The sequence below is a fragment of the Monodelphis domestica genome, chromosome 1, assembly GCF_027887165.1.
Source record: "Monodelphis domestica isolate mMonDom1 chromosome 1, mMonDom1.pri, whole genome shotgun sequence".
Lineage (NCBI taxonomy): Eukaryota > Metazoa > Chordata > Mammalia > Didelphimorphia > Didelphidae > Monodelphis > Monodelphis domestica.
The window spans coordinates 451,360,282-451,432,370 of NC_077227.1; the positions used below are offsets into that span (position 1 = coordinate 451,360,282).

General features: G+C 40.8%; 1 protein-coding gene and 1 long non-coding RNA gene across 3 annotated transcripts; both read right to left on the minus strand.

Annotated features, from left to right (window-relative positions):
* Positions 1-2,761: 2,761 nt before the first annotated feature.
* Positions 2,762-6,423, minus strand: IRX3 (iroquois homeobox 3). Its single transcript, XM_001363811.4, has 4 exons — positions 5,448-6,423; positions 4,098-5,217; positions 3,807-3,873; positions 2,762-3,187 (listed from the first exon to the last, which is right to left on the minus strand). The coding sequence occupies exons 1-4, from the start codon at positions 5,763-5,765 to the stop codon at positions 3,133-3,135; spliced, it is 1,560 nt and encodes a 519-aa protein (XP_001363848.1). The 5' UTR covers positions 5,766-6,423; the 3' UTR covers positions 2,762-3,132.
* A 9,493-nt stretch (positions 6,424-15,916) lies between these two features.
* LOC103094082 (uncharacterized) lies at positions 15,917-35,372 on the minus strand. Of its 2 annotated transcripts, XR_458275.2 has the most exons (3): positions 35,291-35,363; positions 24,415-24,571; positions 15,917-16,398 (listed from the first exon to the last, which is right to left on the minus strand). It is a non-coding gene; the product is annotated as an uncharacterized LOC103094082 (long non-coding RNA). The 2 variants fall into 2 exon arrangements; XR_008915306.1 differs by lacking the exon at positions 24,415-24,571 and having other exon boundaries at positions 35,291-35,372.
* Positions 35,373-72,089: the final 36,717 nt, after the last annotated feature.

A 72,089-nucleotide genomic window follows, 5' to 3' on the forward strand; every position in this document is an offset into this window, starting at 1 on the left:
GGTGTGCTTTGCATAACCAGCCCAGACAGCAGGGACCCCTTCCAGACAGAGTGATTGACATATTTTATTTCTAATTTAAGCTTAATCTGGACCAAGAATGATTCTCCTCTATTGTTTTTCTTTCAAATTTTAGGGATCAACACCCAGGAATACTTTGAACTGCTAAAGTCCCCCAAAACAGAGCTGGTAAAAATTTAAGCAAAAAAGGAGAGGCAAAGTGAAAAAGGCAAATGAACTAAAAAACCCAGTGAAATAGGTGTGATGAAATAAATCTACAACTAAATTGTGGTTTAAAAAAAAAAAAGGGTCTCCTCAGGACAGACTCTAGTCTTCTTAGTTTACATACCACCTAATCTGGAAAAATACCTAATTCCAAGCTTTCTAATGTTTACATCCATTAACTAACCCCAAACACTCCAACTCCCTACCAAATGGGGAAGGAACCTAACTTTTTAGAGGTCTGCATTCTTCTTTGAATAATTAACTCCAGGATAATATAAGATGGAAGGAAAATTAAATCCTAAGTCTTGAATCCAAGGTACTCTTGGCTTTTCAACTCTTTTTAAATAGCTCAGGTGGTTAAAAAACTTCTTTCCTCTGAGAATTCTAAACTAGGATCCCAAACCCAATTCTGCAGCTGCTGGGCCCTGGAAATTTTCTTTCCAGTTTTGGGATCCTGTTCTCTGCTCAGCTTCTCACTTCTGTTACTTCTGAAGATGGAAACCTGGTTTTTGCATATCTGTTATAGAAGAATGGGTTCATATTTCTATGAATCTAGGTGTGAGGTATGTGGTCTGAAAGAGGGTCCAGCAATTTAAATTTAAATTAGACCTACCTTTTTTGGCAGCCTCTGGAACCAAGCTAAACCTCCACCACATCCCCTTCCCTTTTCCTTAGTAGTTGTATTTCTTTCTCCTTCATCTACTCCTATCTCCTAAAAGGCTACTTTCCCACTTTAGCATTCTTTTAGCTATGACTGATTCCTCCAGCCTCCCCAGATTGGAACAGAGCAGTCTGAGGAATTAGAAGAAACTCCCCTACTGCTCTGAGTTTTCTCTACTCTTCCTCACTCTGGTTCCTCTCTCTAGTCCAGGATCCAAGACTGGGCAATGCTTGAAATATACCCTCTTCTCATCCATCATAATTCAAGCCCTATTTTATCTCCTAAAATTCTGACAGCCATCAGAAAATGAGAAGAGAACAGCAAGGCCAGATCTAGACGCAAGATCTTCCAAGGGTAGCTCTAGTAGAAGCATCAAGACACAACTCTAGGTCTAGAAAGAAATATCCAGAATCTTAGAGAAAACCCAAAACACATACAGTAGACAAAGGGAAAGAGACAACGAAAGGACCCCAGGCAGAAATAGACCCGATTTATTTTTTGTCTGGAATGACGAGATGGCTCTCTGGAAAATATAAGAAAAAGCCCAGGCTCTCTCTTTGAGCAAATGAAATCAGTTTGTTACCCTCAGTCTCTATAGCCCAAGTCGGGTAACAGTTACATGGCTCCCAACAAATGAGGGGTTTGCCGTATTCATCACTGGCAAAGGAAAATGATCTAATGTCGAAGAACCTGGGACGGTAGAGACGGACTCGCTCGCTGCTCTCTCCCCAGAGGTTTCTTTGCCCTTCGCCCTTGCTTCGTGTCTCTTCTTCTCCCACCCCCAGGGGCTTCTTTTTCTCTCGAAGTTTAGCATCTCCTAGCGTATGGCCCCGGGGTCCCGCTTCTTCTGTCTGTTGTGGGTTTCTCCCCCAATGTACACTCTCGTCCTTTGCTTGCTAGGTTAAGGTTCTGCCCCACCCGTCTCCAGTCCAGTGCCCTCCGCGACCAGCTACAGAGGGATAAAAATGAGGCGGTTCGATCTTTGGGTTCGGAAACAACTTCCAGATCAGCCTCAGTGACCCGATTAATTTACACACACACCCCTGCTTTGGGGGCGAATTCCTCAGGTCAGTGTAAACCCAGCTTCTGGCTGCCCAAAGTTTTCTGAACCAAAAATAAAGGTGCTAAGGAACGCGGTTCTCCGGTCCTCGTGCTCGTCCCCACGGGAGAAGCAAGGATGGTTGGACCTTCTGGGCTTCGGCCTTAACGCTCTCAGGACAGAAGAAGGGGCAGAAGAGTACGGAGGAAGCCAGAGGAGAGGGGCGAGGCACTCAGGCCGGCGGGAGTAGGACAAGCAGACACGGCTAAAGGGCATTTTTCTCCTGTAGGGGGAGCTCCTGCCCCAAAATTCCCTAGCTTCTTCCCCTAGGCCCCCACCCCATCCCAACTCCAGACCCCGTTTCCCAGTTCAATCACCCCGCAAGCCTCCTTGAAGTCACCACCACCTTTCAGTAGTTTCTGGGATTTAGCACCTTACATAGAGACATGGATTGTAAAGAAATACCCCCACTCCCTCTTTCCTTCCCCTTTATACAGACACAGCACACTCGCACACATCCCTTTTCCCTCTTATCTCCCCTCCAGCCCCACCTTGGGACTACCCAGATAGGTGCCCTAGAGGCACAACTACGTCCTGAACTAACCTCTCAGCCAAGTTTGCTAGATCTTCCAGGTTCCTGCCTCTATTTATAATTTTCCTGCGTTTCTATTTCTGTCTCTCCTTCCTTCTTTCTTAGTTGTTCTTCTCTCATCCCTTGTCCCATCTCTTCCACTTCCTGAAATTTCCAGGCTCAAATCTCATCTCTTCTCTCTCAATCGGTTTCAGGACTCGAAAACACCCAGAAAAACAGATTCATCCCGGGACGGGCCAGGCACGGGTATAGTCAAAGTGGCACCAGCTCATTTATTTAGCCAAAAATAGATAACTTTGTTGTACAATTTGGTTCACACATATGTACATTTTTTTACTGTATATACAAAAAACTTCGACACACTTAATTCTCACTGGACTCCCCAACCCCCCTCCCCCAATAACTTTACAAATTTAGCTAATCTTGAGCACAGAAGCGGTCTGGGTTGGGGAGGCAAAGAAGAGAGGGGTGGGATGGTTGGGTTTCTTCCCTCTTTTTTTTTTTTTAAGTTTTGGGTTTAGGTTTTCATATACAGACATGCTTACAAGTCATAACTATACAGAGCGATAATTTTTTTTTACAATCATTACAACAAAATTTTAAAAATGGAAGAGGAAACTAAGATGATGAGAGCGCTGATAAAACCAGGGCCGCATCCAGATGGTTCTGGGGCCTGGAAGAGAGAGAGAGACAGCACAAGGAGGCATGATTAAGTGGGCCTAGGACAGGGAACTCCGACCCACTCTCGAGAGGATTCAAATTTAAAATGCTGTGTTGCAATTTATTTATATGTGTAAGTCACATATACATCGACCAGGAACCACAATGGGAAAAAATGTTCCCTAGGTCACAGACAAGGCAAAATCCGGGACCCAGTGACCAAGTCCTAGGCCCAGTGGCCTTCCACCCTCTCTCGTGGTCCTCTGGTCGAGGAACTGGAAAGAAAGGGAGGTTGCTCAATTCGGTCACCAGCTCTCCCGAACTGGGCAAGAAAGAAATCCTGGTCTGGTGCCAGAAGAGGTTTTAGTTCCCCAGACCCTTAGACCAGATCTCAAAAATCTTGTAACTTCAGGCTGGCGTATAAGAGACCCAGGGTTCAGGGAAAGTAAAAGGGTTAGGGCTGGTTCTTTGGAAGCCAAATGCGCGTTCCCCAAAGGAAATGTTTTTAAGCAGCATACCCCTCCTAAAAAAAAAAAAAGCTTCCAACGGCCCCTTTTCTCTTTCCCCTGGGCGGGTGACTGTATCACAACACTCTTAACTGCCCTCCCCCTTTTCCCAGCAGGTTCTCTTACCGCCTGGGCACTGGCTGGAAAGCTGTCTTTAGTAACTTTTTCTCTACTTCCAAGGCACTAGAGCGATCTAGGAGGGAAGGAAAAAACGGCCTTTTAGAGCGGTGTACTGGGGACTGAGGACCCCGAGCTAAAGGAAGATGAGCATCGGGGCCTGGATCTGGCTCCCCCACTTAACCCAGGGATCTGCTCAAGGGTTTAAGATCCGCATTACAGTGCAATAGTCCCTGAGAAACCCACAGTTTCCTCCCTTACCCAATCCCCTGCCACTCTTCTCAAACGCTCAATAATCACCTGTTCCGCCTTCGGGCTCCGCAGGCCGGGCGAAGGCGGCGGCAGCAGGGGGACCTGGAGGCCCCGGTAGTCCCAGCAGATGTGGCGGACCGGAGCCGAGCAAAGAGAGAGGGTGCGGGCGGGGAGCTGGAGGTGGGCCTGGGAATGGCCTGTTGGTCCACGGGGGAAACTTGCCCAGAGGCCCAGTGACTAGTCTGTGGGCCGCAGCCGCGGCAGCTGCTGCGGCAGCGGGGGCTAACTGCAGGGCCGGTGGTGCTGCTGCTGCTGCTCCCGGGGGAGAGCCCCCGGCGCCAGACGGAGAGCGGCGCGGGTTGTCTGGGCTAGTGGCAGTCTCCGCTAGGGACCAGATTTTGGGTTTCTGTAATGTGGAAGGTGGAGTTGGGGCCGGAACACAAGGATCCAAGCCAGCTGGAGGAGAGGGAGTAGACGGGGGCACTGGACCCGCAGGCGGTGGAGCTGGGGCTAAGGGTAGGACCGGAGGCGTTCTCTCCTCGAAGCCCTCAGAGCCGTCCTCCGAGTCGCTATTCTTAGCGTCCGAAATGGTCCCCAGGCTAAGGTCCGTATCTCGCCTGGCCGCAGACACCAGCGACAACTCGGATCCAGAGACTGCCCCATCTAAATTTTCCAAGTCTATCTCTTCGTCCTCCTCCTCACCCAGGCCCTCGCCTCCTGCGTCCTCCTCCTCCCCACCTAAGTCTTCTTCTTCCAGTTCGAGGTCGCGTTTGCTGTCTTCTTCGTCCTCCTCCTCGTCCTCCTCTCTTTCACTGCCGTATGCGTTGCCCTCTTCATCCGTGCGACTTCGGGGTGCCCAGGTCATCTTGTTCTCTTTCTTGAGGCGCCTTCGAGCATTGGCGAACCAGGTGGAGACCTGGGTAAGAGTCATCTTAGTAATGATTGCCAACATAATCTTCTCTCCTTTGGTGGGGTACGGGTTCTTGCGGTGCTCATTGAGCCAGGCCTTCAGCGTACTGGTGCTCTCCCGAGTCGCGTTTTTGGGACGGGACGGATCGCCGAATTGGTACTGGCCATAGGGATAAAAGGCTGCGTGGGGGTGCGGGAAAGCTGCGGCTGCGGCAGGATGCTGCACTCCTGGACTCTCCTTTAACTCATACTGCGCACCCTGTGCAAATACGAAAGAGACACGCGCGAAGGGTGCACGGGTAAGACAGAGCACCTTCTGCGCTCCCGATCTGTTCACCTTTCCCATTCCCATGTGCCCTGATATTTCCATGCACTTCTGGTCCTCGGGCCCCATATCCATAGCACCCAGCAATCTGCTAAATCCCTTCCCCGTCCCCCGCACCCCGACCCCAAACTCTGGGTCCCCTCGGCTCCCCCGGCTGCGCTTACCAACTGCGGGAAGATGGGCAGTTCAGCTGTGTAGGGCAGAAAAGCGCCGTAGCCTTGGGCTGCAGCTGCCGCTGCAGCGGCGGCTGCGTAGGGCGCCCCGACTCCGTACATTGAGGAGAGCACATTGGACAGAGTCCCGGAGGCTGCCAGCTCTGTGGCCCCGCCGCCCGGGCCGCTCCGGGTGCCTCCACTGGCTCCTCCACCAGCCCCGCCAGTGCCGCCACCGCCACCAGCGCTGCCGCCGCCGCCTCCGGCCCCGGGACGCTCTGGCGGGTAAAGCGGGCGGATGTACTGGTATCCGAGCTGGGGGAAAGACATGGTGCAGCAGGGGCCCGGCGGGGGGTGGGGTGGGGGGCGGCGGGGAGGGCGGACAGAGCAGGGGCCCGGCCCCCGGGGCCGCCCTGCTCAGCGCCGCCCGCGGGCTCCCGCAGGCATCGGGGGCTTCGGGGCTTCGGGCGCGGGACTTCCGCACTGCGCTGCCCTGCGCTGCGCTCCGCTCCGCGCTCCCCTATTGATCTGCTCCGCGGCGGCGGCGGCGGCGGCAGCGGCGCAGAGCCAGGTCAGGTCCTAACAGATTGGCGGAGATTACCGGGGCTCCTGGCGCTGATTGACATTTCTACTTTGCCGCAAGCCCCTCCTCTCTGGCTCTCCTTTCCCCACTCAGTTCTCTACCGTCTCCTCTCCTCTCTCAATATCTCCGTTTTCTCTTTTCTCAGGCTCCTCTCTCCCCTCTCTTTTTTCTTCCCCCTCCTCTTCCTTCCTTCCTCTTTTCTCCTCTCTCTCTCTCTCTGTCTCCCTCTCCCTCTCCCTCCCTCCCTCTCTCTCTCTCTCTCTCACCCCTCCCTCTTTGCCCCCTTGCTCCTGCTCTTTGGCTGATACTCCCCACCTCTGCTCCGAGGAGTTTGTGGTCACTAAGGGTGTTGTGTGAATGCGTGGTGTGTGTGTGTCCCTCACTCTTCCCCCTCCCTCTCCCTTCCCCAAATCTCTGGCCTGACGTCGCGCTCGCTTATTCGACTTTCTCTCCTGTCTCCTTTCGGAAATCGCCAATCCCTGGTACGCGTTACAGTAGGGTGAGCCCTGCCCCGCGCGGATGTACCGCGGGGGGCAAGAATCCTACTCCCGCCCCTTCTCTAAAGAGCCGGGAGATGCGGTGGGAGGGGGAGGGGACGATACTGAGAAAACTCTTTTACCGGGGAGTTTAAAAAATAAGGGTTCGATGAGCTCTCCTTTTCTCCTGCATTCTTACCTACCCCGAGTTTGAAACTAGAGTTACTGTTTAAATGGGGAAATATTCCAGTTTGGTGGGTTTTGGTTGAGTGGGTGTTTGGGACTGGAATGATGAGAGGGGTGTCATAGAGGGTTATTTCACCCTGTCTCTTTTCCAACTAGGGCTTTCCCTCTCCACCTTCACCTCCACCCCCACCCCCCACCTCCCCACTTCAGGGCTGTATTTCGGGCCAGGAATGAATTCGAAAGGGGATAAGAGGGAGGGTAGTAATTTCGTCCTAATCTGGGCTTCAAAGAGCCGCAATTCGCCTAGTCACTTCAAAAGGAGAGGCCGAGCCAAATTAAACTGCTGATTTGAGGCGGGAGCACTATCCCGCCTCCACCTCCCCCGTCGGGGCGGGGCAAACCCGCTGGAGAGCTGCCCCTAAATTACCCTCATTAACGCCTTTGTAACCGAGTGTGAATCTCTAATTAGAAAATTAACGCTGGCCCCGCTCCCCACCTCCCTCCACCTCTACCCTAGGACCGCGGGATTTTAGATCCTAGGGTTGGAGGCTATTGGCGCTGGGGAAGAGAAGAGGCCTTCAGTGTTTGGTATTCTGGGAGGACCTTCTGAATACCTGGTCCGGAAGGCTGGTGCTGAGGCGTGGGTGTGAAGGGAGGACACTTTTGTGGGCCCAGGGAGAGCTTTAAGAATTACATCTATGAAAGTTCTAAAGTTAGTATTTTTCTTTTGGTCTATTCTCTCTCTTTCGATCCCGGCGCTCCCTGTTTCCCTCCTTAGCTTTTTTCTCTCGTTTCTCCATGATCCTCACTAACCCATTTCGACTTCCCCGTATTCAAAGAGGCTGAGATTTCGATAATATTTCTTGGAATCTTCGTATTTCTTCAGAAATGAAATCTGAAATCTCTGTGCAGCTCCCACCCACCACCGCCCCCTGGTCCTGGATTCCCGCAGATTAGAGCACAACCAAACCTCAGGATTAAAATTCCCGGAATCGGGCAAGGGAAATCCGAAGGAACGTCGCTAATCTCATTAAACTCCTCTCTATAGCGCCGCTAGCAATTCTGGGACTTGATACTTTTTAATTCCGGCTGGGAGAGAGAGCTTCTAATCTTATTCCCCCACCTTCACTCCCTATCCCCTTCTGTAAATGAGGAGGCGGAAACTGACCGCCACTTTCCTGATTGGGTTATTGATTTCTAATTCCACTAGAGCTCTAGTACCTTCATGGTGTCCATCTGTCTGATCCTGGCTCCCGTCTGCCCGCAATCCAACCCCTCGGGACAAAGACCCCAGCCCGAGGGTATGGAATATCGCAGAGTGCGGAGGGTGATACCCAACACACAGAAAATAAGACACTTTCTGTCCCTCTGACCATCTTTCTCTATATTTCAAACCGTAGCTGTTCTGGGCCCTGCATATTTTCGATAGTGTCTGACTGTTAAATAAAAATTCTCGGGATAATCAGAACAAAAGCAATGACCGTGCGGAGAAAAGAGGGTTAGTTGGACGCAGGGGAGGGAGAAGATCTTGGGATTTGAAGCCTCAGGCTTTGGTCCCTGGGGCAGGCTATTTCCGGCCCCTGCGCCACCTCGAAAGTAGAGTTGTCTCCTAGATGATCGAACATATTCTGCTACAGCACCCCGGAGCCCGATTTCGTTTCCGGCTAAACTTCCAGCAGTGGGACAGGAAGCATGGCCTGGAAGAAGAGGAAGTACTGGACGAAGAAATCCCCAGCACTGAGACCTGGCCCCAATATTACCTTCTTCAGACCAAATACAGTGATTTGGACCAAATCCTTACCCCAATTAACTAAGCCACATTAAAACAGTAGCCTCGATTGTGCTAAATTACCGTATTTCAACAAAACAAGGGCCTTGCTCTCTTGGTCACCTCCGAGTGAGATTCGGAGAATAAGAGGTTGGACCGTGTCTTAAGAAACCTGAATTATGCACCTTTACATTAAATTCTACATTATGGAGATGGGGGGAAGAATACAACTCTGATAGATTCTCGAGTATCGATCCTTCATTGATCTGTCCTCGCAGCAAATGAAAGGGAGGAAGGTGGGGATGGGGATGGAGGCAGGGAGAGTAGAAAGATTAGATACGGAACCGTCCACTCCTCCCCCCAATACATTTGTTCCCAGCCCACCACTCGATGCCTGCCCAAAACTGACTTCCGTTTCTCCCTCCTCACCACCTTTCCTTTCCCCTATCCCCAACCATGGCTGCGGACTCTTATCTACACCACTGCGAGTGGGATTAGGCTTTGTAAACTGGAATGGGGAGATATGAAGAGAAGCAACTTTTCTCTGAGGCCTGACAAGACACTCCCCCCCCCCCCCCCCCTCCATTTCCTCTTCTCTCCCTTAGGACAGTTACAGCACATATCGTGGAGGTAGAGTCACTCTGTGCCTAGTTCCTGGACAAACTAGGGGTTAAGTCCGTGGAGGGGAAGAACATCCCTAACGTGCAACTGCAGATAGCGTGGAGAGATACCTGTGGTATAAATCTGGTGTCCAAGGTGGGCATTCAAATGTTCGAGTTTATTACCTAGATTAATTTTGTTCATAGATTGACTCCAAGAAAATAGGGCAAATGCAGAAAGAAAAGAACATACATATTAAGGAGGGGAAATTAGAAAGTGAGTGTACACACACGTGAAAGAAAATGTATCAATGTATGTTAGGAGACAGGAAGAGAAAAAAAAAAACAGACCTACATTACAGGCATAGCTAACGTGGCCAGTGGGGTTTGCCTAGTCAGTCACTTTCCCTTCCCTCTTCCACTGACCTGTGGGCTCTCAGGCCCAGGGACCAAACTGCCTTCCTGGCCCTGGAACGGTCCAAGCCCTTGGATCCTTCAGCCCTACTCCCCCTCTCAGCCCCTCTGCCTTTTCATAGGCTCAACGCCTGTTCTCATAGCTGATTTCTACTCTCTACTTTAAAGAGTCCTCCTTGCTGTGCCTGCGTGTCTCGGGAGAGCAAAGCCCCAAAGCAGACTTGTGACTCGGGATCTGCATCGGGATGGAACAGACAGGCCTACCGTGGCCGCCAACTCTCCCAGCTGTCCAGCGGGCCCCGAGCGGCCTGGCTGGAGCTCCCCGTGCTCCCCAATGCGGACAGGAGCGCTACATTGCTTCCCCCGTGGTCGGGTTACAGGTTAATGAAATGCTCATTCTGCTCAGTCATTTGTTTTGTTTTCCTGCAAAGTTCTGATAAGTAGCTAACCAACGAAGCTTGTAATTACAATCTTACAGAAACCGGGCCGATCTGTATATAAATCTCGCCATCCAATTACAAGATGTAATAATTTTGCACTCAAGCTGGTAATGAGGTCTAATACTTGTGCATGCGATAATCCCCTCTGGATGCCGGCTTGATCAGATGTTGGCTTTGTAATTAGACGGGCAGAAAATCATTATTTCATGTTCAAATAGAAAATGAGGTTGGTGGGAAGTTAATTTCTCTCCGCTCTGTGAAGCGTAGACAAGAATTTAATGATTTAATTACAGTTGTAAGCTCTTTCCATGAGACTTAAATTGAGCTGAGAATATTTTTTCCTCCTTTCTTCTCTCCTTCCTCTCCTCTCCACTCCACTTTCCTCTCCTCTCCTCTCTTCTCTTTGGGTCAATGGGGACTATCTGAGCTCTCACTTAACTAGGACTCTAGAAGGATAACATGCCGGGTTTCTCAACCCTGAGTGGTTTTCTTAGCAGGGTTTTGAATTTTTCAACAGCGGAGGAGAGAAGTGAGTCAGAAATCTTGGGGCCACAAAGGGACTGGGACTTGGACCCCTCTGTAACTTCTGTGTCCTCAGTCGAAAGTCTCCCAAAATAATTAATCTAACTAATTAGGAGACAAGATTCTGGCTTGGAAGGATAATGTTGGGTTTTGGACGTGTTGGTTGGAAATCTAGTTAAATCTTCCCTCATCAATCCAACTTTGTCTCTCTCGGTCCAAGTTTGAGGATCATCTAACCAACGAGGGCTTTGGAGTCGGAGAGCACTCACTTCCTTCTTACAGCCCGCCCCTCAGACTTGTGCGGAATCCCGCACACACTCCTGCCCCCTCACACCAGCCAGGCGGCCCCGTCCTGTCACATTCCGTGACAGTCAGATAATATCGCGTCCCAGAGAAGATGCCTGGATTTAAAAAATGTCACTCAACATGACTGATATTTTTTTTCGTTAGCATTTCAGAATCCTCTTATTTTTCCACCTGACTTTAGGGAGCTCTCTCGCTCGCTCTCTCTCTCTCTCTCTCTCTCTCTCTCTCTCTCTCTCTCTCTCTCTCTCTCTCTCTCTCTCTCTCTCTCTCTCTCCTCCATTAAATTTATTTTCCCGTCAACTCATTACCTCTACTGCCCTGTCCCGCTTTGCGCCTTGTTTCTATCCTTTCCTCTCTCTACCTCTATATCTCTGATCTCACTCTGCCTCCCACCTTTCTTTATTTTCTCCCCATCTTGCCCCTTCCCCTTTGCTCTCTCTCCCTTCATCTCTGGGAGATGAATATGTTGGCTTATTGGACAGTAAGAGGCCAGTGCGTGGGTGACACGGGGTCGGCATTATTCAGCATTTTATTCATGCATATTTAGGAGATGATAATGAGGGGTTTTGCATTGTTGCATGAAAATGGTCAATTCCCGGCAGTTTTGATGGAAAGTAAGAGATAGCTTGGTGTCCAGCCGCAGCTGGGATGGCAGATGATTTGCCTTCACTTAGCAGTACTCTGCCTCCTAGCCAGCTCCGGGGGTGATAAGGTGAACTAGCCCCGCACTCTTTAAAGACGGTGTCCCCCCCCCCTCCCCTTTCTTTCTTTCTTTCTTTCTTTCTTTCTTTCTTTCTTTCTTTCTTTCTTTCTTTCTTTCTTTCTTTCTTTCTTTCTTTCTTTCTTTCTTTCTTTCTTTCTTTCTTTCTTTCTTTCTTTCTTTCTTTCTTTCTTTCATTCATTCATTCTTTCTTTTTTTTTCCCCCTGGCTCTTTGTGTCCTCTGGTCCCCGGTTTCCCAACAATAGCTCAGAATGGGCTTGTTTCTTTTTCTTTTTTCTCTCATTAATGTCTCGTTAAAGGAACACCCGCCAAGTTCTCAAATGGTTACATTTAGATACTCCCTACAACCCCTCTCCCTCCCCCTTCCTCTCCCAAAATGTTTAGAGCTCTATGATTGAGCGGTACCAGGAAATTAGCGCCTGACAACGCCGCCTAATAGCAATAAATTGTTTGCTATTTCAAGTGACAAGCCAGTGGATCAAACACAGCCGCATTGTGTACTGAACAACCCTCTCTCCTCGTTAATCTTGGGAGACGGGTTTTTATTTTTCAGAGCGGTGGCTTGTCTGGGTGACTGTTCAGCTGATTCGCCCAGCAGCACAGCCTCAGTGCCTCAGTGCCTCTCCGAGTTTAATTAGAGAATGTTGACAGCCTAACCAATCCTCAGTGGGGAGATAGGCCAAGTTTGGGTGTCCGAAGTTGAGAAGCAGGCTGTCTCTTCAGGAGTATCCCCTAAGCTCCTTAAACGGGGAAAGAGCCGTGCTTTCTAGGGAGGCAAAGGCAAAGAGAAAATAATAATAATAAAAATAAAATTAAAATTAAAAAATTAAAATTAAAAACAAGAAGAAAAAGAAAACGGTCTTGCTTGTTGCTCAGATTGGAAGCTGAACTTATGAGTACTTTTCCGATGAGGAGAGCTGCCTAGATTTTTAAAAACTATATGCACAATTAAATGCTGGCACCTGGAGACACTTAGTTTATTCAGAATTGTACAGGGAGGTTGCTTAATCCGTGGGTCCCCAGAGAACTGCCTGGAAGTTAAACATTTTAACCCAACCCCCTAATTCCTTTCCTTCTTCACTTCAGTGGAGTCGTGGGCACAGGGCTATACAGGAAAAAATGTCAAAAGATCTGGACTTAGTGGTAATTTTCCAGGCATCAGAGGTGCCATGCTTAGCATAAAGGACTTGTGTGTAAGAAAAATCACCTATTAAAACCTGCTGTCATCGGATTGATGGAGTAACATTAGTGACAGTTCAGGGGTGGGAGAGAAGGCTGTGTTGCCTGCCCTTCTAGCTGCTGTGAGAGCTACTGACAGAAGCAAAATGGGGAAGGAGTTGAGATTTTTCTCCACTTGATCCTGAAGCTTAATGCAAATTATCTAGGATGAAGTCAGGAAAAGTAGCTGTATAGATATAGATATAGATCAGAAATACATTATTATCAGTAATTAGTGCAGAAGAATTATTGATAGGAGATGTTTTGTGTGCATATAAACATAATTTTCTTTGACTGCACATTGAATTTTTATAGCCTTTAAAAAATTCACCAGGTTTTATTAGTCTGGAATGGGAGAAGGGTAGAGGGAGATTTTGGTGATGTGTGCCCACATGGATCTGTAAGACATGTTTCTAAAAATCTTAGCTCCTTACAAAGAGAACAGAAAGCTACCTTGCACTATCAGTTATGAAAATGGGACATCTGTGCTGATAGATTGATGTTTCCTCTACTTTCCAGTGTCAGAAAAAAAAATGGAAGATGAGTCGTCTAGGTAGAAATTGTAAATACTTCATCTTTTCCTCTCCTCATACTCTTATTTTTTTTTAAGTAGCTCCTTTCCCAGTATGGTAATCTTGAACTGTCAAGCTTTTTCAGAATCTATAAGAATAGCTGAATTGCTTTGTCCCCTGCTCCTTTGGGAGTCTAGATAGGAAATATATTTGAGGTCCTGTTGGAAGAAGATGACAAAGTTGATCCCACAGAAAGAGTCAATGAGTAGTTCTGTATAGCACATCTCTCCTCCACTTCCTTCTCAATCCAATGTTTTGATCACTGGGAAATAGTGAATGTCAAGTCTGATACAGATTATTTCATCATCAGACTAGAAATAAAAGATTAGACTAGATGATCTTTAAGCTTCCAATCAATTCTAAATCCCATGATCCTATGCTATTACTGTGTGATCTGACCAAATCTGTTAAACCACATTTCTTTAACTATTAGCACATAGATCCTTGGGGTTGGGAAATCCAGCTGACTCCTCTCTGTCATTATATGGGTATATAGCTCCTTTATTCCTATGGATGAAAAGCAGTTGCATTCAAATTAGGATTGATGCCGTATATAATAATAATAATAATAATTTCACAAGTGTTAGAAATGAAAGAGACTTTAAAGGTCATCTAGTCCAGTTCCTCTTTATTTTACAGATGAAGAGACTGAAGACTGTGACAATGGCAGAGTCAGTATTTGAATCCAGGTTCTATGACCCCAGTATTATACTTTTCCTCAAAGGGTCAGTCATAAATAGATCTAGATGCTATCTAGTTCAATTCCTTCCATTTACAGATGAGGAAACTGAGGTGGAAAGAGTTAAGTGACTTGTCCTAGATCACCTGGATACTTACTGTCTAAGGCAGTATTTGAACCCACATCCTCTGACTCCAGGTCAGTGCTATTTCATTTTTTAATTATTTCTTTATTCTTTGATTTAATTATTTTCTTTCCTTAGTATTTTTGCCTCTCCAAATGGAAAAGAAAAATAGCACCTTAAAACAATTATGTACAGTCAAGCAAAAGAAACTCCCACATTTGTCAGGTAATATGCAGTATACATACACATATATTTACAAATATATGTATGTGTATATACTTTGCAAAAAAGTTCTACATATATAAATATATTTGTATGTGTGAATATTTATATATCCTCCTGAATCCTGAACCTATCACCTTTCTTTCAGGAACAGGATAACATGCCTCATTACCGGTTCTCTGGAATTATAGTCATTCCTTTTATTTAAAAAAAATATTTCATTAGATATTTCCCAATTATATTCTATTTTTTTAAACATTCATTAAAAAAATTGAGTTCTAAATTCTTTCCCTTCCTCACACCCATAAGAAGGCAAGCTTGTTGGTCACTGTTAGCTCTAAAGTCTTTAAAGTTGTTTGTTTTTATAATGATGTTATTACTACATAAATTATCCTAATTCACTCTGCTTTAGTTTATGCCAGTCTTCCCAGTTTTTAAAACCATCTTTTCCACCATTTCTTATGGTACAATATTATCAATGGTCTCTCCTCTCAAGCATAAGGCTACTCTGTGCATAGTACCATAGTTTACATTCTTGTAGCACTTAAACTTTGCAAAATGCTCTATAAAAGATTTTAATGGGTCTTTGCAAAAATTCTATGAGATAGGTACTATAAATATTATTATTTCAAATTTACAAATGAGAAAATAAATTCAGAGAAGTTTTGAGACTCACCTATGGCCATGTATGTAGCAAATATTCCCTGGTCTTTCTGAGTTTGTGTCTAGCATATTTTTCTCTAAACCAAGTTGCCTCAGGTAAAGATAAAGATTTTTTTAAAAAACTCATTAGTTAGAATCTTCTCTTCACATTTTACTTGGCACCCTCATAATGTCAACTCTGGGAAGAAGGGCCACATACCATTTATCTCACAGATAAAATCTTCCCCAAATTTTCCAGTATTTAATCCTTGGAGCCAAAGTATTTATGAAGGAAGTGTTCCTTATTGTTGACCTTATGGTCATGACTTATAAGACTTTCTTTCTAGGTAGCCCAAAATACCAAATTCTTATTAAGAACTAGGAAGGATGTTTTGTTGGTGCTGAAATTTATTTGGATGAGCTACTGTTTGAATTAGACTATCTGATATTCTTTCGTTATACTGGGATTTTCTTTGTATCAGACTATGTTTTAACATGATGTCACTCCTGAACCCTGTCTTCTATTATTACTGTTGTTATTGTTATCAGAAATGAGAATCTTCTACCCCTCATGCCAGAGCTAACTAGAATTTTGAAATGCGTTGGAGTTCATTTTTCACACAATTGAGATTTTTTTTCAAACATAACATATGTAACACTAAAAAAAAAATGTTGCTGAGATGGCCCACAAGGGATGGCATCATTTGTCCATTTACTCTTTTGCCCAAAGGGGGACCCTATGCTCTGGACTCATGCACATGGTTCAACCAAGGTCAGCCCTGGGGAGCCTGTCCCCTAATGAGAAGGGTCTGGGCTTCCTTTTTTCTTAGTATTTGCTTTAAAACCCTAAACTGACACATAGGGGACAATTATGTAAAGATTAGACTTGGTAATCATATCTAGGTCTCCCTAATATAGGGAGTAAAAAAAAAAAAGATACTCTGTACATTATGAATCAGTTATGAGATAAGTGTTTTATTCCTATATACAAAAAAAGGTAAACAAAAGACTTATAGCATATATTTATTGATCTATTTTAAAGGGTATTCAGTAACTTAATTTGTAACTATTGTTGCAATATAATGGGAGGTTGTATGCCAAACTCATCAGAACATTAAGCAAGTTTCAGGATTACTGATTAGGTATTTAAATTTCACTTTGGCTCCTCACTGTATTCCTCAAAGTTGATATCTTCTGGCAAAGCACTTGAGGGGCTTGGTCTCCTCTTTTTATTGATCATCTTCTCAAATGAAGAAACTTCCATTGCTGATGGTCAGTTTCATTCAACTTATCCACAGGATTTCCTCCAAACTTGAACATACCCACATCAAAGTTGATGCTATATCAACTACTCAGAAAAGAAAAGACAGGCACAAAAAGGAAGCTAAGGACTCCAGTACAAATATTCAAAGAATATTATTATTCTTGGTTGAAAAAGGGCCAGTCCATTCTCCATCCCTCATTGGATATCTTGAAGTTATAAGATATGGCTGGAAAAACAAAGGAAGAGAAGAGAGTGCTCTAGAAATTGTCTCTTCTTTTTAAAGGTCCACTGAGACAATAATTCTCTGATTTAGCAGCCAGAGAAGGGATCATACCATCATTTAAACGTACCTAGGTATTTCAGCACACAGCCACCATATGCCTGGAAACAACAGTAGAGTTTTTCATCCCTGAAAAGTCAGTATGAGGAAGGGCTACTCTGAGTATCCTTCATTATGGGTGGTAGCTGTTCCTGAAGTCCTACTTGAAGAGGAGCCCAGATTCTCAAAATTTATGCCAGTAGTATCTAAACTTTTGTGGTTTCTCCTGGTCATCTAAACTCACAACCTTGATGTCATCCTGCTCTTATTACTTCCACTCGTCCCACTAATTTCATCTGTGGCAGTCTTCTTTCTGCCTTTACATCTCTTTTATACATTTCCTTCTCTCTCCCAACACAGTCACCACTCTAGTATAGGCTCTCATACCTGCTTATCTGCACTATTGTAATAGCCTTTTGCTTGATCTCTCTGCCTCATATCTCCCTGTTCCAACTCAGCCTTCACTCAGTTGCCAAAGTAGTTTTCTATAGCACAAATCTGCCCCTGTCTTTCCCCAACTCAATATGCTCCAGGGTTGCCCTTATTACCTGTAAGATCGAATATAAAATATGCCAGCATTTAAAACCCTTCACAATGTTGTTTCTCTCTACTTTTCCAGTCTTCTTATACTTTGCATCCCTCTATGAATTCCATGGGCTAGTTACACTGGCTTAGTTACTGGTCCTCACACTGAACACTAAGTGTATCTCCCCTCTCTGTGCCTTTTCATTCTGTTTACCATGCCTAGAATGCTTTCCTTCCTCAGTTTTACCTAGTGGCCTCTCTGATCTTTAAGTTTTAGTTCAGATCTCACCTTCTGAAAGAGACTTTTCCTGGCCTCCCCCTTTCCCTCTCTTCTTCCCCTTAGTACCTTCCCTCAGAGATTACACTGTGATTATCTAGTTTGTACAGTTATTTATGTGTTTTCTCCCCATTTCAGTATGGGCCCCTTGAAGTCAAGGCACTGTGTTTTTTTACATTTCTTTATATCTATCTCGATTAGCACAGTAGCACATAGTAACTGCTTAATAAATGTTTGTTGACAGTAAAACAGTACACAGTAATAGCAATATTGCAGAATGATCAACTGTGATAAAACTTAGCTATTATTGGCAATCCAGGACAATTCTGGAGGTCTTATGAAAAAGAATGCTATCTACCTCCAGAGAAAGAACTTTTGGAGTCAGAAAGTGGATGGTTTTTCACTTGTTTATTTGGGTTTATGTTTTGTGGTTTGGGATTTATATGATTATTCACTTACAAAAATGAACAATATGGAAATGTGTTTTGCATGATAATACATATAAAACCCAGATTGTGAGTGGGAAGGGAAAGATCAAGGGAGACAAGTTTGATCATATAACTTTGGAAAACTTATGTGGAAATTTGTTAATACATGTAATCAGCAAAATAAAATAAAAATTTAAAGTGATAAATATTGGAGGGAATATGACAAAACTGGGACACTAATATACTGCTGGTGGAGTTGTGAATTAATCCATCCATTCCAAAGGGCAATTTGGAACTATGCTGAAAGGGCTTTAAAAAGAATGCCTATCCTTTGATCCAGCCATACCACTGTTGGGTTTATACCCCAAAGAAATAATGAGGAAAACTACTTATACAAAAATATTTATAGCTGCTCTCTTTGTGATGGCAAAACCATTGGAAAATGAGGGGGTATCCTTTGATTGAGGAATGGCTGAACAAATTGTGGTATCTGTTGGTGATGGAATACTATTGTGCTGAAAGGAATGATGAACTGGAGGAATTCCATGTAAACTGGAAAGACCTCCAGGAATTGATGCAGTGTGAAAGGAGCAGAACCAGGACAACATTGTACACAGAGACTGATATACTGTGGCACAATCGAATGTAACAGACTTTTCTACCAACAGCAATGCAATGACCCAGGACAATCCAGAGGAACTTATGAGAAAGAACAATATCCAGAGAAAGAATGTAGGAAGAGAAATGCAAAAGAAAAACATATGGTCAATCATGTGGTTCAGTGGGGATATGATTGTGGTTTGGGCATTAAAGGACCATTCTATTGCAAATATGAATAATATGGAAATAGGTTTTGAACAATGATACATGTATAACCAAATGGAATTGCTTGTCAGCTCTAGGAAGGGAGGAGGGAAGAGGGGAGGGAAAGAACATGAATTATATAACTAACCATGGAAAAATATTCTAAATAAATAAATAAATTTTAAAAAATAAAATAAAAATAAAAAGTTTTAAATGATTGTTTATCAACTGACTGACAGGTTATATCAAGATAGACAGTCATCTAGGGCAATGGTAGACTGTATAACTGTCATCCAAGGACTAAGCTAACTAAATAGGAAGAAGATAATTACTGAAAGATTGATTACTAGGATTTTTGTTCCAGACCATAGCAGTTCACAAAGACTCTTTACAAGTCATAGACAACTCATAATTTACATTTGTAGAAAGAATGGAGAAAATCTTGCCTCCCTGAAGAATCAAAGTATAAATATGGAGTGCTGGAGAATCATAAAAAAAAAATCACAATACTAGAGTTTGGAAGAGGCCATAGAAAGCAGCTATTCTAATGCCTTAATTTTATAGGTGATGAAAGAGAGACCTAGGGAGGGGAAATGATTTATTTGAGGTTGTGCAGCTAATAAGTATTAGAAATAAGATTTTTTCCCAGGTCTTCTAACTCCAAGGTTTGTCCTGGCACTATAATGTGAGTCTAGTTAGAAGTGAAATGTTTCCCAGAATTTCCTTCCCATCACCAAATCTGACCACACTTTGAAATATTGGCCTTCCTCACTAGTTGTCTTGAAGATCAAATGACTACTAATGACTAGGTTCGCAGTAAAAATATTTTGAAAACTTAAATGAAATTATAAATGTGAAAGCTCTTAAGAGAAAAATTAAAATTATTTGGTGGAATGATACTGAACTTGGAGTCAGGAAACCCAAATAGGCAGGAGGCAGATTCCAGATCTAAGCCAGAGCCCTCGGCAACACCATATTTCCCATGGAAACTGTGAACTTCATTATGTATAAATCACACAATAGCACCCCTGTAACTCTTCCTCTTTTCCTTTATCTCTCTGAACAAATCAATCACTGTCTATTGGGAAAAAATGATCACTGTCTTCCATCTCCCATTTTTCATCTCCATTCTCCTCTCCACTATCCCATCCATGTTCCACTTCGATCTGACTTACTTATCCTCTTCATTCTACTCTCAAATTCCTTTTCTATAGTGGACAAACTCCCTTTCATCCTGGACTTCTTTCCCTCTCATCCTTCTAATTACTAGCTGAGACCAGGCTCCCCTATAACAGGCCTTTCCTTTCTTGTACTGGCCTTACTGTCTTCACACCCACTAGACACTGGTCTACTTGACTAAGAGAGTAGTTCTCAATCCATGTCACAGGGCTTCTACCTTACATGTATGTGCATTCACCTACATCATTTTATAGTTTACAAAGTCCTTTTTGGCATTATGACATTTTTAGCCTTACAATCATCTCTTGAATAAAACCAGCAAGTATTATTATTGCATACATGAGGAAACTGAGGATCAGAAATGTTGTGACTTGTTTAAGATCACATAACTAAGAAAAGGCAAAGCCAGAATTCAATTTAGTCATTCGAACTTACTTTCTTCCTTGATTTCAGTCCCTTCAGGCATGCACAAACACATCCACGCCCCCCCCCACACACACACCACATACATACATATACACACACACACCAGATCTAAACTGGTTCTGTGTCTAACACTTGACTTGGCTACATTGATCCTTGCAGCCCTGAGGTTGGCCTGTTTGCTTTTCATTTCTTATCTGCCTTTCTCTGGATCTGATTTACTTCCTGCCAATCATCTACATTCCAAACAATTCATTTCTTGCCCTAAACTGACCCCCCCCTCCAGAGCCCTTGCACTGACCCTTTTCCTTTGGCTCCCACAGAGAAAGGCAGCTTTTTGGAAATGGGTTACTTCTCACTTGGAGAAGGACTTGGAACACAGCTTGTTCTCCACTGTTCCTTCTAGCTTTTACTTTTACTGTCGTGACTCAGCAACTTTTCTTCCTTTGAAAGCCACTTAATTAAAAGTTTCCATCCTATTCCAATTATGGTAGCTGTGGTTATTAACTTTCAAGTATTTTCCCCTCTTTTCTTAAGGAGGCCAGAACCTAGCTCTCCGAATTCCTCTCAGCCCCAACTCTTCTAGGAGGCTTCAATGTTCATAGACCGGCTCCCTCAAACTCACTAGCCTTCCAGTTCCTCAGTTGCCTCAAATCCCATGACCTACTTCTTCCCTCCTCCCTTCCTAAACCCTCCCCACTCCCAGTTGTGGACCTTGCCTTCTACTTTACTGAGAAAATTGAGGCTCTTTGATGTGAACTCCCTCTTCTTCCATCCTCTTTATCTCAAAACTCCTTGACATTGCTGTCCACTCTCTCCTTTATGCCGCCCCCCACCCCCACCCCGTCAATCTTTGACAAACAAGAAGCCTTTCCCTTTGGCTAGGCCAATTCCTCTGCATATAGAATGGATTCCATCCCCTCTCATCATTATTCTCTCTTTCTCCTCTTCTTGGTGTATTCATTCTTTCCCTACTTCCATTAAACATGCCTAAGCCTCCATGTGTCCTTCTAACTTAACAAAACCTTCACTAGTCTCTATAATCCTCTTAAGCTATAGAATTATACTTCTTTTATACCATTTTTTCCTTTTCTCATTCAAATTCCTTGAATATGCTTTCTAGACTAATTGCTTCCACTTTCTTTCCCATTTACCTCTACTTTATCCCTTTGAAATCTGGCTTCTGCTCTCATTATTTAACTCTTTAAAGTTACCAATGATCTCTTGATTACCAAATCTGATAGTCTTTTTTCCAAACTTCATCCTTAACCTATCTATTGCATTTGACCTTGCTGACCACCCTATCTTCCTGGTTTACAGGTCAAGTTTTAAAATTCCAAGATGAAAAAGAGTATATGTGTGTACACATGTGTGTTCATACATGCAAGCTTCTAGGTCCCTTCCAACTCTGAGAGTCTATATTTCTGAGATTCTATTCTATCAAATCTTAGGAAATGGCAAGGATGTTCATTCATTATAGATATCTAAAAAGTAAAATATTAGGAAAGAGAAACACATGGAAAGACTAGCATATAGAACTAGAAAGGCCCGTAGAGATCATAGAGTTCAGTCTTCTTATTTTACAGTTAAGGAAACTGAGACTCAGAGGGGTTACAGTATTTATCAAATCAAAGGTTAAATGATTAATTAAGTAGGTTACAGAACTGAGATCTAAACACTGGTGTTTATATCCCAAAGGTAATGCTTTTTCCATTATCCTGCCCTGCCTCCTCTGAATACTCAAAATATCTAATTCCTGACTATGGAGTTTTTTCAAATGAATTCTAAGTCATGGCTCTTGCCTCCAAGGAGCTGATGTCAAGTTGCTTAGACATGGAAAACCTCACTAGCCCATCCTGAGAGGAAGGGAAGGAAACCAAAATCATCAGTGTCTTGACAAAAAAGAGTGAAATTCTCCCAAACATATTGCTTGAACAAACTCATCTAAGAGGAACCTTCAGGTCAGAAGGAGAGAAGACTAAAGGCTTCTTAGTGAAGGCCATTATGGTCTGGAGTGGATGCTAGACTCTTCTATCTCTGGGATTGATGCCCTAAAAAGAGTAATCCAAGGTGAGGAGGGTAGGGGTGAGGTGCAAAATAAAGCCTTCTCGCACTAGCTTCAGCTAAGAAGAAAATTTTATTTTCTGGGGAAGGAATAAGCTCTAGAATTCTGAAATATTCTTGAAACCTTTGGAAAATCCCACTTTAATCACTGATGACAGTTTGACATTTTTCCAGCTGTTTAGAAGCAGTAGACAAGTAGAGTTATTCACTAGGGCAGGGGCTGGCATGCTGGGATATGTGAGCACTCTAACTTAACTGCCTGTCATTGGCTCATTGTGGCTTTGAGCAACAAGAGAGAAAAGGAAAAAAAAAGACTCTAGAAGCCTTTGTACCAACTTGTGCCATCTGTGTTCTGGGGTCTTGAAAGTGGAAACTGAAATCTTCATTAGGGCAACTGGTGTAATTTTCAGCTCCAACTCCTTCCCAACAATGTTTGAGCTCCTCCTCTAATAATATTTACATAATCTTTTAATATTTAGAAACTGTTTTACTTACACTGTCTCATTTGATCCTCACAACTACCTGTGATGTATTCACAGTTATTATTATCCCCATTTTATACATGAGGAAACTGAAGTTGTAAGAAATTAAGTGACTTGCTTAGTTAGGGTCACACCACTTCTGCATATTGGAGATCGGATTTGAACCCCTGACATCTATGAATGAATTGTATCTTTCCACCATTAAATCCGTCATTTCCTGTAAAGGATTATTTAATTAGATCATTGAGAGGAGGGGAGCAGTCTGAGGAAGTTGTTTTCCTGGATCCCTTCTCAAAGTAGAGTTATTGCTTAGGTGAGAATTATAACTTAGGACCAATTATTGCCCAGACTATTATTGCTATTTATTATTTTTCTTAGGTCATTGTGTTCTGTTGGGAAATGAAGGTGGGGATAGAGTTTTTTTTCCCCCTTCCTTTTTGGCAAGATATTGGAAGAAAAACATGACATGTGTATCATGTTGAAGGAGCTCTCAAGGCATGTAAATGACTTATTTACAGGAGTTTGGTTGGACACCCTGCCTTTCTTTAATATTTTTCAGGATATCCTTTTCCTGCAAAAGGATCAGGGGTAGTGAAATGACTAGACATGCAGGTTTTATTATATCATGTGTTAGGAGGCTGACAAGACAAATGAGTTAAATAAAATCTTTGCTTCTCTTGTGGTAGCTGCTTTTGGAGGTAGCCAGTGTGCATGGAAATGTACCAATATTGTCCGGCTCCCCTTACAGAGAGAAGCTTCCTGCTTCTCGCTGCTGACTCCTGAATAGTTGGCTTAGAAATCTCAGCTGAGTGTGGCAGATTACCCAGGCTTTGTAAAAAAGAGATGTAGGATGATACAATTGCCTTCCCTGGATCTAAATGAGGAGAAGCTGCTCTAAATGGCATCCTCCCTGGACTAGTCATTTCAGTCATGTCTGACTCTTTAGTATCCCATTTGGGGTTTGCTTGGCAAAGATACTGGAGTAGCTTGCTATTTCCTTCTCCAGCTCATTTTATAGGTGAGAAACTGAGGCAAACAGGGTCCAATGACTTGACCAAGGTCACACAGCTAATAATTGTCTCAAGTCAAATTTGAACTCAGACAGATGACTCTTCCTGACACCAGGTCTAGCATTCTATCCATTGTACCAATGAGCTGCCCAGACCTGAGCTTTTTAAAAAAGCCTACTTTATTCTGATCATTAGGAAAGATTTCATTCTTATTTGAAATACACTTCCATAAACTTTAAATATTAAAGTTTATCCCTCTGCCCATCACCCCAGCCAGAGTCAACCCTAGCGAAGCTAGGGCGACAAGAGTCTGATCAAAATGGAATAGTTGCATTTGGGATGAGGTTGTAACAGCTTAGAAATCCCAGAGCACTTCCCTAAGGTCCTCCAGATGATTAATGATAACAGAGCAGTCTCTATTGTGTGGGCAGAGAGGAAGGAAGGAAGAACTCTCTAAAAGGAGAGGACATTCAAGTGCTGAGTACTTGAGCTCCTAGAGGACTGAAATTTAACCCTTAACAAATGAGGGAACTCAGGCCCAGAGACCTTAAATGACTGACTCAAGGTTGGGTAGATGCTAGGTTAGATTAACTCTGTGTGTGTGTGTGTGTGTGTGTGTGTGTGTGTGTGTGTGTGTGTGTGTGTGTGTGTGTGTGTGTGAATGAGAGAGAAAGAGAGTGGATGCCAGGTTTTACTAAGCCTTAGTAGAGTCACTTCTTATTCCATCTCACCTGGAAATGAAAAGGGTTGTTTCCAGTTCCCTAGGTTCGGGGGAATACCTCAATAAAATGATGGAAAGAACATTCAGCTGAGAAAAATAAAACTTTGTAGCTAAATGCCTATGAGGTCTTAAAATCATTTAAGCTCTTTGCATCTTCATTTCTTTATCTGTAAAGTTAAAATAACAAAGGCCATTTTGATTAAGAAATTAATAAAAATAATCATAATATAGAACATGTTTTAGGTAGTAATTTAAGATTTGTAGTATGCTTGTCTCACAACAACACAATGAAATAGTTAAGTTGAAATGTTAGATTTTAAAAACAGAATTCAATCAAATGATTATTAATGCCTTCTTAGTACTCTACATGAAGAAAAGAGGTACAAAGTAAAATTTTTAAAACTCTCAAAGAGTTTGACATTTTACAGAAATATAATGGTTATTATTAGTAAGAGTAAAAAGTAAAAATGTAAATGCAATAATTATTAAAAATATAATATGTATTATAATAATATGAAATAGTAAGAGTAAAATATATAAAATATAATAAATGGAAATAGAAATAAATAAATAAAATGATAGAAATACAAGAATAAAAGTTACTCATTCTACTATGTACTAATAGAAGAGACATTCATGAAGATGGAGGACTTTGGGGAGCAAGGGTGATGTCCAGTGAATGAAGTGCTCTATGATGGGATAAGCCTAGAACTGAGTTCAAGGTTTAGCTTTATAATAGATATATTTTGAGCATCAAAAGAAATAGTAGAAGGGGCAGCTGGGTGGCTCAGTGGATTGAGAGTCAGGCCTAGAGACAGGAGGTCTTAGGTTCAAATCTAGCCTCAGATACTTCCTAGCTGTATGACCCTGGGCAAGTCACTTAACCTCCATTGCCCAGTTCTTATGATTCTAAGATGGGAGGTAAGGGTTTAAGAGAGAGAGAGAAATAGTAGATATGAAAATGTCTTGAAAATTTAAAGCACTTTAGGAACTACTTTTAAATGCATTTTATGATTGCATTTTAAAGCACAATTTTAAAATGGCCCTGAGTATCTCTCTTGCCATTACTCCCTCCTGACCCCTGGATGTTGCCACCTGACCATTTATGTCCTAAGTACCAGAGGGCCTTTTCATTGGCCTGCAACTGAATTCTTCCATATATACTATTGCCTTCAGACTATGAGCTCCTTGAGGGCAAGATCTGTATCTTGATTTTCTGTTTGTATTTTATTGCTTAGCACACACTTTTGGGAAAGTATTAAGTGCTTTTATATTTTTCAAGGGTAAAATTTCAATTTTTCATTCAAAATAAGGATGTTTTGCTTTGATGTCTCACCTTCTTTAGTCCTCTTAACATAAAACTTTAGTACCAGGATTCAATATAAATGTCTTTGAAACTGTTAGGTGGAAAAGGATTCCAACAATTTCATTATTACAAAGAGTATGTCTTCACACTAAAGTGGTTTAATCATCTGAAAAGGATTGGAAGCATTACAAGCATCAATCTGGATAATTAAAACCTATGAATTATCTGGATTGGCCATGTAGATGCCACAAGATATTCTGGAACTCTGTATCACCTCTTCATGCAATTAGGCTGCCTAGAAACTGCCTTCCAAGATAAGATATCAAGGAAGTCTTGGTCCTACCTTAGGTCAGAAGCAAAGATAAGTACTTCATGATACTCTGCATCTTCAGGACCAACTAAGCAGAGGAAAGCATTGATTTACAAGAAGCACAAATGACAGACTGGCTGGTAGGTAGCTGATGGGATTCAGGATGAAACAGGTTTGTCCACTCTTGGCATGAGCTCCATTTGTTGTTCCTCAGCTTTTAGTCCTATCTGACTCTTCATGACTCTATTTTGAGGTTTTCTTAGAAAACATACTGGAGTGGTTTGCCATTTCCATCTCCAGCTTATTTTACACATGAAGAAACTGAGGCAAACAGGATTTAGTGACTTTTCTAAGGTACATAGCTAGTAAATGTTTGAGGCAAGATTTGGAAGAGGAGTCTTCCAGACTCCAAGCCACTGTGCCACTTTGCTGCTCTTTGAGCATCATTAGGAAGCCATAATAAAGAACTTCAACTAGAAACTAAGGAAGAGTGATTAAGACTTTGCCCCAGGGTTCTGAATCTAGAGGAATCTGTCTGTGCTTGCCATACTTCAACAGATGTAAATATCTCATTTTAGCATCTGATAAGCAAGAATAAGAAAAGTAGGAAGCCATCAGAAACTCCTCTTCTATCTACAGTCTTTCCTCATTTTCCCCACCCCTACATAATGGCTTTTCACTGGTGGTGTCCTGGGGTCCCCGACATCTCTTCCATTTGGCTCTATAACTAAGAAAGAACTTCATGCCACTTGCCCAGGCTATTCTTTGTAGAGTTTGTCTAGTTATAGCTCTGGCTTCTGTTGGGCAAATACCAAATGGGATCTCACCTGATGGACATAGTCTTCAGTTTCCTTTGGTTTATTTGGATATGACATATAATTGCCAACTTTCCAGGCCCAACTCATGGAAGCAAACTCAGAAAGCAAGGCAAGAAGGGGCCATGTCTGGCACATATCCATTAAAGAATACTGTCAGGGGAATAGCTCAGTGGATTGAGAGCCAAGTCTAGAGACAGGAGGTTCTAATCTGACCTCAGACAGCAAGTCACTTACCCCCCACTGTCTCCTTACCACTCTTCTGCCTTGGAACCAATACACAGTATTGATTCTAAGATGAAAGGAAAGGGTTTAAAATAATAATAATAAAAAAGAATACTCTCTTCAATATGAGGCAACTATTTTGTTATGCTAACACCTGATGCTGCTTCTGGAGCATTTTGTCCCAGACCTTATCTCCCTGGCTTTAGAGCATTGTTGTAACCAAATCAAGTTAATAAGCTTTTATTAAACACCTACTAGGTTCTAGGCATTGTGCTCAGATAGACACAAAGAAAGGCAAAAACATAGTCCAGACCCCAAGGAGCACTTAATCTAATGGTGGAGACAACATACAAATGATCAGGTACAAACAAGGTTTATATGGGGGGGGGGGGGGAAATGGAGATAAATCTCAGAGAGGAGGCATTAGAAGTGGAAGCAGGAAAGAAAGGCTTCTCGAAAAAGGGAGGATTTTAGCTGGGATATGAAGAACTGTAGGGAAGCCAAGAGGCAGAAGTGAGGATGATACCAGACATGAGGGACAGCCTGTAAAAATGTGTGAAGTAGGCAGATAAAATGTCTGTGAGAGGAACAGTAAAGATTTCAGTGGTTGGATAATAGAGTGTGTAGAGGAGAGTAAGGCATAAAAAGATAATAGAAAGGTAAGAGGGGGCCTGATTATGAAGGGCTTCAAAAGTCTAAGAAACGATTTTATTTTTTATCATAGAGGTAGTAGGGAGTTGCTGGAATTTATTTAATGGGATGGGGGGTGACATAAGCAGTCTTATGTTTTAGGCCAGTGATGGTGAACCTCTGGCAAGGTGCCAAAGATGGCATGCAACATGTTCTCTGTGGGCTCTCTGCTGCCCTCTCCCCTTCCTCCTCTCCCAGAGTTCATTACTAGAAAGGCAGAGGGACTCAGGTGGAGCTGCTCCCCTCTCCATCTCTATGACACCTGACAATATTTTTTTACATTTCCTGCCCCTCTGCCCAGCAGCCAATAGGAGCACACAAATGGTAAGGTGGGAGATTCACAGGCAGCAGAGCTGGAAGGGAGTTGAGTGCTTGGGGCCCCACCGGCTCTCTACACTCCCTGAGGACATTCCTCACTTCACCCACCCCTCTGCCCAGCAGCCCAGTGGGAATGCTTCCTCCCTCACCTGTGTGGGATAAGGGTAGGGGTGGGGGTGCACCCAACACTTGATGGGGAGGAGGAGCACAGCACCAGCACCTTCTGGGGGAAGGGGTAAGATGGGAGCAGGGTCTGGCACTCTATCTCTAAAAGGTTTGCTATCACTGCTTTGGGCAGATCTCTTTAACAGCTAAATTAACAGAGGATGAACTGGAATAAGGAGAGATTTGAGGCAGAGAGACCAACCAGAATATTATTGCCAGACTAGGAATGAGGTGATGTGGTCTGGTGGAAGGAAGGTGGCTGTGTCAGAAAAGAGAAAGAGGTAATACATGAGAGCTGTGCAGGTAGAAATGACAAGACTTAGCAATTGTCTGGATACTCATAGTGAGACAGTGAGGAGTTAAGGATGACCCCTAGGTTTTTGAGCCTGGGTGACTTGGAAGATGGAGAACAGATTTGCTATCTAACAGTCTACTCTAGTAAAGGCCTATTAGATTAGGACTTGGATTATGCCCTTTCCCTCCTTGTACTCTATTTAATTGTCCTCCAAATCACCAATGACTATGTCTTTCTCCACATTTATACAACCACAATTTAGTGGGGATAGTTGGTCAGTCTGGCAAATAATTCACTTTTGCTGGATAAACATCAAGTTAAAACAAGGAATGGGAGAAGTTTACCTGGCTACTCACTTCTAGGTGTTGCCCAACCCTGAAAATTTAGTTACCTACAAGGGAACTTTTTCATTGCTCTAAGTAGAGCCTACCCCTCTGGAAGGATCACTGCCTATCATCTTCAAGTCTTGGAAAAAGTCTGAATTGTACAGTCATAGAGGGCCCTGGCCAAGCCTTGGGAAAGGTGGCAGTTCCAGCAGTGATGTGGTTTTGAATGTGTCCAGCCAGCTTCCCTCACCATTGAAGGGTTGAGTAGGAACTGTCTCTAGAGCAAGGCAGAGGAAGAACATTTGTTTGTGAGTAGGGGGTGGGTGGGTCTGTCTCACACCTCTCTCATGACTGACGAGACCCCCAGACTGGGGTGTTCACATAGGCAGATGGCACTTGCCCGGTTGTGGTTCTTATTTCTCCCCTTCCCCCACCCCAGTGACAATGGCAGCTGCTGATAGATTCCCTCCACAGATGGAGACTCCCAGCATCCTGAGCTAGAGCTGGCCCCTTGAGCCCAGCGTGAAAACAGGACTCACCACACTCAGAGTGAGGGCTTGTAGGATTCCTCTGAGCCTCTGGCAAGGCTATGGGGTCACAGCCCATCCTGAGAGATCCTAAAGAGCTAGAGTTGTTCAGGCCCCATCCCTGTCAAATCTAGTAACTATAACTAGAAATTAGTAGACTATATTTGCAACATGTAGCAGTTGAGATGTCCTAGAAAAAATTTTAAAATATTCATTATTTTGTTAGCTTTTAAGTAGACAAGGAATTTGAACAACCAACCAAACAGCAAAGATTTATTATATACTACACATTACGCTAGACTCTAGAGTTATAAAGGCAAAAATAAAATAATCCCCACCCTCAAGGAATTTACCACAGGTTCTCATATAACTAAACAATATAGGTGCAATGTGAATATAAGTTAATGGAGGAGATGGGAAGTCCCTGGCAGCTGGGGAAGTAGGGAATCATTGTAAGCCTTATGTAGGAAGTGGTATTTTAGCTGAGTTTTGAAGTAAACTAGGGGTCCTGTGAGTCAGAGGTGAAACGGGAGCATTTGCCAAGCCTAGAGGAATTCAGAGTTCACGGGAAGGCAGGGAAATGGGGGACTGAATGCCGTGTGGAAAGTCAAGTGTATGAAGGGGGAGTAATGTATATTAAGCCTAGAAAGGAATTTTGGAACCAGATTTTGGAGTTCTTTAAAAAACAAATAGAAGAGGGGTAGCTAGGTGTCTCAATGGGAGGTCCTGGGTTCCAAGCTGGCTTCAGAAACTTCCTATGTGACCCTAGGCAAGTCACTTACCTCCAATTGTCTGGCTTTTACTGCTCTTATGCCTTGGAAGCATTGCTTAGTATTCATTCTATGATGGAAGGTAAGGGTTTAAAAACATCATCAACCAACAAATAGAAATTTGTATTTGATCCTGGAGACAAGAGGGAGACATTGGAGCTTTTTGAACAGGGGAATGACATAGATCAATATTCTAGGAATATCCCCATGGTCCCTGTTGGGAGGAGGGATTGGAGACAGTAGGGACTGGGCTCAGGGAGATCATTTAAGAGGTTATTGCAGGCATTCAGGCAAGAAATGATGAGGGCTGGAACTAGTGTAATGATTGTGTTAGTGAAAAGAAGGGGGCAGATGTTTTGGAAGTAGAACTGACAAGATTTGGCAAGGATTGGATGTCTAAGGTGAGAGTCAGAAGTCAAAGGTGATTCCAGTATTGTGACCCTGGGTAACTGGAAGGAGAGTGATCTCTGGACAGATTTAGGGAAGTTGGGGTGGGGTTAGTTTGGGTAAAAAAAAGCACTGTTTTGTAAAGTTGATGTCTCCAGATATCTAAATATAAACTCCTTGTTTGCTTGTGGCAAAGAAAAGGAAGATAAAAAGCCTGCAGTGCATTGAATAAAGCACTTGGCTGTGATGAAAAGCAGGGTGGATTTGGAGTCCCAGAATCTGGGTTCAAATCCTGCTTATATAGCTTATCATATGTGTAACTTTGGGACATTAACTTCTCTGGGTCTCTGTTCCTCATCTGTAAGATGAAGGGACAGGCTTAATTGACTTCAGCTTTAAATCTATTTTCCTATGGTCCCTTAAGTCTTAGTTTCCTCATCTATAATATGAGCACTTTGAACTTGATTATCTTGAAGTCCCCTTCATCTCTGAGTCATATAATGGCCTATGAAGCAGAAGAATTATCCCAAACGAAGATTAAGTTAGAATATGGAGAATATTATTCACTCTGGAACACTCCGTGTGAGGCACTATCTGACAGAGATGTCCTCTTATTTCTATGCCATCTCTTAAATTCTTGCTCCATACCCATGTGTGCCTATTTATGGATAGCATATGCTACTCCCCATTGTTGTGGTCCAGAAAAAGCTCTGGTTTTTCAAATGTAGACTTTCTCCATCCAATGAGCTGCTGATGTCCTGGCCATACCTTCTCCTCTTGCCTTCTTCCAATGCCCCTCTTCTAGAGCTCATCATGCCTGTAATCTCCTATGCTTGGGATCTTTCAAGAAAGAAACTACAATTTCTTATTTGATTGATGCTGTCCTGACTATGACCTAAGAAAGGGGTGATACTTGAATGGGCCACTACACCTCCCTAGAACAAAGGAGTGAATAAAAAGTATTAAGTGCTTACTGTGTATCAAGCACTGAGAGGTTCTGATATGTGAATTGAAGATGAACTCAATGAGAGCTTGGATAATCTTACTCTGGACAACATGATAGCCTACAGCATGGTCACCCTGTTCTTTGCCACTAATCTAATCTGTGGTCTAGAAGCCTATAATGCTACAGAACTAGAGCAACTCTGCTTAGTAACATGGGACAGTCTTTGTTTTCCTTCCCATCTCCCCCAAAGGGACATGCCTTTTTTTATGGACTGCTTGTATTTGTTTAGAAAGAAGAAGGCATGGTACTTAAACCCAGGCTGGACCACAGGCCTCCCTAGGGTCTGGACTGAAAGCAAAACAAAGTGAACAAACAAAAAATAAAACACACACAGTAGATAGAGCTCAAGCCTGGACTCAGGAAGACCTGAGTTTAAGTCCAGCGTCAGAGAATGAGGATAATAATAGCACCTCCATACTAGACTGTTGTGAGGATCAGATGAGATAATAATTATAAACCACTTAGCACAATGCCAGGCACATAGGAAGCACTATATAAACATTAGCTATTATTTTGAACATTGACAGTCACTTCTAAGTCTTCTGTGAATCATTTTTAAAAGCCAGCAGCAGACTCCTGTACTCCCCTAGGTTTGATCAGAGGGAAAACAAAGATCTATAATAGACTCTTCCTAAGCTAGATCCTTCCATTCTGTTCAGATACCCTCATCATTTTATCATTTTAGCCATTATGAAGAAGAGGGAGGAATGGATTGATGTGGGAGGGGTAGGGACTGGGGAGAAGGAAGGGAGGAGAGAAGAAAGCCAAGAAGTTTCAGTAATGTCATTTGTATCCCCACAGAATTGGGAGAGTGCCACTAAAACCTTCAATTCTATATCCTTCTCTTCAATTCCCTTTCTTTTATCTACAAAACTCAAACAGGTAGTTCTATGGTCAGAGGGCTTCTGTAATGTGTAAAGAAGGATAGGAGGATTGGGGGAGCAAAAGGGACTTTAGAGATTATCTACTTCCACCTCCTCACTTTATTGGTTGGAAAATTGTAGTCTAGAGAGATTAAATGACATGGGGGCAAAACTGTATCCATTTTTGGACTGAGGATCTCAGGTTCCTCTTAGGCTTCAGCCGAGTTGATTGTTTTCCCTTCTGCTCAGATCATACTGGGAACCAAGTAGAGACTGTCTCTGGTACTTTAGGAGTAACTAAAGGCTGACAATCTTTTGTTTGGAAAGGCAGAGTTGGAGCAACTAGAATCCTAGAGCCCCATATCAGGCCTGTGATTTTCCAGGGATGCATTAATCTATAAAAAGATGTATTTGGACTCTAAGCATCAATAGGAACTCCCTTCTTTTGTTTGGGACTTAACATAAGACATCTTCTATGACATTGACAAATGCCTTGGGCCTTACATATACTTTCCTTTTAACACCTCACTCAATGAGTTGGTGAACAAAGTTGTAATTGTTCATGTCATGAAATCTTACATAATTTTGATGTACGTGTGTGAGAGAAACCTGGTCTGAAGAACACCCTTTAATGCTTTGTTTCGCTCTACTAAGTCAAATTCTTTCTTAAAATCAACAATCAACAAAAAGGGATTTTATATGCTCTATATATTTTAGTCAATTATGCATAATTGAAGGGTTGTCATTTGGCAGAAGGATTAAGCTTGTTCTGCTTGGCCCCAGAGGGCAGAACAAGGCATAATGGGTGGAAGGTGAAAAGAGGCAGGTTTAACAAGAGGTCTAACATACAACAAAACTCCCTAACAGTCGGAAGTGTCCCAAAGCATGAAGGGCTACTTCTGGAGGTAGAGGGTTCCCTCTCCATTGAAGTTCAAACAAAATCTGTAGACTAGCCATTTTGTCTATGGGATTCTTGTTTTGTATATGGGTTGGGCTAGAGGGACCCTGAGGTCCTTGCCTCTGGGATTCAGAGATGGCTATAACACTTTTATATTCAAGGCAAACATACCTCTCTCCCAAGCTCTGTGACTGGTTATATTCAGGACTTGGTAATAAAGACTGCTGTCCTACTGACAGACCAAGGTTAGGGTGAGGAGAGAGAGGAGAGGGAATTGAGAAGGATCCAAATTAGGAATGTTGTGCTTTCATATATATGATATGTGTTATAAAAATATATTTATATATATACACTATATAATATATGCATATTATATACTTATTATTATATGTTACTTATTATATATTATATATCATATAATATATATTATATCTATTATATATTGTATACTATATAATATATGTATATAGCACTAACAATAATAATAGCTGACATTTGGATGACTAGAATATTAGATAGATAGGTCACTTAATAGTGACACCAGTCCAGTGCCTATAAGTTTTTTTAAAAGTCATCTTTATTGATTGTATTCACCCTTTCTCCTTCTCTCTCTCCTTTTGCCAGTTTGAATTCTAGGCAGTGTAGTACAGTGGAAGAAACTCTGATTCTGATGTCCAAAGAATTGGATTCAAATGTCGCTTCTGTCATGTACTATCTGTATGACTTTGGGCAAGTCACTTAATCTCTCTGGGTCTTAGTTTCCTTAGCCAGAAAACAAGGGGGGTGGGATTCCATGATCTCTAAGGTTTCTTTCAGCTAGCTCTAAGTCCTATGCCTCATGGATACCATTTAACAATAGAGCCAGAATAGTCCCTTCCTAACTATGGTCTTCTCACTCTGCCAGATGCTCTCATCTCTCTATCACTTCATTCCTTATAGGAGGGTAATTGCAGGGTGGTGTGTGTGTGTATGTGTGTGTGTGTGTGTGTGTGTGTGTGTGTGTGTGTGTGTGTGTGTGTGTGTAGAGGGGCAGTAAGGGAGAGGAGAGGAAGGCCAGGGTGCCTCAGTAGTCATTCACTTCCATTCAGAAGTGGGAGAGAGTTGCTAAAAACCTTCAGAATTCCATGTGGTCATCTCATTTACTTCTCTTTTCTTTCTCAAAATGCAAAGGAGGCATATTATTGGGCAATATCACTAAGCATGAACTTTGAGTTGTGTCAAGTATAAGGCAACAAATATAATGTAACCATTCACTCAAAAAGCATTTATTAAACATCTGCTTCATGCAAGATGCTGGAGATACAAAGTCAAAACAAAAAGCAATCGGTGTCCTCATGTTGTTTTATCATGATCAAAGGGATGCAATGTTTAAATAAATAAATACAATATCTTTGGGGGGGGGGGAGATGGACTCTAACAGCTAGGGGAATCAGGAAGGGCTTCCCATAGAAGGTTGCTTCTTAGATAAGAAGCTAAAAACACTAAGAGACGAAGAAGAGGAGGGAACACATTCCAGCCATTCAGGACAGCATGTACAAAGTGAGAAGCAGGAGATTACATAAAGAATTTAGGAAATAGCAAGAAGGCTAGTTTGAGTAGGAATGGGAAATACTAAATAATTTTGGAAGGCTAGTCTGGAGCCAGACTATGAAGACCTTTAAATGCCAACTTGAGAAGTTTGTATTTTATCTGGGAGGCAAGAGGGAACAATTGAAGCTTTTTGAGCAGGGGAATGACATGATGAGATGAGCTCTAGGAATATCATTTTGGCAGTTTTATGGGGGCTGTATTGGATAGGACAGGGGCTGGAAAGAGGGAAAACAATTAGTAGGCTATTGAAATAGTCTTTTTGAGAGGTGGGTGAGGACGAAAATTAGGGAGGTGGCTGTGTAAATTAAATGGAGACTACATATGAATAATGTTGTGGAGGCAGAATCTGTAAAACCTGGCAATTAATTGGAGATGGATAAACATTAATTAAATACTTGCTGTGTGTGGAGCACTGTATATGGTACTGGGCTGGAAATAAAAGATCTGATGGCATCCTTGCTTCCAAAGAGATTCAGGTTAGCCAAGTAGGATGGATTAAATACCAATTCTGATGATGCATATGATGTAATTGTTACATCATAAGTACATCAAAAAGTTTCAAGACAAAGTGCTGAGGGAGGGGTGTTGTAGGTGTGTGATCACTGGAATAGAGGGAGTCAGGAAAGATTTTATGGAGAAGGTTGTATTTTAATTGGGTCTTTAAGAAATAAGCAGGAATTCAATAGTTCAAGATGGCCTCCCAGGCATAGGGAGCACTTGAGCAAAGGCACCAACACATATGGTAGAGATGGGCTGTACTGAGCCAAGGCCACTCTCTCATTCATTCTTCATATGTACCCAAAGGCATTATACTTGCCAGTCAGTGGAGGCTTAGGTAATTGGTGGCATGGTCTGTGCCTTAGTCAAGTTTACCACAGTTGAACCAAAGGATGGGAGCTTTATTTATCTGGGAGAGGGAGGGTGGGGCGGGTGAGGCCCTTTGTGTTTTTGTTACTATTTCATTGATCTCTGTTTATGTTTCTGGAGAGCCTCCCATTCTTCTCCTCCAGGCTGCTGCTGCTTTGTCGTAAAGCTCCTGGCAAATCCCATGGGCCACATTCTCATTAAGGTCACAATGGTGAAAGAAATCTTTATGGCGGGTTGAGCAGGCTTTTGTAATGATTTGTGGATTATTTTTTCAGCTGATTTGCCAATGTCTACTGGGGTTATTTAAGCTAAAAGTTTTGTGAGCTTTTGTTGGCCTGAGGGTGAGTGCGTGCGTGCATATGTGTGTGTGTGTGTGTGTGTCTAGGGAGGAAGATACTGAGGAGGGATGGGAAAAGGCCACTATCTATGAGAAAAATTGATTCTTCCAGGTATTTTAATGGAATACTGTGAAACCAAAGGCAATTAAGAGCCCAGGAAAGATTGGAGAGTGGTGGATTCCTGGTGAATTGTTCTTCACTGGCTCTCTGTGCACTTTGTTTAATTTTCTTCCTGTCATTCTTGGACCCCTCTCCCCACTTCTCTTTGCCAATCTGTCTCTTCTTTTCTTGAAAACTCCGCTCAAAATGTACATCCTTTAGGAAGCCTTTGACAGATTTCCTACAGCCTCTAATCGCTCTTGTACTCAGCCAACCTTCTCTTGGTCGTTTAGTCAATAAGCATGTATTAAATTCCTACTATGTGCCAGGTATTGGGCTAAGCACCAGGGATGCAAAAAAAAATACTATACCCCCTTTCAAGAAGCTTGTAGTTCAGTGGGGAGACAATATAATAACCAAGTATTTATAAACAAGGATAATTTGGAAATAGTCACAGAGTCATCATTATACTGTATTTGAAGAAAAAGATCTGGAGTCTGAGAGCCTGGTATTGCCTCCTGGCATCTCCTTTCCCTGGGCTGCAGTTCCTTCTTCTGTACAGTGAGAGAGTTAGGTGAGGTGACCAATTAGGGATCCTTTCATATCCAAATTGAGGACCCCATGAGCTTAAAATTCCATGATCCTTTGCATTACTAGTTACCCAAAGGTCTTTTTAAGGAGTTCTTATATTAGTCAACCAACCAACAGTTTCTAATCACTCACCATCTCCAGAAAGATGCTAGGCAGTGGGCCAAGGAAGGACACAAAGCACGTGTCATTGCCAGTGTGACCTTGGGTAAGTGATTTAGCTTCCCTAGGTCTCAGATCTTAATCTGTAAAATGAGAGGGTTTGGTTTAGCTGACCTCTAGGATCCCCTCCAGCTCTAGGTCTATGATCCTGTTATGGAGGTGTAAGGCATAGTCTATGATTTCAAATTTGTTATAGCTTAGCAGGGGTAGCTGGGCCTACAAACAGGAAGACATGCCAAATCTGGCCTCACACTAGTTGTGTGGCAAGTCACAAAACCTTTTTTAGTTTCTTCGAATGAGTAATAAAGATAACAAAAGCACTTACCTCCTGGGGTTTTGTGAGGATCAAATGAGACAATATTTGTAAAAATCCATTAGCATAGTAACTAGCACATAGTAGGTACTATGTAAATATAAAACTATATAAATACTATATATTTGTATAAATACATTTTACATAAAGTAAAATTCCCTTTCCTTGGGCAAATCATTTAACTTGTCTATCTCAGTTTCCTTATCTGTAAAATGAGGATGACAATAGAACTTAACTCCTAGGGTTATTATGAGGATAAAATGAGATAATATTTGAAAAGCTCTTTATCTTAAAGTGCTATATAAATGTTGGCTATTATTATTGTTATTATGGGGACAATGCATATGAGTATGAGTTTATAGTAAATCTTCTCCCTCTTCTCCCTCTTCCCCCTCTTCCACCAAGACTGATTTATAGCATATATTCAATATTTCTTTATTTAATGGAATTGAGTTTCCATAACCCGATTGTTAGCTCTTCCAGAGCAAATTAGGTCTGTGTCTCCCCTTTTCTAACTCTTTGGCCTCCCCTCGCCCATGCTCCAAGGCAGGGCTGACACTCTGGTGTGGTTGAGTTGGAATTTCATATCCCAAAGTCCATGCCTCTGAACTCCACATTCCATTGCTGTGACTCTTTATGGGGAAAACCTAGATGTTCACAAGGTATCTGATGGCTTTAGAGATTGTACTTTCAGGAATGTACTAATACCATTACCTTGCCCCACCCCTTCCATGAAGCCAAAGGTTAGGAATAGATCAGGGGAACTTTCCAGGCAAAGCCACCCAGAAGAGGAGAAGTCACAGTTGGATGAAACCTTCATTGTTGATATACCATAGACTATCTCTTTACCTTTCTACTTTTCTACCTCAAGCAGCAGCAGGGAGAGCTGAGGAAAGGGGCAGAGGAGGAAAGAAAATACTGTCTGTGAGGACGAAGTCAAGACTTTTCCTTTTCCTCTTATTATGGAGTTCCAAGGGGAAAATATGTCCCAGTTCATCAGTGATATGACATCACAGCCATAGGAAAGCTTATCTGTCCTTAAACTTTACTGGGAGAGATAGTTTTCAGAACCAAAAAAGTGATAGTTCCATTGGACTCTGTCCTCTTCAGACCATCCCTGGAATACTATCTTCATTTATGACCATTTTCTTTTAGGGAGAATGTCAACAAGGTAGAGTATTATAGAGGAGAGTGATTAGAATGGAGAAGGGGCTGGAGGCCACACATAGGGATTTGCTGAAGGAAAGAGAGTTTAAGCTTGACCAAGAAAAGGCCTAAAGGAGTTATGCTAGAGGACTTCAAATATCTGAAGGACTATTATGAGAAAAAGAGATTTGAATTTTTGCATGTACAAAGCTGGAAGGCAGAATTAGGAGCAACAGATTAGTAGCTAAAGCAGATTTCAGCTCCCATTATAAGGGGAAAGTTCTTAACACTTAGAACTTCTCCTAAGTGGTATGGGCTAACTCCAGAAATTTCCCATCATCAAATGGAGATTGTTTGCCTACTGGTTAGTGGATGATGTAGGGAAGAATCTTATTCAGTTTTACATTAGATTGCATGCCCTTTAAGGGAGTTTGTGATTCCAGGTAAATTAGAAAGTCTGATAGTCTCAAGAGGTGGGAGGAATCTATATTCAAGGGCAAATTATAGTCCAGATGAATCAATATTAAATCATCTAGGAGTTCTAATTTTATATATTATATAACTTCAAAAGAAGTATCCCTATACTGTATTTGGTTGTTTTTCAGTTATGTCCAACTCTTTATGACTCAATTTGGGGTTTTCTTGGCAAAGAGACTAGAGTCATTTGCCATTTCCTTCCCTAGCTCATTTCGCAGATGTAGAAACTGAGGCCAACAGGGTTAAGTTGTTGCTGAAGGTCACCCAGCTAGTAAGTATCTGAGGCTGGATTTGAACTCAGGTCTTCTCAACTCTAGGCCCATCACCCTATCCACTGCACTATCTAGCTGCCATGATCCCCATATAGGAGATCTTAAGTAAAGTCAAAAAATGTTTGCACTAAAAATCGTTTATATGCATACACATTTGAACATGTGCAATACACAAACACATTCCTCATTTGTTATGCTTCCTATACTAGATCCCCACACTCAGTAGTTCTCAAACTTTTTGGTCTCAGGACCCTTTTACCCTTTAAGTTATTGAGAACCCTAAAAGACCCTAATTTTAGGGGAAATTATATCTATCAATATTTAACATGTAAGAAATTAAGAATGAAATTTAAAAAGATTTTTTTTCCATTGTAAAAATAAAAATAAACCCATTATATGTTAACAACTATTTTTATGAAAAAAAATTTTTCTCAAAAATCTCTGAAAAATGGAATCATTTCACATATCTTTTTAAACTTTTAGTGTCTGACTTAATAGAAAACAATAGGATTATCATATCTGTTTCTGCATTTAATCTTGTATAATGCATTGTTTTAGTTGACACATGTGCATGTGAAGGGATTCTGATCTCACACAGATATATAATTGGAAAAGGGAAGAGTATTTTAATGGGAAAATAATATCATAGCATTATTATGAAAATAATTTTGATATCACAGACTCCCTGAAAGGACTCCCCAGGGGACTTTGGATACCTTTTGAGAATCACTGCTTTAGAGATATCTGTGTATATAAGCTAATGGATATTTTCAAGGTCATGTTAACATGGCCCTCTCCCCATATGTGTTATGTATATGATAATCATCTAAGCCATCCATGGACTAAGCTTGGCCCCTTTTTACCCTTTCAGCTAAGTTATTAAGTTTGATATGGAGGAATGACTATAATATCTAGGGTCTCTGTTCTGTTCTGTCCATGAGCACTTTGTTTATAGCATATGGGTTGGTTACCCAGTCCTGGGAGATGTGCCTCCAGTTAATAGAATGGGGGAGGGGGGGAAAGGAAGAGAAGCAATCACATTTTATATCTCGTCTTAAATTGGTCCAGCCCAACTGTGGCCATGTATTCTTGAGGGAATCTCTGAATGAAAATGGATCCAAGTACATCTTTGTGTGTGTCCCTATTTCTATACTGAAGACCACAGTTTTTCCAACCACACAAAACTTTGTAGGTGGTGGGGAGAGGCTTATCACCCTAGATAATAGGACAAAAAGATGACCCCAGTGCTCAATCTCTCTGATGCCAAAGGATGTAGCTTTCCATTGACTTAAAACAGGACTTCAGAGATCTTCAAATGATCAGGAGTTCTTAGGCATTTTGTGTGTGTGTGTGTGTGTGTGTGTGTGTGTGTGTGTGTGTGTGTGTGTGTGATGCATTCCTTTGGCAGTCTAGTGAAACCCATAAGCCAGTGTTGGTGAAGGTTTTCAAGTTCTGATGTCCAGAGAGCATCCCCACTGCCCCATTACTAGAGAGAGTGGAGGGAGGAAGTGCTTACCTTGGGCAGCTGGACAGAGGAGCAGGGCATGTAAAAAATGTCCCTGGTAAGAGGGGAATAGAGAAGTTCCCCTGTGCCAGGGAGAGCACAGGTGCCAATACTTTGCCAACACTGCTATAGACCCTTTCTCAGAATTATATAATTGAATGCATAAATATACATTGGATTATTTAAAAACCCTCACCTTCTGTCTTAGAATCAATACCGTGTATTGGTTCCAAGGCAGAAGAGTGGTAACAGCTAGGCAATGGGGGTTAAGTGGCTTTTCCAGGGTCACATAGCCACAAGTCTGAGGCCAGATTTGAAACGAGGACCTCCTGTCTCTAGGCCTGGCTCTCTGTCCATTGAGCTACCTAGCTATCCCCAAATGCATAGGATTATAAGGGAAACTAATTAAATTGAAATAGTTCAACCAATCACTCAATCAGCATTTACTAAACACTTCTCAGGTGCCAGGCACTGGGCTAAATGCTGGGGATACAAACAAAAAATGGCAAAAAGACAGTTCCTGTCTTCAAGGAGCTCATGATCTAATAGGAGAGAGACAACAAGCAAACCAATATGTGTAAACTAGTTATGTAGAAGATAAATAGGAAATAATTAACAGAGGTAAGTCATGAAAGTTAAGAAGGGTTGAGAAAGCTTTCCTGTAGTTGATGGAAGGCAGGGAAGTCAATTGATGGAGATAAGGAGGGAGAACATTCCAGGCATTGTTTCTTTAGTAATGCAGTGCTTGGCACATAGTAAGTGCTTAATAAGTGTTTGTTGAATTGGATTGAATTGGTGGCCTAATAGACTCTGAAGTTCCCCTTTAACAGAGGTTTTAGAAAAGAGTCTTCTCTGCCTGGACTCATTTAGGTGTGATTCACCATAGAGATAGGGAGATGGATAAAATGACCTCATAGGGTCCTGTTAGTCTCCAGATCTCGAGTCACTGCAGAAGGAGATTAGGCTGGTGATGGAACAAAGGATGACAGGTGCATACCTCTAATGGCCAATTGCTATGTAGGCAGAGCTGGTGTGTGATCACACATTAGAGTGCATCCCTCACTGGCTCTGTTAATATATTCCTCTGCATATCCACATCCTCCCCGGGCTCCTGATTATTCCACCCTGGGCTCCTCTCCCTGGTGCTGAAAGCCAGCACATATCGCCTTCCGGTATTGATGTGAAACCAAGCAAATGCTTTCATCCTCCTGGTGTGGCCACCAGCCAGGCATTGTCTACAGCATAGGGTGGGGAGGGCACTTGACAATGTCTGCCCATTGGGGCAGAGGCTTCTAATGAACTTTCTGTGGGCACTCCTACCAAAGACCACTCCTCATCCCTTTCAGAGCCACCCCTCATTGCCATCCAGCATGGCTTTGCCTCTGTGCCCTCAGGTATTCTTCCTGTCTGAAATACCCTCTCTGGTGCACTGTGCATCTTTCAAGGCAGTATGTGGAGTTTAAAGGAACCTGGGCTTGGGGTTAGAAGATGCCTCAGACATTAGTTCTGACCTTAGGCAAGTTGTGTTTACTTCTTTGAGCTTCAGTTTCCTCACCTATAAAATATGGATACTTGTATTTACCTCATGGGTTTGTTAGGAGGAAAAAACTTCATGAACCTCAAAGTACTATAGAAATGGGAGCAGGAAACCTTGAAGTAATCGCATTAATTCATCATTTTGACTATTTGTTTTCATGAACTTATATGCAGTTTGCACAGAATTGTATATTAATTTACAGTTGCCGATTAAGAAATTTTGTGAAAGTTTTCTTATTAGCACAAATATTGAAGGCTTTATAAAAACAGGAGCCAGGGCTTGCACATCTCTTATATCCCCCATAGTGCCTAGCTTTGCACACAATAGGTTGTCAGAATGTGTTTCCTGGGTGATCAGTCCCCTTAGTATCTAGTGCAGAGCTTTCCATACACTGAGGATTCCTAATCAATTGCATTGATATTTCACAGATGAAAGTTTGGGGAAAGTTTTTCTCCTTTTATTCTTATAAATATATGGGATCTTGCCTCATAAATTCTAAATATGACAGATCCCATAGCCCACAGGACCATAGAATTTAGAGCTGGAAGGGACCTCAACAATCATATAGTCTACCCCACCATTTTAAAACTAAGAAAAATGAGGTCCATAGAAGTAAAGTGACTTTCCCAGGGCCACTCAGCTAGCATAATGTCAAATTTGGTATTGGATTTGAAGTTGTCAGACTTTAAGAACACTAGCTCTTACCACTGTTACGTTCCAACGCCTTTATATCTTTGCCAGCCATTTTCTAAATGTAGAAAATCTGTCCTCTCCACACACAAAATGACATTTTCTCTTCAAATTCTAGTTCAGCAGGCCTTCTTAGCACTGTACTTTCCCTTTTCTTATTCTTCAGGAAAGCCTTCTATCTATCTTCTAGGCAATGCCTAGACACTCACCTATTTCTAACCAGATCATTGTTTTTCTTCTTGGTGTGACATGTATATAGATTGTTATTTAGTCTGTGTTCCCCCCACCCCCTTTTGGCTGTATGGAGTCCACCTGCCTTTTCTGACTATGGGTTAGAATTTTCAAGGGACAGAGAATTTCTTCTCCATTCTCTTTTTGAACCCTTTTTGTCCAAAGGGCCAGGAAGAGTGAACACCCAGGAAACTCATTGAATTTTTACTGAATTGCATGTTCCTTGTGAGTCCCCATTTGGGATCATTCTGAGATACTCAAATAACATCAAGTAAGTATCCTACAATGTATTGAGATTCTCTAAAGTTAGAGTGTCTTTGGGTTGCTGAGATGGGGGTTTTATGAGTACCAAGTCATATCAGATACAGGTGACAGCAGAAGCAGCAGCTACTAGGGAAAGAGTAAAGCAACCCACCCCTCCCCTTGTTTGAACATGTCCACTGATCTTCTGGGTCTTTCTCCTGCCCAAGTCCATAATTGTCCAGGCCTCTTGATTCGCTTTCTAAGGTTAAGGAGAATGATCTGCTCTTACTGATATCTTTTTTTTTTTAACCCTTACCTTCCATCTTGGAGTCAATACTGTGTATTGGCTCCAAGGCAGAAGAGTGGTAAGGGCTAGGCAATGGGGGGTCAAGTGACTTGCCCAGGGTCACACAGCTGGGAAGTGTCTGAGGTCAGATTTGAACCTAGGACCTCCCATCTCTAGGCCTGGCTCTCAATCCACTGAGCTACCCAGCTGCCCCCTTACTGATATCTTGAAGGTCAGAATTGGAAGGAACTCTAGGGGCTATCTAGTTCAAATTAGACCTAACTACTGTAACATTCCCAGTAAATTATGATTGGGTCTTTTCTTAAAGATTCCTAACATGGAAAAACTCACTAATACTTAATAAGTCATACATTCTACTTTTAGACGGTTTGTCATGGGAATCATAATTGGTCATTGTATTAATTAGAGTCTTTGAGTCTTTCAAAGTCATTTATATTTACAATGTTGTGAAAAAAATTGTTTTGGTTCTGCTTACTTCACTTTACTTCAATTCATACAGGTCTTCCTAGGTTTCCCTGAAATCATTTCTTTCATCATTGCTGATGTATACAATACTTCCTTACAGCACAAACATATCTCATTCCATTTTTAAAGCATAATTTATTCTGCTTTACTCTAATTGATGGAGACCCTTTTAGTTTCTAGTTCTTTGCCACTAGAAAAAAATAACTACCTGAACGACAATGAGTTGGGTTCAGAATTGGCTAGGAGAAAGAGATAGAATTTGATATTTGAGAAAACTATTCAATGTTTTCACATATGCATATTTATATATATACTGTATATATACTATATTAATACAGTCTGTGTACATACAGTGTATGTGTGTGAATAAAGTCCTGCCCTCAAGAAAACATGGATTTAAGTGCAATCTTAGACACATATTGGCTATGTGATCCTAGGTAAACCACTCTCAGTGCCCTGGGCAAATAAATGTCTAAGATGATAGGTTATTGAACAGTTGCCCATCTGAATTGGAACTGGGAGTTTCCTTTTCAGAAGCTTCCACATATCAGTGAAATTATAGGTATGGATCAGAAAAAAAGAAATAAAAACCAAGCAATATATGTGTGTGTGTGTGTATTTATATGTATACAGATAGCATTCCTACACATTTGTAGCCTAGCTCTACTGGTTATATATCCTAATCTGGACAATATTCTTATTTTGGCTTACTTTGTTAGTATAATTGACATCAGAACATCTAGGAAGATGAGTCTGAGTGATCTAATAGAAAGTTAACCTATATCTGACACTAGTTGGGTGACTTTGGACAAGTCACTTCTCCTGGTTGGTTCCTTCATCTATAAATTGAGGGAGTTGGACTAGAAAATCAATAAGGTTGTATTCTAGCTCTGGGTCTTATGATCCCAAGGGAGAGCCCACATACCTCAGAGAAATCAAAAGAGCCATCCCATCTCCCTCCATCCCCTCCAAAGACAGCCCCCACATGCCAGGTGGGGAGGCCACCACTTTAAGAGTTCCATAAATGCTGATAATTGCTGCATTAAACTTCAGTTTATTATTTTTTCCCATCGCAGGTATGAGGACCAATATGAGACCCCCACTGCATTTACATACAAATTGAAGATTTTTATTAATCAGCCCAGTAACAGGAATCAAACGGCAACACTCCATCAGGTCCTTAAATACATTGGGTGACATTTTTACCATGCATTAGCATGATAGGGCAAGCAGAATATAATGTAGCAATGATTGCTTTTCCATTGAAAGCACAAACGGTTTCATTTTTCCTGTCATCTCAAATAAGTGTTAAAGAGGGTTTGGAGGCTATTGTGTACCTTCCTTATGCTCGGGACTTACAAACACTGATGGCCACATTAAATAACCATTAGCAGCTCGGCTTAGATCAGGGCAGCATCCCTCCTCTTCAGAATTTATTCTTTGATTTAAAGTGAAGGCAATCTGTGCCCGCTTTCATAAAGTCCTTCGGCCCCCTCCATTTTTCCTCAAACAAAATGCATTACAACAGTAATTTTATGACTGTTAAGATAACTGTCGTTAACAAGCACTTAATTAAAATGTACAATAAATAGCAGGCTGCAGTCTTATCTCCTCTCCTGAGCTGCCGCAGCCAGAGCCTCCAATGCTCAGCCCTGCTGTTCCTCAGCTTGTTTGCAGATTAATTGCTTTTCTGTCTGGCAGAAGCCGCCTCTTCTGCAGCCAGATCGTAAATGACCAGATAGGGACTTTATCAATCAAGCTAGCGCTCCTGTGATCGCTTCTATTCAGCACCTTCTGCAGTGCTCGTGGAGGGGAACAGAAGTTAGCGAGATAGGCCGGGACATCTTAGTTTCGTGTGGTTGCCGCTTTGACGATAGCGCTGTCACCATTTGACACGGTGACGCTTTACGTATACAATGCCCCGGGAGCCAGATGGGCTCGCTTGCTTTCTTCTGATTGTTCTTGAGTGGAGTGAGCTAACCCTGAGCAGCTCCCGGGGAATACTCAGGCCCGCACCACGAAGCTGCCAGGGCCCTGCTTGGGCTGCTTTGCTAATCTCCCTCCCACTGCTGCTATCTCTAGGCATCTGTCTACCTGTGGAGAGAGAGAAGCAGATTTTTACAGCTTCCCTGTATTAATTGATATTGCTTTTGTAGTGTACTTAATCCAGAGTCCCTCTCCGCCCGCCCCTCCCCCAATACACTCATTCTACCGCTCTCTCCTTACAGGTAAGAAAGAGCTCGAACTCCGTGGGGTTTGGGCTGCTCCCCAGATTGGGCACCCAGAGGGGCAACAGCAACAGGAAGGCACAAGGAAAGGCTTTTTCCTTTTCCTGAGAACTGACCAGCTCTGTCTGAGTGACTGGAGACAGGAGTGGGAAAGTGGGTGGAGGAGTGGGAGAGAACAAGTCATCTCAAGAGCCCACCTGCAAGGCTGCTAAGAGTGTGGTGTCCACGGTACCAGGCAGTACCATTAAAAAAACAAAACAAAACAAAAAAACCCCCTTACCTTCCGTCTTAGAATACCCTTTAGAAGGGTATTGATTCTAAGGCAGAAGAGCCTAGGCAAAGGGGGTTAAGTGACTTGCCCAGGGTCACACAGCTAGGCAATGTCTGAGGTCAAATTTGAACCCAGGACCTCCTCTCTCCGGTCCTGACTCTCAATTAAATGAACCACCCAGCGGCCCCCTAGTACCACTTTTTGTCTGAGAGAGATTGTTCTTTACCCAGGGACATAGGACCCCAAGGGAACTGTCATTTTGTCTCTTTTTTAGCTATCTCCAGAATATAGATGCAAGTTTTGGTCTTGGACAACTAACTGCCTTGGGATCATTCTTTCTATAAAGCAGACAGGATCTTTCAGACCTAGGACTGTCTCAGAAATCCCTAAAGAAATGGGATTCAGGCAAATCATCTTAAGATTCATTTAGACTCAGACATATCCTAGCTGTGTGACCCTTGGCCAGTCACTTAACCCTTATTACCTATACTGCTCTTCTGACTTAGAACCAATACACAGTATTAATTCTAAGATGGAAGGTAAGGGTTATTAAAAATAAAAGATTCATTTAGAGACAGTTGTTCTTAACCTGGGGTTAAGAACCAGGTTCATGAACCTGGGGTTCATGAAATTGTTTAAATTTTTTTTTGATAATTATATTTCAACAACATTGATTTCCTATATGTTTTATTTTAATTTTTAATTTTATGCATTTAAAAACAGTTTTCTGAGAGGGTATCCATAAGCTTCACTAGGCTGCCAAAGGGAGTCCTGACACAAAAAAGAAGATTCCTGATTAATATTAAAATAACAAACAACTTCCCTATTTCTCCAGTCTCTTTTGAGAGCCTGGCTAAGTATCTACCCTTTCCAAACACTGGAAAATTAGCTCAATTTAAGAGAATCAAGGGAATTAGTCCTATTTAGAAAGACAAAGCAGGCAATTGATCAACAGTCTCATTAGAGGGGGAAAAATAACAAAAAAAAATAGTGTTTGTTTTTTTTTAAGGACAATGTTTTGATTTAATTTCTCTTAAGCTATTGGGTGTTTCTAGACTGTTCAAAGGCCTCTTCTCTCTTTTAGTGAAAGATGAGGTCTATTTCCACAATACACAACAGGTACTTAATAAATATTTATTGAAAGAATGTTTCACACTGGATCCTGAATGAGAATTGATTACTCATTGCTTTGCTAACATTAAAACTTCTTTGAGGCTGCTAAAGGCTTAATCCAGATGTTTCCCTATTATCCATAACTAAGAATTCCTCCTGATGTGTGTGTATGTATATATATATATATATATATATACACACATACATATATCACCCACAGTGGGTAGAGTCTGGGAGAAAATGGCAGGAAAGAATAAAGGGAAAAAAAACCCAACCAAACCTTTCCCCCTGAAAAGAAATGTTTCAGGATCTGAAATTTCTCCCAACAGCTTCTATCACAGGGAAAAACTGCTCTTCTAAAATTTGGCATCTTCCAAGATATTTAGGTAGTAGTCTGTACCTGGCTGTTATTTAAGCAAACACAGATGATAAAGGTAAGCTGCCAGGAGAGGAATCATGAAGCCCATCAGCAAACAGAGGATCTTGGTTTGGAAGCAAGCTCTCTGAGTTCTATATGTATGTCAAATCCATTTGCATCCTAATCCTACTGTCACTGAAATGTCCAAGTGTAGCCAGAAGTATATGTGCACAGCCTTTTTGCCAGCATGAAAAGCCTGAGAAGGAGCAGTGTTATCATCCAGGAATGTACATATTCAGCCAGCATTTTATCCATTAAAGCAACAGATCACAGCCTGCTTACCCCCAAACTGCAAAAGCTTTGGCCCACTTAGAGGTTGAGGAATAATGCTACACAATTATATTCTCTTTCTATTGATTTTAGGATTATAAGAGCCTAGGATTTGGAGCTGAAATGTACCTTAGAGATTCCTTATTTATATAGACTATGAAGAAAGCCAATGTATGCCCTCAAAGTTACTAAAATACGCATAGCTTCTGACCCAGTACTAGGCCTATATACCTATACCCCAAAGAAATGACAAAGAAGAAAAGAATTTATGCTTTAAAAATATCTAAAGCGGCTCTATTCATGATTGATGAAAATAGTAAACGAAGAGTGTATCTTCCTGTTGCGAAATTACTAAAAAACAAATTGTGGTATAGAAATACAATTGTGCCATGAGAAATGATAAAAAAAAAATAGACAATCTCAGAGAAAACTGAGAAGAACTACATGAGTGAAGTAAGCTGAATCAGAATTATTTGTATAGTGATAATAAACTTATGGAGAAAAACAATTTTGATCGACTTTAGAATTTTGAGCAATACAATGATAAACATGAATCCAAAAGAATGATGAAATATGACACCTACCACCTGCCAGAAGGTTGATGGACTTAAAATGCAGAAAATTATACCTTTTTTTTTTTATTATTTCCAAGCTTTATTCATTAAAGACATAGATCATTTTCTTTTCCTCCCCCCCCACCCCCATAGCCGATGTGTAAATCCACTGGGCATTACATGTTTTCTTGATTTGAACCCATTGCTATGTTGATAATATTTGCATTAGAGTGTTCATTTAGAGTCTCTCCTCTGTCATGTCCCCTCAACCGCTGTATTCAGGCAGTTGCTTTTCCTCGGTGTTTCCACTCCCATAGTTTATTCTTTGCTTATGAATAGTGTTTTTTTCTCCTAGATCCCTGCAGATTGTTCAGGGACATTACACCGCCACTAATGGAGAAGTCCATTACGTTCGATTATACCACAGTGTATTAGTCTCTGTGTACAATGTTCTCCTGGTTCTGCTCCTCTCGCTCTGCATCACTTCCTGGAGGTTGTTCCAGTTCCCATGGAACTCCTCCACTTTATTATTCCTTTTAGCATAATAGTATTCCATCACCAACATATACCACAATTTGCTCAGCCATTCCCCAATTGATTGGCATCCCCTTGAAAAACTATACCTTTTTGGCCATGGTCAATGTGAAATTTTATTTTGCTTTACTATGTAGCTATGTACTGAAGGCTTTATTTTTTCAGTTTTTTTTTTAATTACTCATGGGAAAAGGGGAGGTTACACTAATAAAACTACAGGATATTTTTTTGCTATATTTTATTTCAATATAATTTACTATGCAGAGATTTTTTTTCTGAATTAGAACTCAGGCACTGAATCACATTTGGAGGAATTGGAAAAATATACTGCATCATCTTGTTTCTAAGAAAGAAAAATTATTTCAGTGCACTACATTAATGGGGTAGGACTGCTATTGATATTACTGTTATTGGGAATGAATGGAGAGTATTGATTTAAAAAAAAAGTAATGATTGGTGCCCACGATGTAAAAGTGAACACCATTTGTATTCTCAAATCATTGTTTTGCTAAGACACATATGTTGTGTAATAAAAGAAAACAAAACAAAACAAAGAAAAGAGTGACAGGGTAACATAATGGATAAAGAGCTCTCCTTGTACAGAGCCAGGAACACCTGACTTCAGGTCCTCCCTTTGACAGATGCATACTGGCTGTGTGATCCTAAATGTATTACTAAATATTTAAGTGCTCTAGGCAACTATCTAAGACTTTTAAGTCACAAATAATAGCCTGACCTGCATTGACAGAGCTCCTTCATTTAGAAGTTCCACATACCAGTTAAATCATAGGTCCAGTCCTCATCCCTGACTTTATTTATTTATTTTTAAAAACCCTTACTTCTATCTTAGAATTAATATTAGGTATTGGTTCCAAGGCAGAAAAGTAGCAAGGGCTAGACAACTGGGGTTAAGTGACTTGCCCAGGGTCACACATTTAGGAAGTATCTGAGGTCAGATTTGAATGCAGTAACTCTTATCTCCTTCACCCAGCATGTGAAGACTGCTTCAGCTGAACAGACCGAAGAAACTGATAAGAAGGTTCAACTGCTGAGATGGCGACGCAGCAAAGCACTGTGGAGTGCTTAGGGTGTGTTGGAACACAAAAGACAACACAGCCATCCAATGCAGCTGAGGAAGTCTCCAGGTGTAATGACTTTTCGTGCCTATGGACCTAGGCTTCCAATGCCGAGAGAGTGGGACTGTCTCAGTGCATCGACTTTTCCACTTAAATCTCCTTCCTGCACAAGTGTTTTTGTGCACACTCATCTATCATAGATGAAAATGCACAAAGACAATTGTTATCCTCGGTTACTGAGAGACTACTATTAACTCTTATCTTCATGCCTGGCTCTCTATCCACTGAACCACCTAGCTGCCACCTTATTCTTGTCTTTATGAAGAGAAGAGAGTGAAAGAGAGAGAGATGGGCAGATGTCCTCATCTATAAACAGAATTTTAACAAGTTAGTATAATGCACACACTATTGGATTTGGAGTCAGAAGTCATGGATTCCAGTCCCAGCACGAATACTTATTACCTATGTCACCTATGGTGAATTACAATCCCTCTGGACCTTATTTTCCTTACTAATCAAATGAGGTAGATGACCTAGCTGATGTCCAAAGGTCCATCCAATTCTCAATCAAATATATTGAGCCAAAGTTGGGCATCCTGTGTTGTTTAAGTAGAAACTGGGAAACAAATACTCCAGACTCAATCCTTCTAAGTTCAGAAGCTAAGGAAGGACCTAAGGTACATAGTGACAGAAGAATGATCATAGTGTAATGGGGGCCTAGTGCATGTTTTTTCTTTTTTTTTTTAAATGTGATTTGTTGAAGGTCACAAACTATTTTTGTTATTTTATTTGTTCGTTGGTTACATTAAAATTCCCAGGAGTCATTCTTCTTCCCTCTTCTCCCCAGACTAAAAAAAAGGCATCATTTGACCAAAAAAATGTCTGTATAATATATGTCTTTTGCATTTTATTCATCAACTCTTTCTCTGGAGGTAGAAATCCACAAGTTATTCTTTAAACATTAATTCTGTAGCTGTATATAATGTTCTTTTGGATCTACTCACTTTGCTTTTTTGTAATTTCATGTAGGTCTTTTCATATTTTTTAAATAGCTTTTTATAGCTTTTTTAATAGTTTGTTATAGCACAGTAATATGTCATCATAATCACATGCCACAACTTGTTCAGCCATTTTCCAATTGATAGACATAGCCCCAATTTTTAGTTCTTTGCCATCACAAAGAGAGCTGCTATAAAGGTTCATTTCCTTTTCCCCTGACCACTTTGGGAAACAGAACCAACAGTGGTATTGCTGGGTTGACGGGTATACATGGCTTTATGTCTTTCTGGATGTAATTCCAGACTGTTCTCTAAACTGGTTGAATCAGTTCACAAATTTACCAACAGGATTTTATTGTCCCCATTTTCTGTAACCCCACCAGCATTTGTCATTTTGCCCTTTTAACATTTTAGCCAATCTGATTGGTGTGAGATTATATCTCAAAATTGTTTTGATTTGCATCTCTAATAAGTTTTGATGTAGAGCATTTTTTCATATGACTATATATTGCTTCATCCAAAAACTGTCCATATCTTTTTCCATTTATGAAATGGGAAATGTTTTATAATCTTAAAAATCTGACAAAGTTCTTTGTATATTTGAGTTTCTATCAAAGAAACTATAAATTTTTATCCTCCTCCTCCTCAATTTTCTGCTTTCTTTTGAGCCCGGGCCTCATTAGTTTTACTTGTACAAGCCTTTTACATTTAATGTAATCAAAACTATCCATTCCATATTTCACAATGCTCTCTGTCTCTGGTCCATTGATAAATTCCTCTCTTATCCATAAATCTGATGGGTAATATGTTTCTTGTTCTAATTTTCTTATATCTCTTTTTATGTCTAGATTATGTATCTATTTTGATCTTATCTTAATGAATTATGTGAGATATTGGTCTATTCCTAGGTTCTGTCAAACCACTTTGCAGTTTTTCCAACAATTTTTACCAAATAATGCATTCTTCTCACTGGCTCATGTTTAGAATGCCTTAGATGGCTTCTCCTTGTGGAGGATGTTAGGGACCCTCATGTGGAGAACTTGGAAAACTCTCTTCTGTGGAGGATTATAATAGTGAGCCTTGGAGAAACAGATTGTGGAACATGAGTAGACCTTCCATAACTAGTTCCAGACAGCTATGTACTGAAGAGAGGCATTTCAGTTGGTTGTAGCATTCAGAAGGTTGTAGAAGGCATTCAGAAAGTCCTGTGGGGTTGAGCTACAGTCTTGTCTTGTTCAGTTCTTGAGGACTGAAGTTATTCCTTTGCTTTTGGTACCAGTGCAAGGGTATGGAGTTTTAAACCCTGGGAGTTTCAAAGACTGATATGAGCCACGAGAATCTAGGAGTTAGAATCCAGGCTGGATTGGCAGCTAGTTGCAGCAATGATGCTCTGAGGATGAAGAAGCAGGGAAAAAGGAGCAACCTTCAAAACCCTGACCCAATGGAAGGATTCCTTGGGTCAATGCAGCCTTTGGACATGAATTTGGTGGAACCAAAGCTGTTTAGGAATTTAGCTAAATTGTAAGCTTAATCTCTCTCCAGAGACAGAGATGAAATTGGGGCGGGGTGGTGGTATTTTGCTCCTATGGTATTTGAAGAAATGTTTGTACATTTGTTACTCTAGTATCCATATATCTTCCTTTGTAAAAGCCAATTGATGATATGTGGTTAAATGGAACTGCTGGTTTTGGTCATTCAGCTCCTAAGCTATGGCAGTAAAATAGAATGTCAACTCCAAACCCTTCTGGGCACTCTGAAATTCTGAGGGAGAGGTAACCTATCTGACTGTGAGGGAGTGGAACCAGAAAATACTAGCTACAACAGAAGCATGGATTTAAAGCTAGAACTGACCTTAGAGATTATCTTGTCTAACCCCCTCATTTGTTAGACAAGGAAATCCATGCCTAGAGAAGTTGTAACTGGACCAAAGTCACACAGTAGTAAGTGATAGCACTGGGGTTTAAAACCTAGACCTCTGATTCTAAGACCAATGCTCTCTCCCCTGTGGGAGGCTCCTTCTCTTGGCAGATTCATGCTTGATTTCTTAACATTACATTTTTTGGAGTTTACATCTCACCAGGCTGAATTTTGAAATGTTGAAATGAATTGCTCATTCTGATATCACCCAGCTATTTTCAGAAAAACAAAAAAGGGAGTCCAGAAGACATTCCTAGAAACACAGATGCATCCTTTGGTCATCAAATCAAGCCAGGTGAACACCTGAGAGAGCCCAGAAATGTTCATAAGGATACGGTCACTAGGTAAGACTTCCATGAAGAATCCAAACTTTCCTAAGCTTCTAGAAACCTAATTTTGACTTTGCTTTTCTTTTTTTGGTGGTGGCTGTATCTCAGTTTTTCATGCTATTGTTCTTCCTGATTGGTTTGGTACCAGATGCAAAAACATCTGAAAGCAAGGAAGAAGTCTGTGATCCTGCTGCTAGTCTGCCAACATCAGGAAGTCCTGGAAACCCTGAGCAGGCAGATGGAGACTGGGAGAGATTTATGGTCTCCCTGCTCAGGCCAGGAAAGGGAGGTAGAGATAAGCATCGAGACAGATTTTCTGTTTGATGTTGCTGGTCTCTAGAGATTTCATTTATTTCTGTGGATGCAGCCTAAAGTTTCTCAGGTGGTTCATGGATTGAGATAAGTTATTGGTTAAAAGGAAGTTAAGCAGAGGCTGGATCTGGAGACAGGGCCACTGCATATTAGCTTGGTTTCAGTTAAATCAGCCTTGCTATGAACTTGCAGTGAAGGCTACGATGATGATTAAATGCTATGTTCTCCTTAGGTCTTCTCGGCCATATTCTGGCCCATTTTAAAGGCCATGCTTTGGCATTCCCATATGTAACTAAGTTTCATACACAATTTGACATCTGGAAAGTTCTCTGGTCTAATTAGAAGGATGTGTTTGTTCACAAGCAAAAGAATATATCATTTCCCTTTAAATTCAAGACAGAGAAAATTATCATATTCTCCAATTTCCTAAAAAGAGACCACCCCACCCCTTATTTTTTCCTTACTTTTAGACCTCAAAGGTAAAAACATCTTTCTTTCTTTGCAAATAGTCTCTATTTTTGGTCTGACCTATTTCAGATGAAACTTTCTTTACTATGTGCTTGGCCCCACTCTGAATTCTTCCCTTCTCCTCCCTTAAAGCCCTCTGCTTCAATGGTGGGTGATTTTTCTTGTCCACTTCCTTTCAGAGATGTTTCCCCTGGCTCAAATTTTACAAGGAGAATTTCTGCATTTTTAGTCCAGCTGTTGCTGATGTTTATGCTTTTTAATTTATTTGCCAACTTCCAAAGATTTTATGGAATGAAGATCCATAACCCCTAACCTTCATTTGAAATAGTTCCAGGATGACAATCATACTCTGGAGCTAGAAGGCACCTTACAGGCCACTTTATCTAACCGCATTTTAAATAGGAGGAAATTAAAGCCAAAGGAAGTTAAGGGACTTGCTTATAAGGACACCCAAGAAACAAGTGGCAAAACTGGGATTTGAAACCAAGTCTTCTGATGTCAAATCTAATCACTTTTCTTCATGTGTAAAATAAATAAGTTGGGCAAAATGGCTTCTAAATTTCCTTCCATCTCTAAATCTATGATCCTTTGATCTCTCCCTCAGCTTTTCTCCCTTTTTGTATCATTTCACATACAAAGTAGATCCATTTAACAGAACTGTGACATAAAACTCTACACACACTGCCCTGTAGTCTGCCTTTTCTCAGGTTTTTGGAATAGGCAGTTGGGCTTCAGCTGACAAAATCTGAGCTGCTGCATTTAAAAATCCATACAATAAAGAGTCATGTTTCATGGCACACTGCAGAATTATAGTTGATGATGTACTCAAGGTCCTCTTCCTCTATTCACTTTTAAGCTCTTAGAGAACAAGGACTAGATATTTCTTTGACATTTTTTCCCAAAGTTTCTAGCCCACTCTGGGTTCAATAAATAATAATGAACAGACTCATGGTAAGCCTCAAAATTTTGGATTTCCTTCCCCCAGGCCTTCCTATCTATAACCAACAACAACAACAAAAATTACCCCTCACGGACATTAGAGCAATAAGCAGCTAGAAATCTGAGCTCCTTAATTTTGTCCTTCCCTATGCTCTTTGGTTTAATACTTCCCATATTTAGCACACTGCTTGGCACATTGCAAGTTGTTAACAAAATGGTTGTTTCCTTCCTTCCTATACCATGCTGGCATGTGCCTCTAGGGTCAGGGTCCTAGCAAGACTCCAGTTACTGCTAGAGCATCAAAACATTTGGGAAAGGAAGGCTTTGCAATTTCAGAGTTCTCACTCAAGATTTTGGAATGTGTGTATGTGTGCCCATGTATTTGTATAGGTACATACACATGCAACTATAACATGTTTTCTATGTCGTATGTATAAATACACATACATATAATCAGTACATGCTGTGTTAAGTGCACAGAATTTAATGTAGACATCATTTGCATTTTTCAGTTATTAGACTTAGACTTATATGCTGAGACATCATCATGTCATCCCTGAAAATAAAACAAAGCAATGAAATAAATATGTAAATGCTATGTATATGTGACTGTGTGCATAAATATACATATATGCATATACCCATCTATGTAGAAATAAAGACATTTAATCTTTTGTATACATATACTTACATATATGTAATCTATATATGTCTATAAATAATTTCCCTTTATTTCCATGTTTTGTCTCATTTTCGGGAGGTGACATGATGATCATGGTTGTGGTGGTGATGACAATTCTTATTTATACCTCAGTTTAAAGTTTATAAAACATAATATGATTGAGTATATTTGATAATTTATTGATTATCCAATGGGCTTCTGCCATAGCTGCCACTTATGGAAAGGAGAATACCAATAGCATCATAGGCCTCTATAGCTGGAAGGGATGTCAGAAGCCCTCTAGACCAAATCCTTTATTTTTACCTTGGAGGAATCTGAGACCTAGAGAGATGAAGTGATTTGCCTAAGGTCATATGGAGCATCAGTAGAAGGGCATGAACCAAGGACCCTTGACTCTAGAAAGTCCATTAGAATGGGTCAGAGAAATGGATAGTAGCTGAGGCCCAGGGTACTCTTTCCATTGATGTTTTAATTGCCAGGAAATCTCATTGACCCCAGTTTCCAAGATGACCCCAGAAGACACTTCCCTTGGAAATACATCACCAGCCTTCCAATCAAGGCAGATGAACCCCTGGAAGAGCCACAGAGATGTTCAACCAAGGGTGGGACCCAAGAACCCCATAGCCCCACTATATTGACATGGGGTCATAGTTAGACAATAGGGAGTTATTAAGTATCTACTATGTGCCAAGTGTGGAAAGGAGAAATTGGAAAAGCTTGCAACATGGCAGGAATAGTTGGCACTGATGACATGTCATTCAAAAGAGCATTCTGTTTGGAATGTGACTGGGAGAAGCAGTTGGAGGAAAGGGAGGAGACCAACTGAAGTCTGTTATATCTTTGCTTGGAAGACAGAAAGAAGTCTGCTGTCTTTGGCTTGGAAGACAGAAGAAAGAAGGACAAAGTCCAGCTCTCTCTGATTTGCTCTATTGAGATTCAGTGACTGAACTTCCAGACCTATCAGCTTATTTCCCCAAATTGAACTATATTCTACCATCCTTCAACCTAAGACTCATCCTAGTATTAGGGAAATCCAAACCTTCTTTCCCTCCATTTCTTATATTTCCTTTCTTCCCCAATAAATCCCTTACTTAATTTAGAGAAGAGAAAGAGTATTTTATTTGAGACATCATAAACTCACCCTGAGTTGATTTAGAGGAATCAGAAGGAGAATCAACAGGAAGGGGAGGGAAGAAGGGAGGAAGGGATGAAGGAAGAAGATTAACAGCCCTGACCATTAGTTATTTACCATTCAAATAATTCCTTTATTACAATTTGGCACCCAAACTGACTGAATTCACAATCCTGAAGATGTTTAAGCAAGTGGTCTAATAAATTCCCTTATTACACAAGTATTTTATTAAGGGCTATAGATAAGAAGAAAATCATTGTTCCTACCCCCAAGGAGCTCATATTCTAGTATGGGATAAACCATATAAATAATTAGGTATATTTAAGTTATATTCAATGTAGACAGAAGGTAATCTTAGAGGGAGGGCACTAGCAACCAGAGGGACCAGGAAATGCTTTCAATAGGAGGTGGGATTTGAGACGACTCTTGAGGGAAGCTAGGGAAGCTAGAAGGTAGAAGTGGGGAGGAAGAACATTCTAGATATGGGAGACATCTGATGCAAAAGTGTGAAGATGAGAGATAAAGTATCTGTCACGTGTCGAGGAAGAGCAAGTAGGTCACCAATATAGCTGGTTGGTAGAATGTGTATAAGAAGACTGAAAATTTTGGGAAGGGGCTAGGTTGTAAAGGACTTTGAATGCTAAATAGAACTTTTACTGTTTGATCCTGGAGGCAATAGTGAGCCATCAGAGGTTATTGAATAGGGCTGGGGAGGTGACATTGTCAGACCTGTGCTTTATGAACATTACTTTGCCAGCTGAGGAGAAGCTATATTGGAGTGGGACTATTGCCATAGTTCAGGCAAGAGGTAGTAAAGTCTTGAATTGAGATAGTGACTGTGTGACTAGGGAAAAGGGCATATATAAGAGACATGTTGTAAAGGTAGAAATGACAAATTTGGACAACTGATTGGATATGTGTGGTGAGTATGAGTAGAGGAGTTGAGGGAGACCCAAAGGCTATGAACCCAAGGGAAGATGGTGGTGCCTTCAGCAGTAATAAGATCATGGGCTAATATAGAGGCAGGGTAGTTCAGTGGAAAGTATGGGAGAATTGAAGTCAACGGACCTGAATGGAATTTCAGTTTTGAAACTTACTAGCTGTGTGATTTTGGACAAGTTACAATTCTCTGAGCTTCATTTTTTTCTCATCTATAGAAATTAGGGGTTGGATTTGATAGTCTTGAAGGTTCTTTCTAGCATGAAATTTATGTTCCCATGTTTCTTCTATATTGCCAGTAACAGATGAGAAAGAAGCGCTGACAATGTCCTGACCAAATAGGGCAAGCCACATTTGCTGCAGGTATAAATACTTACTACTATTGAGCACAATGGAGATATGTGCTGGGGACACAAATAATAAGATTAACTTTGTTTGTTTAAATTTTTCATTTTTTATTTTTAGAATTCTGTTTTTCCTACTGTCCCATATTCAGGGGTTAGAGTTCTCTTTTACACTTGAAGAGCTGTTTTCCAGATCAATATGTCCCAAGGGGGCCTCTTTCCTCACTCTAGGAGTTATATAACCAATGTTTTTCCTCCAGGGGATAATAGGACAATTTTCTTCCAGGTGCCTCCCACCCCAGCCTTGTATCAAGGTCACTTCCTTCCCCAGTGGCTCCTGACTGAATGTGTTCCACAGCTTCCCATGGCTGGGGGGCTATATCCCCCCATCATATCTCTGTATGACCCCTCTCCTCCCTAGCTATAGAAGGCCTCTTGAGAGCATATGCTGGGTGAGAGATGTGTTTAAAGCAGAGGAACAGCAGAGGAACTGCTTTAAACAAATGACTCTGGCTTTTCTCAAATTGCCAGCACCCTGACTCCTTGGATCTTATTCCTGACACACTGAGACCTTCCAATCTAGGTTATTAATGACCCTCCAATTAGGGGGAAATCCTTTTGCTCTGAAGCACAGACTAGCCCACCTGCAGAATTCATTTCCACAAGTTATCTAAATTCACAGGCCCCATAGGCTTTATTCTTCCCTGAATTCACACTCCCTGTTTCCGATTCCCTTTAATGTTGTATGACTGCCCTTTGCAGGGAATGAGGGGAGGGGTAATTCCTACAACCTCATTATTCACTTCTAGGAAAAGTCTTTTGTAGCTCTGAGTTCAAGGGATGGGAAGCGAAGAGGACCAGCATTTATTTAGTACCTAGTATGTGCCAGGTACTGTGTAAAACAGTTTACAAATACTTTCTCACTTGATCCTCATACAACCCTGGGAAGTAGATGCTATTGTTATCCCCATTTTATAGTTGAGGTAACCAAGGAAAACAGAAGCTAAGTGTTTTGCCCAGGGTCACATAGCTGATAAGTATTTGAGGCTAAATTTGAACCCAGGTCTTCCTGATTCCAGACCCTGCCTTCTATCAGGGCACTGATGGTGGGAGATAAGACTAAATCCATCCTCTTCACTGTTCTTTGTCTTCAGAGGATGTTTACAAAGCTTTTGTTATGTCTTTTTGCCATAATCACCACAACCACCACCACTGTTTCTACTATCATTACTGCTACTGTATTCTGAATACAGTGGACACACAGTCAAAGAGGTAACAGTGTTCATGATTTATATAATAAAGGTGTGTTTCTTTACAGGGATAGTCTTATATTTCTCTCTTAGGAGTTATGGAAAGGATGGGCTAGAGAAGAGAGGAAGCCCAATAAGAAGATAATATGCAGGTAATTAGAATATGAAATAGAGACTATAAATAACCCAATATCAGAAAAAATGAATGAATTTTAAAAGAAAAAAAAGCACAGAACAAATAGGATTTATAAGTGAATTCTATCAAACATTAAGAAAATATTTAACACATTTTATATAAATTATTTTCAAAAATTGGGAAAGATGAAATCCTACTAAGTGCTTTTTGTAAGCTAAACATGATCTTTATATGTAAATTTAAAATTTAATATCCACTTACCAAGATACATACCAGAATTATAAGAATACAACTAAAACAATCAACCTAAAGGAAGACTTAAATAATTAGAAAGGAGCTAATTGCTCATGGTTGGGTTGTGCTAATATAATAAAAATGATAATCAAACCTAAGTTAATTTGCAGATTCAGTGCTATAACAATCAAACTACAAAAGGATTTCTTTATAGAACTAGATAAAAATTATAACAAAATTCATCTGGAAGAATAAAAGATAAAGAATCTAATAAAAAAAATGAGAAGGAAAGGGGCCTGGTAGTATCCAACATTAAACTATACTCTGAAACAATAATCCTCAGAACAGTGGGGCACTGGGGAAAAAAATGAAAAAGTTGATCAGTGGAACAGATTATACAAGATCCAGAAGCAATTAAATACAGAAGTATAGTATTCAACAAAGATAAAGACACACATTTCTAGACTAAGGATTAGGGGCTCAACACAAACTACTGGAAAAAATGAAAAACAGTCTGAAAAAATTTTAACTTGGAGCCTCATATCAATCAAATACTTTAATGACCTCCAAATAAATACTTGACCTACATAGGAAAGGTCAAAGCAAAAACAAATTAGAAGAGAGTAGAAAGAGAAATCTTATACAGCTATGAATAAAGGAAAGAGCTCTCAACCAAATGAGGAACAGAGAGAATCATAGTAATTAAAATGGGTGGTGATTACATGAAATTGAAACATTTTTGCACAAACAAAAGCAATACAGGGGCAGCTAGGTGGCTCAGTAAATAGTGTACCAGGCCTGGAGATTCAGAACACTTCCTAGCTCTATATACCTGGGTAAATCACTTAAACCCAATTGCCTACTCCTTACCCTCTCTTCTGCCTTGGAACTGACAGAAGACAGAGTGTAAGGACTGGAAAAAAAAAGCAACGCAGTTAGGAAAAAAAGGTAAATACTAAACTAGAAAACATTTTTGCAACAAATTTCTCTGACAAAGGCCTTATATTCAAGATATAGAACACTGATGGGTACAATTATATGATACAATGATATTGATACAAGTGTATAGGAACAAGCAAGAGTCATTTCCCAATAGAGTCAAAGGATATGAATAGACAATTCTCAATGGAAAAAAAATTCAAGCTATCAATAGGCATAAAAATACTCAAAATCATTAACAGTAAGTGAAATGCAAATTATAACAATGTGGAGAGTCTACCTATCACTCATTAGATTAACTAAAATGAAAAAAAAAAAGAAAATGACAATTGTTGGAGTTGTAGAACAGGCCAATTGTTGATGGATCTGTGAAGTAGTCCAGCCATTTTTGGAACTATTTATCAAAAGATATTAAATTGGGGATACCTTTTGACTTGGTTATATAACTCAAAGAGATAAAAACCCAAAGGAAAAGGATATAAATTTCCAAAAATATTTCAGCTGATTTTTTTTTTACAACAGAGAATTAGTAATCCATTGGGTGCCCATAAATTGGAGAATGGCTGAAAAACTGAGGTATGTGCGTATAATGGAATATCATATTGTGGCATAAGAAATTTTAAAAGGGACAGAAACCTGGTAAGATTTGTTTGAATTTAAACAATAACTATAACATTATAAATAAAATAAAACTTAAAGGGAACAAGAATTATGATCAATGGAATGACCTCTAGAAGATGCATAATGAAACATGCCTCTTACCTTAGTATAGGGAATGATGGACTGTAGCTACATTTTCCAGCATGACCAAAATACATATATTTGTTTTGCTTTCCTACACTTTCCCCTCTCTTTATAAAGGGGGACTTTGGGGGGGGGGGGGCTAAGGGGGTGAGAGCTGAAGAAAAGGGTGAAGTGGTACTGAGAGTGATCCAATAGATAGGAAGAATCCAATATATAGGAGGAATCCAATATAAAGCTGTCTCTCTCTGAAGAGTGAATCAAACTTTCTTTGCCTATCAATCAGCAACTTTTAAATTAATCAATCAAGAATTTAAAGTACCCCTACTTGACACTAAGTAAGAGAGTTCACAAGTCATTTACTATAGTAAGCTCACACATCCAAAGGCTACTGACACAACCCCTTAGGCAGTGCTAGGCAAATTGAAAGACCAATTGTTTCCTGTAAAGTGGGGAAGGAAGTGACGAAAAAGGACTATAAAAAGTCCTAAACTTCCTGTCCGAGAGATACTTCTTCGTACTTTGCCTTTTAGATTTCACCTTTTGGGCTTCTCCTTTGGACTACTTCTTTGGAGGACTTTGCCTTTTGGACTTCTCTTTTGGACTTCTTCTTTGGGGGACTTTGTAAATCCTGTATCAGCTTGCTAGGTGAGTAGCTGGCCTTCCTTTCCTGGCTTCTGGAGAGATTGGTTCCGGAGAGGCCTTCCTTTATTGGAGGAGGCTGTGTTGGTGGAAACTTTGCTGAAGACACACTGGCTCCTCTGGCTGAAAACTACCAAGCCCTGCTGGGGCTGAGCTGGACACCAGAGCAACACTTAGGGTGGTAGGTTAGACATTTCTCTGCCCTCTTATATTTTTCCACTTTCACTCTTTCCACCTCTTTGTAAATAAAGCTACTAAAAGTCATTTTGACTTAAGATATAATATTTTTAAATCAGTGATCACAATATTACTTTAGAACTTTAATATTTAGCATAAAAACTTAAATTTTATATTCTTTACTCTGTATGTATTTATGTATGTATATGTATCGGTCTATCTATCTACCAACATGTTTATCTATCCATCCATCCATCTCCTTCTCTCCCTTCCTCTTTCTATTTCTTTCTCTCCCTCCCTCTTTCTCCATCTCCCAGTCTCTCTCTCTCTCTCTCTCTCTCTCTCTCTCTCTCTCTATATATATATATATATATATGTATATCACAACAATATCAACATTGTCCTGCTTGTATGTTTCCTTCTGACCTTCTCTTTTCTATGTACTTAAAAAATTGTTCTATTAATTCTATTTTTTTTCTTTTTGGGAGAGGGTTCACTATCATTAGCCCTCACTCTTTCCTCCAGCTTTCACCTTCTCACTCCCCAATATTGATATGATAGATATGTATGTGTTTGTATTTATTTGTATATAGTACATATATATGTACTGTGGTATGTAATAGATTTATGGTTTCTTTTACAACTTTTTCTTCTTATTTCCTTTGTATATGGAAATATTCATGTTTGCTAATGATTTTCTGGTTCATAGCAAAAACATTTTTTAAAAAAGGAGAAGAGGCTTGTTTAAGACAGAACTTTTTATACCTGGGATAATTGGTGAAGGTGGAGAGAGTTTCAGATTGAGATACGTTTTAGTAAAGAAAGCATCATGAGGTTTCTATGATGTTGAAAGATGTGGGGTGGGGATTTTGGGGCTGGGTTTGCTCTGGATGACAGAAATTTTGCCCTTAAACGCTATAAGGTTTCTAGGTAGTTGAAGAGAAAAGAATGCTCTAGGAAGAGGACCCACAAACCTGGGGGTAGGTGGGTAGCTATTGATATTCTGAGATAGGGCTATAAGATCAATGACCTTTAAATTTCCCATCCCAAATCAAAATTCTAAACATCCCATTCTAGTTTCAGGTTATAGCTTTTCCTGCTAGAGTCTTCAAAGGGAGAAGAAGGTATCCTTTCCTGGAGAGAGTGTGAAACTATCATGAGACAGATACTATAGGAATTGAGTTTACCTCATTCTTCTTATGAATAAATGATCTCTCCCACTTATCTAGAATCCCCTATTTATTTTAGGTTCAGCCTCAGTTTATCTCCATAAAAGCCTTGAGAAGTGGTTCAGAGGAACAAGAGGAAGTATGCCTTGTAGGAAGTTCAAGGATTTGGTCTGACATCATGAGTAGTCTAGGGTGAGCATCAGTTGGGGTTCTACTCTCCTGTGGCTGAAATGATTTATAGTCTGGCTGTGAGATAAATGTTATTTTAAGTGGACAAATCAGAGAGAAGGGAGGTAACTTTCTGTTGGAGGTGTAACATGAGCATGGCTTCTGTGAGAGGAAGAATGACAAGCACGAAGGAGGCACATTGTGTAATAGGATCATCTGCTGGCACATTCTCCTCTCTCTATCATAAATCAAGAGCAGGGACCAAACCTTTCTCCACCTTTCTCCTCCTCTGCTCATCTCCCTTTTCTGAGCTCTTTCTCCACCTCCTTCTATTAAGAGGTATGGTGGGGCTGGGGGGGTAGGTGGTATGAGGAAGATGTTTCATTGCTTTGAACAGCTAAAATTTGTCATCCTCCCTCTATACTCACCTGTGGTTGCTTTGTGTCACTGTTTTTTAACATCTTGGGAAATGGTTTTTATCTTATACTATTCCCTATTCAAATGAGGTCTTGGAAGATTTCTAATAAGAGGATGTAAGGGAAGCGTGATCAAGAGCCAGAAATCAAACATGTAGGTAGAAATGGTGAGTATTGACCTACTGTGGAGAGAAATCATAATACATGCTGTCTCCTTCTATCTTTTTCCTCTCTCCTTTTTCCTCTTTTTTCTTTTTTTTCTAGCTCCTTCCTTCTAGCTTCCTTTCCTACTCCTCATTTACCAACTTGGCCAAATCTATGTGCTTCTCAGTCTCCTCCACTCCTGATTTACTGAAGCTTTGTTTCCCATCATTCTAAATAGATTAGTGATTTTTAAAAAGCACTTACAAAAATATTGAAAGTCCCCTTAACATCCCTACCCCCTCGCCAGTCCACAAATTCCTTATGGTAATATTTGGCCTTGCCCAATATAGTACAGTCCAGCATTTAAACAAATAGAACAAATAACCAAAGTGTTTTCTGAAACTCAAAAAGAGAATGAAATTCTGTTTAGTAGAGATTATGCCATTTATATGATTATAGTCTAATTTCCTTTATTACCTTCTACTATATATTTCCATCTAAAAAAAGGCAATCCATCAAACTATAGTTGAAAGAACTTGTTGCATATGGTGCCAGAGGACTTGAGATGAAAACTTATCTTTGTCGAGGAGATCTTAAGCCTTCCCTTATCCAGACCTTTGTTTACTCATTTATAAAATGAATGCATTAGATGAAATGATCTTTAAGGTCTTTCCGAGTTAGTGGCCTTAGCCAAACTATATGTGGTAACAGTTAAGAATGTTAGTTTAGTCAGAACATTTCCATTTTTTTCACCAACTGTTGGTGAGTCAGAAGACATAGGTTCAAATCCTATCTCTGCTCTTTATTATAGGTTTGACCTTGGGCAAATCATTTGACTTTTCTGGGCCTCAGTTTCTTCATTTGTAAAATGAAGGAGTTGGACAAGATGGCTTCTAGGTTCTCTTCCAAATCAGCTAAACCCTGAAAGAGACTAGAGATTCTGAGATGTTGAAGTGAGGAGAAAGTGTATCCCAGGTGTAGGAGATGATGAGAACAAAAACATGGAAATAGGGGGTGAAGTAAATTTACTTATATTTTAAAAACAGTTTATTATTTCTCTTTTTCAAGTAACAAACTTAACAAAAAATCTGTCCCTTCTGCTTTAGTTGTTGGTCAGTCATTTTTTAAAGTTATGTTTAACTCTTTGTGATCTCAGAGTTTTCTTGGTAAAAATAGCTGAAGTGGCTTGCCATTTCCTTCTCCATCTCATTTTATAGATTAGGAAATTAAAGCAAATAGGGTTGTGACTTTCCCAGGGTCACTCAGCTAGTAAATGTTTGAGGCCAAATTTGAAGTCAGGAAGATGAGTCTTTCTGACTCCAGGCCTGGCACTGTACCTACTGTTTCACTTAATTGCCCCATCTGTTCTACTACCCACCCCCTTGAACAAGTAAAAAAATTCCCCAGACAAATCTTTCAATACATCATTACATAATCCAGCAAAATAAATCCCCATTTTATCCCTGCCTGAAAATGTTTATCTTTGTGTGTTTTTTAAAGTGTTATCACGTCTTTGTTAGGAAGCAAGCAATATGATTCATCTGCATTCTTTTGGACTTGTGGTTTATCACTGCATTGACCAGAGTTCTAAATCTTTCAAAGTTGTTTTTTCTCTATAATAGTTATCTTTGTATAAATTGTTCTCCTATGTCTATTCATTTCTCTCTGCATCAGTTCATAGAAGTCTTCCCAATTTCCTCTGAAATTGTCCATTTCATTATTTTTCATGACACGATAAAATCAATTCTCAACAATATTTATATACCACAATTTGGCCATTCTCCAATTGGAGGATACCCTCTTAGTATTTAATTTTTAGCTACCCTGAAAAGAGCTACTACAAATATTTTTGTACATATAGGAATATTCCTTCTTTTTTTCATTTCTTTGAAGTATAGGACTAGAAGTGGTACAGATGAGTCAAAAGGTTTGCATAGCTTGGTAACTTTCTGGGCATGGTTCCAAATTGATTTCCAGATGGTGAAGTGAAGTTTTTGAGGATGAAGTAGATCGTTACTAAGAGTAAATGTTCTGGGAATGCTACAGAGCTTAGTCATATTGAAGGGAGCAGGAAAGAGATGGGAAAGTTTTACAGGATCAACAGTCAGTCCATCAGCACACAGGCCTTTTGATTTTCAGATATTCACTTGTCATCACATGACCTCTTATCCCTTGTGGACCATTTTAGAACTGAGTTACTCCTGCAATGAAAACTCTTCAAGAGCAGAGACAGGCATCGATAAAATCCTTCTTGGTTATGGTCCATTCACTCAGAGCCAAATGGTTTGCTCATTAATACCTTTTCTCCCTCCATTTGCCTTATGATCAATTACCAGATATTAAGCAGAAAATCACTCTGGGTTAGTGCTATAAAACTTGATCTGGCTCAGTCCAGGGAGCATTAGCAGGGTCTGGTTGCGGGGGGGATCTAGAGGTTGTCATGTAGAGTTTGTCTTTCTTCCACTGTATTTCTGAGCACCCCAAACTTCACCGTTCACATTACTCCTCCAATAGCTATGGCCTCTTTGCACATGGATGGATGGAGGCTTGACTGAATGTAAACCAGAGGTAAGAGACAATCAAACATTTCATTATCCCTTCTCCCCTTCCCTTTGTGCCTCTGTCTGCTTCCTGGATAGCTGGATTCAGAGAGCTCTAATCCAATAGAGGGAGAGTCAAGTAATAGATGACCAAACCTTTAGTGGCAACTTCTTTTAACCAATTGCCAGTATTTCCAAAGAGTGAGATGTACATGCAGCAGTCTATAGCAAGGTAAGTTCTGTATTTGAAGTCAGAAGATTTGGTCTTGCATGCCAGTTCTCTGTAATGATCTCTATAACCCTGGGTGGTCATCTAATCTTCATGGGCCGATTTCCTCACATATAAAGTAAATTCCAGGTTAAGCATCCCTATATTAAAAGACAGAGTAAAGAATAGAGAAGAACTGAATGTGAGCTCAGCTCTGAGGGGGCTTCCTAGACCTGTGGTTCTTAAATTTAAGATCCCTACCAAAAAACCTATTTAACACAAAGCTAAAAAAATCATATGCCTTCCCTCTTACCTTCATGAAAGAGGCAGTTTTGAACTCCTTTCTTCAAGTTTTTAATCTGTTTCCTACTGAGCAGGGTAGACTTCCCTAGTAGAATGAGAGAATGAGAACAATTTGTTCCAACAGCCATGAAGATGGCTGAAAAAGGCTATGGAGCACTTCGAGCTTGGTCAGACATTGAAGACAGCAAGGTCATCCACTGCATGCTGGGGCCCTCTCTAGTCATCCTGACTTTTGACTTGCTTCTGGACTGTGATGACTTGGGAAGAGAGAGTGAGGCTGAAAACTTTGTGCAACTCTGCCTCACTTGAATCCACTTCAGGAGCAAGTGAAGACATTGCTCCATCTCTGGGCAAGTCACTTAATGCCCATTGCCTAGTCTTTGCTGCTCTTCTGCCTCCTAACCAATACATAGTATCTATTCCAAGAGAGAATGTAAGAGTTTAAAAAAAAACAAAACCATCGCTCCATGATGTCATTGGTCCTCTTCAAAAATGAAGGACAAACAACAATACCTGGGCAGGATGATATTTTCTTCATGGTGCCTGCTTGAGTTGAGGAGTAGAGAGAATTCTCAACTGATTGTTTTTAGCTCTGTTGTGTCCTTCCCCATCAGAAACAAATTCAGGAATCCCCATCGTAGTAATGGTAAAAGCTTGTTTTCTCATCTGTAAAATGGGGAGGTTGGGCTCAAGCACTAAGGTCATGTCCAGATCTAATATTCTAGATTCTAGAATTCCTTCCAGTTCTGATATTGTATGTTCCAATATTCTGTTTCTAGGTTTCTTCCAACTCTGGTATTCAAGATATGGTGAACTGAATGATGAAGTGGGAATGGGGAAGACAGGTTTGAATTCTACTTTGGACACCTGCTAAAAGCACTATGATGGGCAAATTGTTTAGCCTTTCTGTGCCTCAGCTTCCTCATTCATAAAATGCATATGTTGTACTTTACAGAATTATTGTAAGGCTAAAAAGAGATCATGCAAGTTAAATGCTTTGAAAACTTTAAAGTTAATATTTATAAGTCCCTTATAGCTCTGACATTCTATGCTCATAGAATTAGAGTTGGAAGAGAGCTTTAAGGATCACCTGACCCAACTACCTCATTTTACGGATAAGGAAAGTGAGACCTAGAGAGATGAAATAAATCCACCAAAACTTCACAGTTAGTGTCAGGATGTGTATTTGAACCTATGTCCTCTGACTCTAAATTCAGCTCTTTTCACAGTGCAAGCTTATTGGTAAAGATGTGTTTCCTTGAAAAGACAGGTATACAAACACACTCTTCATAGAGCTATGAATTGGTCCAATAATTTTGTTCTATGGTTCTCCATCCCCCTCCCTTTGCAGTTCTGACATTCTCAATCTGTCCCTACCAAGTTCTAGGCTCAATTCTGTCCTGGATATCATGTCTCCAACTCTGGTTTTCCATCATTCATCATCATTACCCTTTATTTTGGCCATTGGTCCACATTGTTTCCTGTCCTCAGGGGCTGGGTTTAATTAAGAAGTGAATTTGGTGTCCCAATAGTGTACCAGTATGTAATGTGCATAATGCTTATCTGTGTGAGCTAGTTTGTATAGTACGATAATCCCTGGGAGCCTGAGATACTTACACTATCTGGCATAGCAAGGTATCCTGTGTTACTGCGCAGCAAGATGCACACTGTAAAAGGAAGAAAATGTCCTTTGGCATGAATGAAAAGAACAAATCCAAATCTGGGTTAATTTTAAATTGATTGAATTCTAGTGCACAGATAACTTTTCTTTCATGGTCTTCTCCACTTTTAAAGGTTATATTTATATATTTGAATGGATCTATGATTTTATCAATTGGTAGTTCCTTCCATGAATGCAGATCTAAGTTCATCTACACCCGTCCATCATCATGTTTGACCCTTGTCATGTCTTCCCAAGAGTTTGTCACAGAGAGGTCTATACAATAAGCTGGGAGCCTTCCTTGATTTCTTCTCATATAGATATAACTTTATTATTCTTACATGTACTTATTTGTTTGACTTATGGTTATCAGATTTATTTGCTATTATTGTTATATATTGTTATAATTATAAGATGTATTTGTTACTAGATAATTGATTTTTAGATTGCTAGTTGTTATTGTAATTCAAAATTGTGTTTTATACAGAAAGGCTAATATATATCAATGACTGAATCTGTTATGTTTCATATATTTAATTTTATACAAATCTTTTGTGGTACTAAAAGCTAAATATACATAATTATCAGTTTAAAAACTTAGTAAAATGCTTATTAAGTAAATAGATGATGTAATGAATAGAATGCTGGGCTTGAAGTAAAAAAAAAAATCTGAATTCAAATCCTGCCTCAAACACTTCTTAGCTATATGACCTTAGGCAAGTCTCTTAATCTCTTTTAGAAGTTTTAACCTCATTTTCACCAGCTGTAAAATGGGCACAATAGCACCTGTCTTCTAGGGTTATCGTGAGGGTTAAATAAGATGAAGTTCTTTGGCAAGCCTTGAAGGGCTATATAAATTCTAGGTAACTATTATTAGTAATAACCAACATTTCTTTAGCATTTTGAAGTTTGTGAAGCAATTTACAAATGTCATCTCATTTGATCAAACTTATAAGGTACATGCTATTATCCCTCTTTTGCAAATGAGGAAATGGAATCTTGGAGAAATAAGATGGCTTACTCAGCATTAGCATTTGAGGCATTATTTGAACCCAGTTCTTCCTAACTGCAAGACAAGTTCTCTAATCATTTATGCTTTATTTTGTCCTTTCTCTGCCTACTCCTTGCATTTGGCTCATACTAGTTACTTAAAAAAACTTTTTAGTTTTATTTTAGTTACTTATGATTATGATTATTTTAAATTAAAAACCTTTACCTTTTGTCTTAGAATTGATACTAAAGTATTGGTTCCAAGGCAGAAGAGGTAAGGGCAGTGACCCCTGTCTGAGGTCATATTTGAACCCAGGACCTCCTATCTCTAGGCTTGATGCTCTATCCACTGGGCTACCTAGCTGCCCTTTAAAGTATGACTAATTAAATCAGCCTCTGACGATGGTAAGTGACACATGAACTTTTTGTACTCTGAATTTTAGAAACACAAATCAAGCCAGAATGGATATCTGGGAGATGGTCTCCTCGTGTGTCCCACAAAGGATAGCGCAAGTAGAACTGGGAGAGACAAAGCATTTTGTTTTTCAAATATCTGCAGTGTTGTGTAATATATTTGGATCAATTACATATAATTTGTGCATACAAGTTATACCATTAGCAGAGGGATGCCTGCCACCTTTATTAGCAGTATCTGGAGATCCTTGCCATAACCCGGAGTTATGGGAGCTGTAAACAAAGATCCTGAAGAGCCATCGATCAGCCTTGCTTATTGTCAAGCTTTTTAGAGGGTATAATTTATTAAACATTAAAAAATATCCAAGTCGAGAAGGAAGCTCAGGAGGGATCCTGGAGGATTGAAGGTTCCCTGGGTGGGGGAACTTGGAGGGAGCTTGTGGCAGCTGGATTCCCATCTGTCTTAGAGCAGGGGGCATCTGGTGGGCAGCTGTGCTGGACCTCTTACAGGACTCAGGATTCCTTTTCTGCTTCTCACTCTATTCTCTCTTCTTGGCTAGTGCAGAGAGGAGCTCTGAAGGTCCACTGGTTTACGGGGAGGAGGAAATGGGGCCGAAGAGATGGAAACTTTGACAGTAGGAGGGGGCGGCTAGTTGAGTTGTGCCTGTATAAGGCAGTGAGTGCCATTTCAACATGGCTATTGTCTTCCTTTTGCTGCCAAGAAACACCAGCTGTGGATGGTGAAATGCCTGAGAAGTATTTCCTCAGGGAAATTATCTAACAACCCCATATTCTTTGAGTCTAGAGACATGTTTCTGGTGCAGGCTAGGTCCCTATCTTTCCTCCTGTCAAAGAGACCTGTCTCCTTTTAGGGACTCCAGCTCTGCATGGTAAAAATAATTTTTTAAAATGGTAAAAACAGGTGGCATAGTGGATGAAGTCCTGGCCTTAGAGTGAGGAAGACTGGAATTCAAATCTGGCTTCATGGGGCACCTGGGTAGCTCAGTGGATTGAGAGCCAGGCCTAGAGATGGTAGATGCTGGATTTAAATCTGACCCTAGACCCTTCCTAGCTGTATGACCCTAGGCAAGTCACTTCACCCCTATTGCTTAGTCTTTACTGCTCTTCTGCCTTAGAATCAATGCACAGTATTGATTCTAAGATGGAAGATAAGGGTTTTTAAAAAATCTGGCCTCAGATACTTTCTAGTGGTGTGACCCTGGGCAAGTTTCTCGACTTCTCTGTTTGCTAGTTTCCTCATCTACAAAATTAGGATAATAATAGCAACTACCTCTCAGGA

Bases quoted from the DNA above. Each gene is read 5' to 3' on its own strand.
- IRX3 (XM_001363811.4), bottom strand. From the start codon at position 5,765: ATGTCTTTCCCCCAGCTCGGATACCAGTACATCCGCCCGCTTTACCCG. The intron at 5,218-5,447 runs GTAAGCGCAGCC...GTATTTGCACAG, and splicing joins TGCCCATCTTCCCGCAGTTG to GGTGCGCAGTATGAGTTAAA. The intron at 3,188-3,806 runs GTAAGAGAACCT...TCTCTCTTCCAG, and splicing joins TTCCAGCCAGTGCCCAGGCG to GCCCCAGAACCATCTGGATG.